The following is a 60948-nucleotide window of genomic DNA, read 5'->3' on the forward strand; positions in this document are numbered from 1 at the left end:
ATGTAGCTTTCTTTGGCTTGATAGGGGTACATGGCCGGCAATGACTTCGCGTTGGCTCTGGACATATTTTTATGCTGCTGTTCTTTTATATTTGAGAATCATGTTCTACCATTCTGGAAGAATTTATGTTAAAAATGTATGTATTTATGTGCTCACTTTGGCTGCCTGTTGGGGATACTTTCTGTGGGGAGACAAGAGAAGAAGTAGGGGAACCAGCTGGGAGGTTATTAGATTAATCTGGAGGTTGTTGGTGTCTTGGACCAGGATCATGATATTAGAATTGATGAGAAATGATCTGATTCTAGATATATTTTCGATGAAGAGCCAAGATCATTTATTGATGAATTGGATATTGAGTGTGGGTGAGAAGCTAAGAATTACCTCAAAGTTTGTATGAAGGACGTTCAAGAATAGAGTTGAACAGAGTTGTCATGTTCTAGATACGTAGAGAGAATGAGAAAAAGCTAGGCACAGAGGGAGTTCAAGGGCTTGGTTTGAGACAAGTTAAGTGGTGATATCTTCTGGGCAGCAGGTAATGTTTGTCCAGAGTTCAGGGGAAGGACGAAGCTGGAAGTGTTCATCTGAGGCTCATCAGCATATAGACTATGCCATAAGGCAGTACAAAATCACCAAGGGAGTGATTATGAATAGGGAAGGGAACTGAGGACTGAGCCTTAGGGCCAGTGAGATGAAGAACCATGACTGCAACTGACAAGAGCAGCTTGTGTGGTAGCAGAATCACAAGGGGGTAGTGACCCAGGAGCCAAGAAAAGAAATTGTTTCAAGAAGGAACTGAAAGGCCAAGTGAGAACTTAAGGCCTGAGAACTTACCACTGGGTGGAAGAACTTAGTTAAGAACTGTTTTGGTGGAATGTTGATGATGAAATTCTCATTACAGTGAATTTTAAAAGGTAAGACTAGAGGAATTAGAGACAGGGAGTATAAATGACTCAAAGGGTTCTTTTCTGATAAAGGGGTAGTTGGTAAATGAAAGATGATGTGGGCTTAAATAATTCTTTTAAGGTGAAAAATATTACTGCATATTTGAGACTGAAGATATTTGGAAGGGAACCACTGAAGATGCAGGGGAGAGAGAATTGGAAGGTATGTTTTGGGATAGGCATAAAGAGATGGGTATGGGGCACATCTGTATGTGCCTGCAATAGGAGGAAGTTGATGTGGTTTGTGTCCCCACTCAGATCTCAGCTTGAATTATAGTTCTCATAATCCCCACATATCGTGGGAGGGAACAGGTGGGAGGTAACTGAATCATGGGGGTGTTATCTCCATGCTGTTCTCATGATAGTGAGTGAGTTCTCACGAGATCTGATGGTTTTACAAGGGACTTTTACCCCGCCTCACTGCACTTCACCTTGCAGAGTGAAGAAGGATGTGTCTACTTCCCCTTCCACCATGAATGTAAGACTCCTGTGGCATTCCCAGCCCTGAAGAACTGTGAGTCAATTAAACTTCTTTCCTTTATAAATTACCCTGTCTCAGGAAGTTCTTTAGAGGAACGTGAGAATGAACTAATAAGGAGGTATAGCATGAAGACATGAACTTCAAAGCTTGCTAGGGCTTAGAGGTTAGGGAGGAAAGAGAGACAATGATCTTCAATGACAATGAGTGTAAGAGGACACTTACTCTTCCTCAAGATCATATGATATGAAGAGCTACAAGGGATGCAGGAAAGAAAATAGTCACCATTGACAAGACTGCAGGGGAGAAGGTATCCTGAGGGGAGAGAGTTTTCATTAGAGCAAAGAGGGGGAAACCTTTAAAAAAGAATTTTAGGAAATAGGATAAAGACCATGAGTCCCCAAGGGCACACTTAGAAGGGTTTTGTGAGTAATAGCACAATGGAAAATGGGTTTAGATAGGAAATGAGTAGAGTAGGATAGCGCAATTAGGGATGGGTGATTGATGGAATCAGGGACAAAGGTTATGATAGGATTAGGGTTCATGACCTTCTATTGGAAAGTTGGGGCAATCTCCCAGGGAGTTCCTGCCTTGCTAGACAGATCTATTTTAGACTGTAAGTTCTATCAACATATTTTTAAATTCATATGTCATTTTCAAACATTAGATGATTAGGTCATTTGCACAGAACTATTTGCTTAGCTAGGCAATCAAACAGCAATCTATTAACTTCCCATATTGCCATTGTATATTCAACCTGAATAATTTGTATATACAGATAATAATAATTTATAGCTCGCAAATTCTTAAAGCCAAAAGAAAAGAAACAAAAACACTATTCTGTTAGGTCCTTAGATAAGGATAATGTTGTCATAGAGCACTTATTTAAACCAATAAATCTTTTAAAAACAAATTATAACACTTTAAAAAGCACTCATTCAAACGATGTTTAATATTAAGTTGGGTAGACAGGTTATTTTACAGGTGTGGCATTCATACTATCAACAATTTCTAAGATGCTGTGCCTAAGGCTTGAGTTCTCTTAAACCAATATGTGCAAATATGAGTTTGAGGTAGGAGTCGTACTGGTTTTTATTTGGGAATTGACTGCTCATTTCGTAACCACAAAGAACAAGGCCTATGAAGTTGCCAGATGGTTTTTTCAACTTCTAAAAGTGAAATTTTTATTTTGCTTTATTTCCACCTTCCCTTACTTCTTTTTGAACCCTGGTTCCTGCTGAGAGACCCTACTCAATACAACATCAGGTAGAAATGTTTTTAAGAGTCAGTAGCAAATAGACGCGTCTAAACAGTAATTTTGAGTGTTGCATGGTTCCTTTAGTAAGTCAACAAATAAGTAAAAGAAAGAAGGAAAAGAGATGGAAATAGTGGGGGGAAAGTCTAACTAGAAAATGTAGAGGTTAACTGATTGAGTTAGTTAAATGCAAACTTAAATTTCATAGTAAGAAATCCATCAGTATTTTAGTGAAATTTTAATCATAATTCAAATATTGCTTAAATAACAGTTCTTGTTTGCTGTTTAGCTTCTATAATGGAATAAATCTGTGTGTCTTTTAAAATAAATCTTACTGATTTATTTGTTTTAAATATGTTTCCTTCTGGGAATAGAAGACCAAAGGAGATTAGGGGAGAAGTGTTTCAAATATATTAAAACATACATTTTCATACCTAAATATTGCATTTCTCTTATTTTAAACCATCAGCACAGAGGGAAGGGGGAGAAGATAAAAAGGAAGGCAGACTCCTGGAATTCTAGGAATTGCTGCTCTTTTCTAGCATTTTCATACTGAAGTGTTAGACTACAGGACTTCATTGCTAGAAATTTATACTCTTTCCCCAAGCTCTTCCTCCTCTCCTTCGTTTTTCTTTCTTTCCTTTTTTCTCTCCTTTCTTTCTTTTCTTTCTTTTTTTCTCGTTTCTTTCCTTCTTTTTCTTTCTTTTCTTTTTCTTTTTCTCCTTTATTTCTTTTTTCTTTCTCTTTCTTTTTCATTCTCTCTTCCTTACTTTCTCTTTTTTCTCTCTTCTTTCTTCCTTTCTTTTTCTTTCTTTTGTTCATCTTTCTCTTTCTCCCTCCCTCCCTCCCTCCCTATCCTTCCTTTCTTTTTCCTCCCCTTTTCTTTTCTTTTTCTTTCTTCCTTTCTCTCTCTCTCTGTCTCTCTGCTTTCCCTCTGAATATATACGCATGTACATGTCTGTGTATATGTTATATATGTGCATGTGTACATGTGTGTGCACATGCATGCATGTGTGTCTGTTAAGTCCAAGTTCTAGAATTTAGCTCAGAATTAAAAGATCATATAGAAAGAAAAGGGACAGTTTCCAACTGAGTCCCTTGGAACTTTAAGGTTCTTCAGTGAAGTACAAGAAGAGGAGGCCTAGTAGAAGTTGCCTTCTTGCCGTAATACTTTTTTTTTTGCCTGTTTTCTAAGTTGGGATTTATTGAGTTTCAGAACTTAAAAAAATAAAGAGATAGTACGCCTTGCCCACAGTCCATTTGGAAACAGCTTCCAGGGGCTCTCACCTCGGTGCTCTTTGCGCCATGCCACTTCACTTCTTACAATAGACTTCAGTCTGTATATCAAACATCTTTAGTAAGTGGGACCACAATATCATACTTCACTAGTAGGTGCCATTATTTAAGACAGCATACGTTCTTATATGAAAATTTAAAGCTTAATCTTTAAAAATTGATCTCACGTTGATTCTGCAATGCAGAGAAAGATTGGAATGAAACAAATGGTATGAAACAAAATGGACTAGTAATTGAGACCACAGCTCATATCCAAGCTTTAATAATTTTGTGAATTAAACTTCAATTTCTTTCCAGTAAAATGAAGTTAATAAAGCATGTCGTGTCTTCCATACAAAAAACGATGTTGGTATGAATTTCAAGTAAAATGGTAACTGAAATAATGCATGGAATATATGTAGAAGTATTTTGCAAGCTGGAAATAAAGATACGTAAGCTTATTTTACTATAATTAATTATAAAATAAGAAATGTATAACTTACGTATGACCAAATGCGAAAGTGGGCACTAGTGAGTATTAATTCTGCACAAGAGGCACATTTAAAACACTTCTTTTATTTTTCATAAAAAATTTTAATTCCAAATTTTCTGGCAATTTTTTTTCTACCCTTTAGAATGTAAGTCTCCCCCCTAGACTGGCTTCCTGTGGACACAGATTGTTTCCATAGATTAAGATGTGTGATCATAACAATTTGATCTTCTCTGATCTACAAATGTGGCAGTTTCATATAGTTCAACCTAATAATTTAGCTTTGTATTTGTAGAACAATGTCCAGCTCCAGGTAAAAGTTTTAAAAGAAAATTGCTGTGCTGAACTATTGAATGGAACTTGGAAATAAAGTTCCTTCCAAAATAACTATTCTTCAACAGGAAGTAATAGGTAAATGTGTTAGAAGTGAGAAGAATCGAATTGCTAATTATTTACTCTTTTTTTTTTCTCCTAGGATTCTGGGAAAGGTATGTGCAAATAAAAAATAAAAAAGACAAGGAACTGTAACCTGATTATGAATTTGGAAAAAAGATTACTCAATACACAAAGGGAAAAGTAAACTGGTTGACAGCCCTCTGGAATGATGCCCTTTTGCCACAATATAATTAATATTTCCTGTGTGAAAAACAACTGGTCAAATGATGTCCGTGCTTTCCTGTACAGTTTAATGGTGCTCATAATTCTGACCACACTGGTTGGCAATCTGATAGTTATTATTTCTATATCACACTTCAAGCAACTCCATACTCCGACTAATTGGCTCATTCATTCCATGGCCACTGTGGACTTTCTTCTGGGGTGCTTGGTCATGCCTTACAGCATGGTGAGATCTGTTGAGCACTGTTGGTATTTTGGAGAAGTCTTCTGTAAAATTCACACCAGCACTGACATTATGTTGAGCTCAGCATCCATTTTCCACTTGTCTTTCATCTCCATTGACCGCTACTATGCTGTGTGTGACCCATTGAGATACAAAGTCAGGATCAGTATCTTGGTTATCTGTGTGATGATCTTCATTAGTTGGAGTGTCCCCGCTATTTTTGCATTTGGAATGATCTTTCTGGAGCTAAACTTCAAAGGGGTTGAAGACATTTATTACAAACATGTTCACTGTAGAGGAGGTTGCTCTGTCTTCTTTAGCAAAATATCTGGAGTACTGGCCTTTATGACTTCTTTCTACATACCTGGATCTATTATGTTATGTGTCTATTATAGAATATATCTTATAGCTAAAGGGCAGGCAAGATCAATTAATGATGGCAATCAGAAGCTCCAAATTGGATTGGAAATGAAAAATGGAATTTCACCGAGCAAAGAAAGGAAAGCTGCGAAGACATTGGGGATTGTGATGGGAGTTTTCCTAGTGTGCTGGTGCCCTTTCTTTGTCTGTACAGTCATGGACCCTTTTCTGCACTACACTATTCCACTTGCTTTGAACGATGTATTGATTTGGTTTGGCTACTTGAACTCTACATTTAATCCAATGGTTTATGCATTTTTCTATCCCTGGTTTAGAAAAGCACTGAAGATGATTCTGTCTGGTACAATTTTCCAAAAAGATTCATCCAGATGTAATTTGTTTTTGGGAGAGAATTAGTGGAATTATTATATTTTACTGTTTTGCAAATCAGTTGATGATAGTATTTATGAACACAACCTAACCAACCCCATGCACCAACCACATGGATTTTTAAAATCAGTTACTTGAGTCAAAGTGTGTATGGTGAGTTAAATTACGATGCTTATAGGTAATTTCCTATTTGGGACATAGTAGGTATAATCTTTTCCATTCTTACCAACTTATTGGAGCTTTGCAAATCCAGGATTTAAGGGCCTGCCTTTTATATAACTTCTCCTGCCCTTAGAAGAACTGCCATGAGTTTATAGTGGTACCTTAGTCAGCTGTTCAGTGGTGGAAACCATAGGGTTGAATTTGAGAATGCAAATTAGAATGATTTTGTTATATATTTATACATGTCCTTGTCACATATATGTATATGTCTTTTGTAAAATCAACTAAAAGTACACACATTCAATGTTGCTGCTAAATAATTGTTGACATATAATTTATTTATATTGTTAATATATATACCAATCCTTAAATATCTTGATCTTCATATTTAAAGTTTCTCTGATTCTCATACTTCTAAGATATTTGAAAAATAAAGGAAAATATAAAAATAAAATATATACAAACCAAATGAATTTTTTAAAAAAGTTACTTATAGTATACTTCTTGGTGAGGATTATATAATCTAAAATTCTTTATTTTATATTAATATTTTTATTTTTCAACTTTTATTTTAGAGTCGGGGTATATGTGCACATTTGTTAACTGAATATAATGCATGATGCTGAGGTTTGAGCTATGAGTAATCCCTTTTTGTGGCTGTATAATGTGACTTTGCACAGATATACAAATATATTTTTAACTACTTCTCTATTGTGAAGTGTCAACAATTCCAGTTGTTTCTAACTTTTTACAAAATAATATAAATTCAATGAAATTTCTACTTTTTACTTGCTACTGAAGTCATGAAAACATCTAGGAGGATTTTACTTCTTTTCTTTATATTGATTAGAATGCAACATTTTTAAACCAGCAAGGAAAAACTTTATTTCTAAAGTTAGTTCTTGAGATTTTGGTGTTTTATTATTTCCTCAAACAAATGGTACCTTGATAGTCTAAGTCAAGGACTCCCAAATCCCCTCAGTCTGAATTTTAGTGTTGATTGTGACAGACTTTTTACAAGTAATTATAAAGTGAGAAAATCAAAATAATGTGTTGAGCTTTTCATATTGGAAAACTTATTCAATTTAATAGACTGTTTGTTGTCTCAGATTAGGTCCTTACTAAATTTCCAGGATTAATATGCTCTTTTCAGTTATGAAAATATAGTAATAATAGGAGGCATTGGATAAACCTACATTTGTCCCCCCAAATTTCTAAAAAATGTTTATTAATGAAATACCATAATGCACTATTCCAGGTTTTCAATAACCCTAGGGACAAGAAAGGGGTTTTGGGCTACAAGGTCTTACACTGGGCTTGAGGAGGACCAGAGAGACTATGGTCAGCGCCAATCATCAAGGAAAGTAAAAGCACAGGGAGTCCTAACAACCCACAGTCACAATCCACTGGAGACTGGTGACAAAGGCAACAGCCAAACACAGGCAACTTGTTGCTACTAAGAAAAACGTTGGCCTTATTCTCTGTCATTCCCTCTTTTGACAGAGGAGCTTAACTTATTCGATGTATGAAGCATACTTATAATTTTAATATTTGAAATTACTTATTAAGGGAAAACCAAATGAGTATTTAATTAAGGATTTCCTGTATCAGCCAACCAGGGCTGAGGCGTAATGTTAGTTAGCTGGTTTTCCTCAGGCTTCTGTTATCTTCCAGGTGAGAAACTCCTTGCTTTTTGCTCATGTGCCAAATCTATAAACATCTGCATCAAATAAGTGGATAGACTAAGGCATGGGTCACTGTCTTGCTTATCTTGCATCAGCTAAAGTTTTCTTTCTCAGGTTTACATTTGGCCTTTGCTTAATAGTCTGAGAATTCCCCAGGTATTTGGTTCCTCAAATAAAGTTTCATGATAAATGTTTTCCTATCTCCACTAAGTACACCTACTTCCCCAGTGACTTCTAGTGTGAAATTATGTTCCATCATGATCAAAACCAAAGAGCAGATGTGTTAATGATGCCCTCTGGTCTCTATTTACTTAGAAGTTTGGCAAATAAGAGTAAAATGAGAGAGATGCTGTTTATAGGAGTCTCTTTGGACTGGGGGCTCAAGTTTACCAAATTGCAGCTTCCAAGTGTCAAACTGTAAATGAACTGAAGTAGGCACTGGTAAATAGCCAATCAACACATTTAATTACTTCTATAAGCAATCCTCCCTAGACTACTTTTAACAACCAGAAAGTTTGTAAATAGTGATCTCAATCTCACATGCTTGAAATGTGTTGATAACTCTGAGCGTAAATGGCTTAAAGTTTTCATCTTGTCTGCATCTTTTCCTAAGTGCGAGACATTATAGAAAGTTTTGGGATCAAGGAAAAACATCATCAACTGGTCTTCCTTCCATGGTTTATATTACTAGGGACAATAAAATAAAACACACAACATAACACAATAAAACACCACAGCACAGTACATTTTACAACCATATTAGACTAGAGGTGGAGTTACCACAACACTACATTAGAACATATGCAGCCAGATCACAAGTTAGCTCTACGTTAAAAAAAAAAAAATGCAAAATAGCAATCATGACCGGGATAATTGAATCATTTGAACTGTCTTCTTCATCACTCCTATTACCACCATCAAATAGGACAACAAACAGAAGAAGCCAGATCATTACTTACAATATACCTGGAAATACATTGGCCTGAGTTTTTCTCAAACACTTGTTATGACTGGCTGCTTAGCAATGTTCTACAATAGAAAGTGATTTAGTAAACCTCCTTAAATTACAATTTTCTCATTTCTAGAGAAATATGAATAACATTTATATTAATGCATTTAATGCATAACTTTCAAGGTTCAAATAATACACAACTTTCAGGGTTCTTGTGAAGAGGTGTTCATTAATTAAATTATTTATTCCTATAACAAGTATTTTTTGTGCATGTATTAAATGCCCATAGATGTGTTAGCTAGATGCTAAGGATTCAGATGTGAACAAGATCAGTATCTTCTCCAACCCTCTGGAATTTCCATGGGAATTAAGTGAAGTTTTTATTTCCACAAAATGGAAACTATTTTTATCACTTTTCTTCAGCCATTTATGATAACTTTTGCTAAATGAAGTGAGATATTTGTCATATGTTTGAATAATGTACAGCATATAGTTCATAGCACATGATCAATAAATTTGATTTGTTATTATTATTTACAATTCACTTTGCCCTTGTAACTGGTTCATAGGTACAGAGATAGAATTAAAACCTATATCCCTAACTGTCAATTCGGAGCCCAGCTCATATCATTATATGTCATCTTATATCATTATATGATATATCACAGGAAACTCTGAAGCTTACTGTTGTGATCTTACTCTTACTGACATCTAGTTTCCTTCTCTGTCTATCCAACTCATATAAAATATACTGGTGTTTTCTCCAGTCAATTGGTCTTAGCCTTTGCAGTAGGTGTCCAACCTTTCACATGTGCTGAACTAAACCAAATCATCCCATTACTCAACCTTCTCTTCCCATGTTTTCTGTTGAATGACACCACTCTCCTTGCAATTGCTCAAGCTGAAAGCATAGGGGTAATCCTTGACTCCTTCTTCTCCTTACTCCCCACCCACTGGTCAAGGGTGGGCAATGAACCTTCATGCAAGTCTTAACTTTCCCTTCCGTGGACTCTGGATTAATTCCCAAACTGCTTTTAATTCCTCAAGTCTTGACCCCTCTAGTTCATTTTCCCCACAGTAGCCAGTGATTCATATAAAACCTAAATCTGACTATGTCTTTCTGCTGTCGAACATCCTTAAATGGTTGTGTATTACTTTCTGTGTTACACTATAATGTCCACATTTCTCGGCTGGCATCACAGATTCTCTGTCATCTGTCTCACCTAGTTTTTTCTCTGTATCTCCTGCCCCTTTCTTACCAGTGTATTATATTTCAGCCGTAGCAAGTTACCTAAATTTCCTGAAAACTCCATGCCTTTTCAGAACTCTTAGACTAGGCCATTCTATTCCTATTGTTCAGAATGCTCTTTACCAAATGATTTACTTACTTGTTCTTGAGGCTTTACCTTGAGTGAAACTGTTTTCTGAAGCTTTCTTGATATCATCCCACTCAGGCTGGGGAGGGTGTAGCCTTCACTGTTACCAGAGGCAATTTAAGTGCAGTTTTGTTATTGTACATAATATACTACATGATGATGCTTTCTCTTTACAAAAAAGTAGTTTCTAAAAAATAGTTTTTTAAGTAAATAGATTAAAATATGTTACAGAAAAAATGTAAAATATGAATATTAGATATGAAACCTACAATGAATGTCCTTGCAGCCTACGCTCAATTTAGGAAAAATCATGTTACCTTTTAAAATTTTTTCTTATTGATTTTTAGGTCTGCATATTCCTGATGTTATCTCGTTGTCAATTATATTTGGGACAAATATCTTTACCAACTAGTAGCTTATTTTTTCAGTCATTTATTATGACCTTTGCTAAACATTATTTCTCCATCCTACTGAGGTCAAATTTATCAATCTTTTTCTTAATTTTTTTTTCTTAAGCAATCCTGTCCTACCATGAGATATAAGGAAATTTTTCGATATTGTCTTCTAAGAGTTTTATGGTTATACCTTTCACATTTAGGTTTTTAACTTACCTTAATTCTGGAATTGATTATTGTATATGATTTGAAGTAGGGTCTAATTTCCTTTATTCTTTCTGTATAACTAATTGTCCTAACACTATTTGTTGAAAAGTTTAACCTTTCCCCTTTAACCAGTTGTTGGTTCTATAATAAATTAAATTTGTTAAATTAAAAAATCCAGAAGAAATGGATAAATTCCTGGACACATACACCCTCCCAAGACTAAACCAATAAGAAATCAAATTCCTGAAAAGACCAATAGCAAGTTCTGAAGTTGAGGCAGCAATTAATAGCCTACCAACCAATAAAAGCCCAGGACCAGATGAATTCACAGCCAAATTCTATCAAGGTACAAAGAGGAGCTGGTACCATTTTCTTCTGAAACTATTCCAAATAATAGAAAGTAAATCCTCCTTCACTCATTATATGAGGCCAGCATCCTCCTGATACAAAAATCTACTAAAGACAAAACAAAAAAGGAAAATTTTAGGCCAATCTCCATGATAAATATTGATGAGAAAATCCTCAATAAAATACTGGGCAAATCGAATCCAGCAGCTCATCAAAAAGCTTGTCCACCACAATCAAGTCGGCTTCATCCCTGGGATGCAAGGCTGGTTCAGCATATGCAAATCAATAAACATAATCCATCGAAAAAACAGAACCGATGACAAAAACACACGATTCTCTCAATAGATGCAGAAAAGGCCTTTGACAAAATTCAATAGCCCTTCATGCTAAAAACTCTCAATAAACTAGGTATTGATGGAATGCATCTCAAAATAGTAAGAGGTATTTATGACAAACCCACAGCCAATGTCATACTGAATGTGCAAAAACTGGAAGCATTCCCTTTGAAAACCAGCACAAGGATGCCCTCTCTCACTACTCTTATTCCTTATGGTATTGGAAGTTCTGGCTGGGGGTTACTCTTTGGAGGGTGTATGTGTCCAGGAATTTATCTATTTCTTCTGGATTTTTCAATTTAGCAAATTTAATTTATTATAGAACTAACAACTGGTTAAATGGGAAAGGTTATACTTTTCAATAAATACTGTTAGGACAATTAGTTACACAGAAATAATAAAGGAAATTAGACCCTATCTCACACCATAAACAATAATCAATTTCAGAATTAAAGTAAGTTAAAAAACTAAATGTGAAATGTATAACTATGGCCAAGTCTCTGTTTGCAGATGATATGATTGTATGTTTACAAAACCACATTGTCTGGGCCCAAAATCTCCTTAAGCTAATAAACAACTTCTGGAAAGTCTCAGGATACAAAATCAATGTGCAAAAATCACAAGAATTCCTATACACCAATTATAGACAAATAGTCAAATTATGAGTGAACTCCCATTCACAATTGCTACAAAGAGAATAAAATACCTAGGAATACAACTAACAAGGGATGAGAAGGACCTCTTCAAGAAGAACTACAAACCACTGCTCAAAGAAATAAGAGAGGACACAAACAAATGGAAAACCATTTCATGCTCATGGATAGAAAGAATCAATATCATGAAAATGGCCATACTGCCCAAAGTAATTTATAGGTTCAATGCTATTCCCATCAAACTACCATTGACTTTCTTCACAGAATTGGAAAAAACTACTTTAAATTTCATATGGAACCAAAAAAGAGTCCACAAAACAATTCGAAGCAAAAAGACCAAAGCTGAAGGCACCATGCTACCTGACTTCAAACTATACTACAAGGCTACAGCAACAAAAGCAGCATGGCACTGGTACCAAAACAGAGATACAGACCAATGGAACAGAACAGAGCCCTCAGAAATAACACCACACATCAACAACCATTTATTTTTGGCAAACATGACAAAAAAAAGCAAGGAGGAAAGGGTTCCCTATTTAATAAATGGTGGTGGGAACACTGGCAAGCCATATGCAGGAATCTGAAACTCAATCCTTTCCTTACACTTTATACAAAAATTAATTGGTGGATTAAAGATTTAAATGTAAGACCTAACACCATAAATACCCAAGAAGAAAACCTAGGCAAAACCATTCAGGACATAGGCATGGGCAAAGACTTTATGACTAAAACACCAAAAGCAATGGCAACAAAAGCCAAAATTGACAAAAGAGATCTAATTAAATTAAAGATCTTCTGCACAGCAAAAGAAACTATCAATAGAATGAACCAGCAACCAACAGAATGGGAAAAAAAAATTTGCCATCCACCCATCTGACAAAGAGCTAATATCCAGAATCTACAAAGAACTAAAACAAATTTACAATGAACAAACAAACAACCCCATCAAAAAGTATGCAAAGGATATGAACAGACGCTTTTCAAATGAAGACATTTATGTGGCCAACAGACATATGAAAAAAAATGCTCATCACCACTGGTCATTAGAGAAATACAAATCAAAACTACAATGAGATACCATCTCTTGCCAGTTAGAATGGCGTTCATTAAAAAGTCAGGAAACAACAGTTGCTGGGGAGGATGTGGAGAAATAAGAATGCTTTTACACTGTTGGTGGGAGTGTAAATTACTCAACTATTGTGGAGGACGGTCTGGCAATTCCTCAAGAATCTACAAGTAGAAATACCATTTGACCCAGGAATCCCATTACCAGATATATACCCAAAGGATTATAAATTACTCTACTATAAAGACACATACACATGTATGTTTATTGCAGCACTGTTCACAGTAGCAAAGACTTGGAACCAATACAAATGCCCATTGATGATAGACTGGATAAAGAAAATGTGGCACATACACACTATGGAATACTATGCAACCATAAAAAAGGATGAGTTCATGTCCTTTGCAGGGACATTGATGAAACTGGAAACTATCATTCTCAGCAAACTAGCACAACAACAGCAAACGAAACACCACATGTTCTCACTCAAAGGTGGGAGTTGAACAATGAGAACTCATGGGCACAGGGAGGGGAACATCACACACCGGGGCCTGTTGGGGGGTGGGGGACTAAGGGAAGGATAGCATGAGAAGAAGTACCTAATGTGGATAATGTGTTGATGGGTCCAGCAAATCAACATGGCACATGTATACCTGTGTAACAAACCTGCATGTTCTGTACATGTACTCAGAACTTAAAGTGTAATTTAAAAATTATTTAATTAATTAAATTTCCATACACAGACATGTGTGTAGACTTATATTACCAACTTCTTTGTTGGTAATATAATTTATTAACTTATCGTAATTTATAATTAATATAATTTATTGTACACATGTGTGGGAGGGGTGTTTAGGTTCTTTAAAGGATCCATTTATCAATTTATTTATTGTTTTACAAACACCTCTAATTTAAGTCTAGAAATGAGGTTAAGAAAAATTCCTTCACTCTATTTTCTCTTCTTTTTCACTTTTGTTTATTTCTTTATCTGAAGAATTTAGCTTTATGTAAACTTTTGTAATTCCTTATAAATTCTCGGGACAGCTTGTCAAGTAGTATACACACACACGTACATCCTTTGAGATTTTGATAGAGAGTCCATTAAATCTCTAGACTAGTTCGGGAAAATTAACATCTTTACCACAGTGATTCTTTTAATCTTTCTTTAGGTCTTTGTTTATGTCTTTTAATAAAATTTTAAAATTTTTCCACAAAGTACTGGCACATCTACTTTTAAAGGTACTTTTTCGGCCGGGCGCGGTGGCTCAAGCCTGTAATCCCAGCACTTTGGGAGGCCGAGGCGGGTGGATCACGAGGTCAAGAGATCGAGACCATCCTGGTCAACATGGTGAAACCCCGTCTCTACTAAAAATACAAAAAATTAGCTGGGCATGGTGGCGCGTGCCTCTAATCCCAGCTACTCAGGAGGCTGAGGCAGGAGAATTGCCTGAACCCAGGAGGCGGAGGTTGTGGTGAGCCGAGATCGTGCCATTGCACTCCAGCCTGGGTAACAAGAGCGAAACTCCGTCTCAAAAAAAAAAAAAAAAAAAAAAAAGGTACTTTTTCTATTACTGATTATGTTGTAAAAATAAATTTTTTTACAAATTACAATTTTGAGTTATTTCTTGTTGCTAGACAGAAAAACAATGTATTTCTGTATTTTAAGTTTTTTAAAAACTTTTGTTTTAGGTTTGGGGATACATGTGAAGGTTTGTTATATGTATTTTAATATTTTTAACTGGCAACCTTGCTATTCTCTCTTATTAACTCTAAAAATGTATGTGCATACTTGGATATTTTATATAGACATTTACATCATTTGTCAATCATAATAATTTGTTTTCATTTTTCTAATTTTTCCACATTTTCCTCCTGCCTCACTACACTGGTTAGGGTCTCCAGCAAAAGCAAGAAATTAAATGGCTTTAGAGCAAGCTTGTTCAACCTGCAGCCCAGGACATCTTTGAATGTGGCCCAACACAAATTTGTAAACTTTCTTAAAACATTAAGAGGTTTTTTTGAAAAAAAATTTTTTAGCTCATCAGCTATCATTAGTGTTAGTGTATTTTATGTGTGGCCCAAGACAATTTTTTTTTTTATTGCATTTTAGGTTTTGGGATACATGTGAAGAACATGCAAGATTGTTGCATAGGTACATACGTGGCAGTGTGATTTACTGCCTTCCTCCCCATCATCTATATCTAGCATTTCTCCCCATGCTATCTCTCCCCAACTCCCCACCCCTCAGTGTCCCTCCCCTATTTCCCCCAAACAAGCTCCAGTGTGTAGTGCTCCTCTCCCTGTGTCCTTGTGTTCTCATTGTTCAACACCCGCCTATGAGTGAGAACATGCGGTGTTTGATTTTCTGCTCTTGTGTAAGTTTGCTGAGAATGATGTTTCCAGGTTCATTCATGGCCCTACAAAGGACACAAACTCATTGTTTTTGATGGCTGCATAATATTCCATGGTGTATATGTGCCACATTTTCCCTATCCAGTCTATCATCGATGGGCATTTGGGTTGGTTCCAGGTCTTTGCTATTGTGAACAGTGCTGCAATGAACATTAATGTGCATGTGTCCTTATAATATAAGGATTTACAATCCTTTGGATATATACCCAGTAATAGGATTGCTGGGTCAAATGGAATTTCTGTTTCTAGGTCCTTGAGGAATCACCACACTGTCTTCCACAATGTTTGAAGGAATTTACACTCCCACCAACAGTGTAAAAGTGTTCCTATTTCTCCACATCCTCTCCAGCATCTGTTGTCTCCAGATTTTTTAATGATCCCCATTCTAACTGGCGTGAGATGGTATCTCAATGTAGTTTTGATTTACATTTCTCTAATGACCAGTGATGATGAGCATTTTTTCATGTTTGTTGGCCTCATGTATGTCTTCTTTTGTAAAGTATATGTTCATATCCTTTGCCCACTTTTGAATGGGCTTCTTTGTTGTTGTTGTTTTTTTTTTGTAAACATGTTTTAGTTCTTTGTAAATTCTGGATATCAGCCCTTTGTCAGATGGGTAAACTGCAAAAGTTTTTTTCCATTCTGTTGGTTGCTGATTCACTCTAATGACTGTTTCTTTTGCCATGCAGAAGCTGTTCATGGTTAGGAAGAATATCATGAAAATGGTCATACTGCCCAAAGTAATTTACAGATTCAACGTTATCCCCATCAAGCTACCAATGACCTTCTTCACAGAACTGGAAAAAAAACACCTTAAACTTCATGTGAAACCAAAAAAGAGCCCACCTAGCCAAGTCAATTCTAAGCAAAAAGAACAAAGTGGGAGGCATCACACTACCGAACTTAAAACTATACTACAAGTCTACAGTAATCAAAACAGCGTGGTACTGATACCAAAACAGAGATATAGACCAATGGAACAGAACAGAGGCCTCAGAGGCAACACAACATATCTACAACCATCCTATCTTTGACAAACCTGACAAAAACAAGCAATGGGAAAAGGATTCCCTGTTTAATAAATGGTGTTGAGAAAACTGGCTAGCCATGTGCAGAAAGCAGAAACTGGTCCCCTTCCTGACACCTTACACTAAAATTAACTCCAGATGGATTAAAGACTTAAACATAAGACCTAACACCATAAAAACCCTAGAAGAAAATCTAGGCAAAACCATTCAGGACATAGGCGTAGGCAAGGACTTCATGACCAAAACACCAAAAGCATTGGCAACAAAAGCCAAAATAGACAAATGGGACCTAATCAAACTCCACAGCTTCTGCAAGGCAAAAGAGACAATTCTCCTTCTTCCAGTATGGCCCAGGGAAGCCAAAAGATTTGGACACCCTTGCTTCAGAGGGTTCTCTAGCCTTGTTTCTCATCTTCAGTGAAATACTTCTAATGTTTCATCATTACATAAGATATTTGCTAAAAAGATTTTAATTTGTTTTTATAGATACCCTTAATCAGGTTAGGAAAATTATGTTTTCCTACTTTGCTAAGAGGGTTTTTTTAAAATCATAAACGGGTTTGAATTTTATAATGTGTCTGTTGAAATAAGTAAATGATTGTTCTCTCTTAATTTGATATTATGATGAAATACTTTAAGTAATGTCTTTATGTCAAATAATCAAACTATGCTTCTGTCCCTAAGGTCGACCAATGTAGGTATAATTTATCTTCTTTTTTCAAGTAACTCAGAACTCTATCACTGTTGCATCTAAGTTTATGAGTAAGATTAAGCAAATTTTTCTGTCTTGCAGATTCTTGTCAGAATTTGTTTCTAGTTTATGCTACCTTGAATATATAGTAGAGCTTATCATTGAAATTGTAGGAACACGACATGGAGTTTTCTTCATAGGAGTACTTAAAACTACTAATTCCTCTGTAATGGTCAAGGACTAATTACAGGAGTTTCTGCTTTAACATAATGTGCAGGCACCTGAAAAACTAATGTCCTTAATATTGTGCACAAAGAAAAATAGGGGTGATGGAAAATAGGATTGATGGCAGATCACCCAAACACCATGTCTCTCAGATCACAATGCAATCAAATTAAAACTCAAGATTAAGAAATTCACTTGAAACCTCACTGCTGCATAGAAACTGAACAACCTGCTCCTGAATGACTCCTGGGTAAATAACAAAATAAAGGCAAAAATAAATGAGTTCTTTGAAACCAATGAGAACCAAGACACAATGTACCAGAATCTCTGAGACACAGCTAAAGCAGTTTTTAGAGGGAAATTTATAGCACCAAATGCCCACAGGAGAAAGCAAGAAAGATCTAAAATTGACATCCTAACATCACAATTCAAAGAACAAGAGAAGCAAGAGCAAACAAATTTAAAGGCTAGCAGAAGACAGGAAATAACTAAGACTAGAGCAGGACTGACAGAGACAGAGACATGAAAACCCTTCAAAAAAAATCAATGAATCCAGGAGTTTGTTTTTCAAAAGAATTTAAAAAATAGACTGCTAGCCAAACTAATAAAGAAGAAAAAAGAGAAAAATCAAATAGACACAATAAAAAATGTTAAATAAGATGTCGCCACTGATCTCACAGGAATACAAACTACCATCAGAGAATACAGTAAACACCTCTATGCAAAAAAACTAGAAAATCTAGAAGAAATGGATAGATTCCTGGATACATACTCCCAAGACTAAACCAGGAACAGATCTATCCCCTGAGTAGACCAATAACAAGTTCTGAAATTAAGGCAGTAATTAATAGCCTACAAACCAAGAAAAGCCCAGGACCAGAAAGATTCACAGCCATATTCTACCAGAGGTACAAACAGGAGCTGGTACCATTCCTTCTGAAACTATTCCAAACAACACAAAAAGAGAGAATCCTCCCCAACTCATTTTATGAGACCAACATTATCCTAATACCAAAACTGGGCAGAAAAAAAGAAAACATAAAAAAAGAAAACTTCAGGCCAGTATCCGTGATGAACATCAACGCAAAAATCTTCAATAAAAACTGGAAAACAGAATGCAACAGCAAATCAAAACGCTTATTCATCATGATCAAATAGCCTTCATCCCGGGGATGCAAGGCTGGTTCAACATATGCAAGTCTATAAATGTAATCCATCACATAAACAGAACCAAAGACAAAAAACACATGATTATCTCAACAGATGCAGAAAAGGCCTTCAACAAAATTCAACAGCCCTTCATGCTAAAAACTCTGAGTAAACTAGGCAGAGATGGTATGTATCACAAAATAATAAAAGCTATTTATGACAGACCCACAGCCAATATCATACTGAATGGGCAAAACCAGGAAGAAATCCCTTTGAAATCTGGCACAAGACAAGGATGTCCTCTCTCCTGTTCAATATAGTATTGGAAGTTCTAGCCAGGGCAATCAGGCAAGAGAAAGAAATAAAGGGTATTCAAATAGGAAGAGAGGAAGTCCAATTGTCTCTTCGCAGATGACATGATTGTATATTTAGAAGACCCTATCGTCTCAGCCCAAAATCTCCTGAAACTGATAAGCAACTTCAGCAAAGTCTCAGGATACATAATCAATGTGCAGAAATCACTAGCATTTCTATACACCAATAACAGACAAACGGAGAGCTAAATCAAAAGTGAACTCCCATTCAAAATTGCTACAAAGAGAATAAAATACCTAGGAATACAACTAACAAAGGATGTAAAGAACCTCTTCAAGGAGAACTACAAACTACTGCTCAATGAAATAAGAGAAGACACAAACAGATGGAAAAACATCCCATCCTCATGGTTGGGAAGAATCAACATCATGAAAATGGCCACACTGCCTGAAGTAATTTACAGATTCAACGCTATCCCCATCAAGCTACCAATGACCTTCTTCATAGAACTGGAAAAAAACACTTCAAACTCCATATGGAACAAAAAAAGAGCCCACATAGCCAAAACAATACTAACCAAAAAGAACTGGAAGCATCACGCTGCCTGACTTCAAATTATACTACAAGGCCACAGTAATCAAAACAGCATGGTACTGGTACCAAAACAGAGACATAGACCAATGGAACAGAACAGAGGCCTCGGAGGCAATGCCACACATCTACAATCATCTGATCTTTGACAAACCTGACAAAAACAAGCAATGGGGAAAGGATTCCCTGTTTGATAAATGGTGTTGGGAAAACTGGCTAGCCATGCACAGAAAGCAGAAACTGGATCCCTTCCTGGCATCTTACAATAAAATTAACTCCAGATGGATTAAAGATTCAAACATAAGACCTAACACCATAAAAACCCTAGAAGAAAATCTAGGCAAAACCATTAAGGACATAGGCACAGGCAAGGACTTCATGGCTAAAACACCAAAAACAATGGCAACAAAAGCCAAAATAGACAAACGGGATCTAATTAAACTCCAGAGCTTCTGTACAGCAAAGGAAACAGTCATTAGAGTGAACCAGCAACCAATAGAATGGGAAAAAATTTTTGCAATCTACCAATCTGACAAAGGGCTAATATCCAGAATCTACAAAGAACTAAAACAGATTTACAAGAAAAAAACAAACACATTCAAAAGTGGGTTGAAGGATATGAACAGACACTTTACAAAAGGAGACATTGATGAGGCTAACAAACATATGAAGAAATGCTCATCATCACCGGTCATTAGAGAAACGCAAATCAAAACCACTTTGAGATACCAACTCACACCAGTTAGAATGGCGATCATTAAAAAATCTGGAGACAATAGATGCTGGGGAGGATGTGGAGAAATAGGAATGCTTTCACACTGTTGGTGGGAGTGTAAATTAATTCAACCATTGTGGAAGACAGTGTGGTGATTCCTCAAGGACCTAGAAATAGCAATACTATTTGATCCAGCAATTCCATTACTGGGTATATACCCAAAGAATTAGAAATTGTTCTAGTATAAAGGCATGCGCACATATGTTCACTGCGGCACTCTTTACAATAGCAAAGACCTGGAACCAACCCAAATGTTCATCATTGATAGACTGGATAAAGAAAATGTGGCACATATACACCATGGAATACTATGCAGCCATAAAAAATTATGAGTTCATGCCCTTCGTAGCAACATGGATGAATCTGGAAATCATCATTATCAGCAAACTGACACAAGAACAGAAAACAAAACACCGTATGTTATCACTCACAGGTGGGTGTTGAACAATTAGAACACATGGACAAAGGGAGGGGAGCATCACACACTGCAGTCAATTGGAGGGGGCTAAGGGAGGGATGGGGGGAGGGGAGGGTAGGGAGGGATAATGTGGAGAGAAATACCAGATATAGGTGGTGGGAGGATGAAGGCAGCAAACCACCTTGCCATGTATGTACCTATGCAACAGTTCTGCATGATCTGCACATGTACCCCAGAACCTAAATTACAATAGAGAAAAAAAAAAAAAACCTCTTTGTAATATTCAAATTAATTAACACTTTCCCCATTTCCCTTGGGGGCTTGTCTTTTGGTTATATTCTCTGGGGCATGAATCCGAAGACTCAGTTTTCCCAGGCTGCCAGCAGATGTCACTGTTGAAAATAGGTGGTCACCCTGTGTGATACCATTCCTACTGCCATGATGTGGAGACACCAGGTTATGGGGGAAGCTGTGGCTTCTAAGGGCCACAAAACCAAGAGTAATGAGCTGGTACTCGTTACATTTGCATCGCCACAGAGCTGTTATTCTTAAATCTTGTGCTCAGAACTGGAGACACTGGGTCTGAAGACTTTTCTTAGGCTCAGCTGTATGCTGTTTCCAGGCTTTGATTTTGACTTCTCATCCCTGGTTCTCCTGCCATCTATCACGGTCTATCTTGAGCTAAATTTTTAAATTTTTTGTAGAGATGAGGTCTCACTATGTTGCCCGGGCTGGTTTTGAGCTACTGGGCTTGACAAGTCTTATTCCCTTTGCTCCACGTAAGTTCCTTCGAGTGTTAAAAATGCATATTAAGTTCTAACCTTTCCCTGCTATTTGTCTCCCATCCACAGAATTAAAAGAGACTACTTAAGTAATACTTTACAGAACCCAGAAAGTTTGTCCAAAATGACTTTGGTCTCTCCCGGAAGAGTTAGAAGTTGCTGGAAACTTTTCAGTAGCAATATCTTTTGCTATTTTACCTTTTTGGCTAATATGTATAAAGATTTCTTTAGAAATATACATATACATGATCTTATCTTTTCTCATTCCTACCATATATTATTATTTTATCTCATCTCGTTCATAATATAACTATGAATACGCTTTGAGATGAAAAGAGGTATTTTTTTGTTGTTCCTCTTTCACTTCTTCAAGAAGAGCTGCTAGCCAGGCATGATGGGGCATGCACCTGTAGTCCCAACTACTCAGGAGGCTGAGACTGGAGTATTGCTTGAGCTCGGAAGTTCAGTGCTGTAGTGAGCTATGATCATGCCACTGCATTGCTGCTTTGGTGTCAGAGCAAGATTTTGTCTCTTAAAAAAAAAAAAAGAAGAAGTAGAACTACTAAGTGAGGTTCAGCCAGGACTTAGCTATGTGTTTTCATGAGGCCCAGTATAGAATGAAAATGTAGAGCCCCTTGTTAGAAAATTATTAAGAATTTCAAGAGGTCACATAAGAGCATTAAATTAAGCATGGCTTCTTCAAAGCTCAGCTCTCTGTATGACCGCAAAATCTACATGCCTATGCAGTGGTCCTAAGCAGAGCTGACCGAGATCACACAGAGCACTCTCATTTTTATTCACGAAGGACCTGGGTTTCTTCTAATGACTAGAGTTATATGTAATCTACATCTGGGGTATCTTGCCTCCCAAGGCTGTTCCATCACAGCAACATGAAATTTCACATTTCAAAAGAACAGACAAAAAGGTAGGCCTTTAAACATATGAGTAGCTTTAAAGCAGTGGCATCTGAGAAGATTTTGGCATAATCATGTGAATTATTTACAAAGATAATAATTATGCTCAATTTCTCCAGATCTAAGAGGATTCATAAGATATGTACTTTTACTCACATTTATGCAAAGAAAAAAGAGGAAGGCAAAGGGAAGGCCTCAGTGACTAGCATTTGAGACAAAATATACACTGACTGTCTCCGATCTTTCTGAAATGATGAAGGACACATATCATTTTTTCTGCTTGAATCAGAGATCCCATCCATGTGAGGTTGAGATCAGGCTCCTTAGGACCCTCCATAACACAGGGGCTCAGATTTGTTTTCACAGCCTTTATGTAATAGCAGACCTAGAGCCTTAAATGCTGTAGGTGATAAAAACAGGTAAGCCGAGACTCCTGGGAGGATGAAGGAGTGATTTAAGCTCATTGAGTTGTTAAGCTTTTGAACAACAAGGATTTTGTTTTTGTTTCTGTTTTTTTTTCACTTTCAGATTCAATGCCCTTAAGACTAATTGTTAAGTTATAAATCAGCACAATTCACATAGTTTGAGTCTTCCGGTTCTATGTAAACATTCAGAGTATTTAGAGAAGAAGCAAAGAAAAAAGTTCCTCCAGTAAAGAGTTAACAATGGAATCTTCTGCAATGCGAGAAGTATGTGGAAGACGTAGGATATGAAACAAAGATCTGTGTTTTCTCTTCCTTGAGGTTTTCTTAAGAAATAAATTGCCACCCCAATAATGCAGTAGATTGCTGGTGCATTGGGTCTTGCTTTTTGAATTTTGGTCATGTTTACAGAGAATGTGTAGGCATGTGGAAGACTGGAGATGGAGCAGGACTTAATATGAATTTGTAATAAAAGGCAGTCATTTTAATATGTGAATGAAATAACATGCTGCCTTCTGGCAGAGTAACATGTTTACTGGGAAGAATACTTAGAATCCTGGAAAAGGTTACCTTCTTGTAAGTGGCTGAACAAATTATTTATCACTGTCTTAAGTATTTCAACTGTCTTAAGTATTAAAATAGCTACCTGGCCTTTTCCTTACAATCCCATTTCCTCTCTTTCTTAGGAGAAATCTTTTCTAGTCAATGTATCCTTGAATGTGGTGATTATTAGCAACAAGGAAGGAAAACAGGAAGGAAGGAAAGAGGGAGGGAAAGTAGCTTTTGATAGTGTGCTACGAATCAGGCATTATGCTAAGGTTATTCCTAAGGCTATTCATATTACATGTTACACTATTCATTTAATATGTTAAGAGTCATTAACATTAAATATTTGATAGAAATTGAACAATGGAAAGAAATCAATAGTTTGGGTAAGGGCAAAATAATTCAAGGAAATGAGAAATAATGATTAGCTGGCGGAAAGACATAGTGAATGAAGTCCATTGAGTCTTAAAAGTGATTACTACAGCAGAGGAAATTTATTTACTAATGAAGCATTAATCAAATGTAAAGATGAGGCAAAATTAAAAGCGATCACATCAGAAATATCAGAAAATTCTTCCTCTTTCCTACCCCTAAAAAAAGAAAAAATAATAATAATAAATTAGAAAAAATAGAAAATTCTTTATCATTGTGGTCATGGTCCCGCAGTTTGATCATTTTCTCAGGCAATATAGAAAACACTTATATTTTAACAATTTAGTAGAATAAAGTTTATGCTTTATTCATAAGCGGAATGGGCAAATGATTCATTATGTTACAAATCTTCATTTTTTTTTTTATGTCTGAGCTTCTTTTAGAAACTTAATAGTAATGGCAAAAAGATCTGTCTTTCCATTTAACTCTATGACAATCCATCCATGTATCTAAGGATGCTTACATTAACAGGCTTAAAAATATAGAAAAAGTGACCCTTGAAAACTGTAGCCTTTAAAATACTACTTTTGCATTTAGCTTTCCATAGATATGAAAGATATGGTTATTGAAAGGTTTAAACTGATTATAGATGTCACATACAAGAACTATGTCAAATAAATTATGGGGGCTATAATATTTAAATGGAATTAAAATTATTATTTGATGAATTTATCAAATAATCGTCTGATATACCTCTCTATACTTTGTGGCATGCGTATGAGGAATTCATATGTGAATGTAGACATCATATTATGTGTTTCAAAGAACTTAAGTACTAAGTTAATTGTGTAATTAAAGTTTCTGACTGTTAAAAGGAAAATTAGTCAAGCCCTGCAGTCTATGATTTTAGACTTAGAAGGATTCAGCATGATTTTAACAACAGTGGGATGGCAGGATGATTAATAATATCCAAGTCATTAAGCCAGGAACACAAAGAAGTTTGCAAACAATTGAATCTTAAAATGTACTGTAGTTGGAACAGGAAACCAAACACCATAGGTTCTCATTCATAAGTAGGAGCTGAACAAAGAGAACACACGGACACAGGGAGGGGAACATCACACACCAGGGCCTGTCGGGGGTGGGGGAGGGGGTGGCGGGAGGCAAGGGGAGGAAGAACATTAGGACAAATACCTAACATATGTGGAGATTAAAGCCTAGGTGGGTTGATAGGTGCAGCAAACCACCGTGGCACATGCATACCTATGTAACAAACCTGCACGTTCTGCACATGTATCTTAGAACTTAAAGTAAAAGAAAATACTATTGTGAAAAGGCCTTTAGCACAAGAATGTTGTATGTGTATTAAAAGGACATTATTTGTTACTTGTTATTTCTTTTAGCTTTTGTAAAAAATAAAGTGATTTTAAAATAAACCAACAAAATTTGCTTTGGTTCTCCTATGCTTTTAAATGAGCATACTGAAGGTGATCAGAAATCCTTTTTTCTTTTTGATAATACTGCGTTTTCTCTCAGTATTTTCTTCTGTGGTGATGCCTAACTGGTCATTAGGCAGGTAACAAAAAAGGACAAGTAGCTAAAAAACGTAGTACCGAGAGAGAGGAAAATCTTTCACTTCTCTTTTTTTCTCTCTGTGTTTTATTTTCTTCTCTTTTCTTTTTTTCTGTGACAATGTTAGGAAGAGCAAAATGCTAGATGCATATATTAGAAACCCCTATTTTTTAAATGTGTCTTTTTAAAATCATTTTCATGATTTTTAACTTTTATTTTACATTGGAGGGGTATGTGCGAAGGTTTGTTACATAGGTAAACTTGTCATGAGGGTTTGTTGTACAGATGATTTCATTACCCCACTATCAAGTTCAGTACCCAACAATTATCTTATCTGCTCCTCTCCCTCCTGCTGCCCTCCTCCACCAAGTAGATCCCAGTGTCTGTCCTTTCCTTCTTTGTGTTCATAAGTTCTCATCATTTAGCTTCCGCATATAAGTGAGAGCATGCAGTATTTGGTTAGAAACCCCAATTTTAGCTGCTAAAAATGAATATAGTTAAAGAAATGGTTGTACACATTTTAGACAAATCTGGAAAAAACTGTTCTGATGACACTCTTTCATGAATAAGTCAGCTGTCTCTGTAAACAGCGTTTAGGATGTGGGCAGAGACCTCAAATGCATTTTGGTACTGTTTCTATTTTGTGGTATGCAATCACCTAGGTAAGAGGTGTGAAGATCTTTAGTTCTATTGCTCAAATATGTCCGGTCACACATCAGGCGATTCGTTCTCTGCAAGTGGGGACAAGGCCTGCAAGGAGAAAGAATGCGGAGGAGAAAACTGCCTTGGACTCACCACTTGGCATTGGTTGGAGAAAGCTTTTAATTTCAGATCTGTACTCACTTTCTTTTAGCTCATTTGATTAATTTAAAAAATCATTATCCAAATTTGGGAAGAAAGTGGGAAATCTCTTTAGGCTAATGTTGGCTAAGAACACTTTTCCTATCCAGGAACGATAATGAAACTAGAAAGGCTTTTTTCTCTCATTCTATTCTCCCCTCCCCATGTTTTCTCTGCTGTATTTTAGGGGTCCCTGAGAATTCCTTTTAGAAGGTCTCAGAACACGTACAGCTGTATGCCTTTTCTTTATTCTACATTCCATGTAGAACAGGACTTTTCTCTTCTGTTCAAATTCTACTCACCCATTGAGACCCAGATCAAAAGTTGTATCCTCGCTGCAACATTCCTGTGTAGCCCAACCTAAAACTATCCCGTCCACTTTTGACCTTTGATTGTACATTTTGCCTGGATCTCTTTTTGGTCAGGTAATAACCATTGCTGCTTTCATCTGCAGTGCAGAATCATTTAGGGTTTTTTTTTTTTTTTTTTTTTGTTTTTTTTTAGACAGAGTCTCACTCTGCTGCCCAGGCTGGAGTGCAGTGGCCTAATCTCAGCTCACTGCAACCTCTGCCTCTCGGGTTCAAGCGATTCTCCTGCCTCAGCTTCCCGAGTAGCTGGTACTACAGGCACCCACCAGTACATTTGGCTAGTTTTTGTGTTTTTAGTAGAGACAAGGTTTCACCATCTTGGCCAGGCTGATCTTGAACTCCTGTCCTTGTGATCCGCCCACCTCAGCCTCCCAAAGTGCTGGGATTACAGGCATAAGCCACCGTGCTTGACCAGAATCATTTAGGTTTTAAGTGTTGATGGGCTTTGTCTCTTCAGCTGCGTTGTAGAATCTCTGCTGTCAGGGTTTATCTTCATGCTTTCTTCTTCCTTTCCTTGTATCTTGCATATTGTGGGCATTCAAGAAAACTGTCTTGCTCTATTTGTGATGTGCTCTTATAAGGGTTGAGAATTTATTGGTTTATCTCTTGGTAACTGATAAGTCTGATATGCATGAGGTCGCTGAAGGCCAAAGGCATTTCTGCAATAATGAGTTATGCTTTGCATATAGACAGTTCTTTTTTTCTTAACTTACCTTTTAAAAAGAAAGTCATTGTAATTTATGAACATGTTACATTTCAAATATATATTAAAGAATTACATGCAGATTTTAATATGCAAAATGAGCATTCTGGGCCAACTCAAGGAGGGCATGTGCTTAATTTTCTTGTAGTGGAGATGGCTTGCTTTCTAAAAGCTCTCTAGCCCTCTGCTCATTTGTGTGGCCGCCACATGGAAAGTTGTCAGGCTGTCATTGCACGGGGCTCTGAGAAGGTGCACTTGCTTGTCACAAAGAACTGAGGGTTTGTCCAGCTTTGGCAGCTTTGGTCTCCGCCACCTCTGACTTAGCTGCTCTGGCTGATGTGATGCTTGCTAAGACTTACTTCATGATTTGCTGAAGAGATTGACTCTACCAGATAATTAGGGATCATTAAATGATTCTTCCCCCTTAAAACAACATTGGCATGAATAAAACAAACAAAGCACAGTGAAAATAATAGAACACATGAATGAAACTATTTTCAAATAGTAACCTCCTGATCTCATAGATAATAGACCACAATCAAATCAAATCTGATTATATATTTCCAACTCCTTGGAGGAAGAAGTGCATGTGTTGTCTGATAAATATCTATTCTTCCCCCACACAGGAAGATGAATAAGAGTTATCTCAATCATTTGTTTTTTTCTTCTTTTAAATTTCAAAGCCTGGCATAAAGTAAGAGTTTCCTAAATGTTGGTAGCATAGAGGAAAGTATGGAGTAAATAACGTTGGGTTTTTTTTTTTTTTTAATTGAGATGGAGTCTCACTCTGTCTCCCAAGCTGGAATGCAGTGGCAAGATCTTGGCTCACTGCAACCCCCACCTCCCGGGTTCCAGCAATTCTCCTACCTCAGCTTGCTGATCATCCTGGCTAATTTTTGTATTTTTAGTAGAGATGGGGTTTCACCATGTTGGCCAGGATGGTCTCAAACTCATGACCTTAGGTGATCCACCCACCTCGGCCTCCCAAAGTTCTGGGATTACAGGCGTGAGCCACCGTGCCCGGCTAATAATGATCTTTTAAGCCAATTAGGTCAGAATTCTAAAAAATTACAAATAAAGTTTAAAATAAATGAATGGTAAAGATCATGAGTAATATTGCAGCATAAATTATCTTCCTGGATTCTTCTCCGTCTTTCTTGAGTTTTTCTGTGAAAGCATGTATAAAACATAGACTGTTTGATTTATATTCTGACAAAATTCTACCTGTTCTTTTTTGTTTTTGAAGGAAATATTCAATTGCTCTGAATATGGAAATAGATCTTGCCCAGAAAATGAAAGGTCTCCGGGTGTCCGAGTGGCCATGTATTCATTAATGGTAGGAGCCATATTCATCACAATATTTGGCAATCTTGCCATGATAATTTCCATTTCCTACTTCAAGCAGCTTCACACATCAACCAACTTCCTCATGCTCTCCATGGCCATCACCGATTTCCTCCTGGGATTCACCATCATGCCATATAGTATGATCAGATCGGTGGAGAATTGCTGGTATTTTGGGCTTACATTTTGCAAGATTCATTATGGTTTTGACCTGATGCTTAGCATAACGTCCATTTTCCATCTTTGCTCAGTGGCCATTGATAGATTTTATGCTATCTGTTACCCATTACACTATTCCACCAGAATAACTATTCCAGTCATTAAAAGACTGCTACTTCTCTGCTGGTCGGTCCCTGGAGCATTTGCCTTCGGGGTGGTCTTCTCGGAGGCCTATGCAGATGGAATAGAGGACTATGAGATCTTGGTTGCTTGCTCCAATTCCTGCCCAGTGATGTTCAACAAGCTATGGGGGACCACCTTGTTTATGGCAGGTTTCTTCACTCCTGGGTCTGTGATGGTGGGGATTTATGGCAAAATTTTTGCAGTATCCAGGAAACATGCTCGTGCCATCAATAACTTGCCAGAAAATCAAAATAATCAAGTGAAGAAAGACAAAAAAGCTGCCAAAACTTTAGGAATAGTGATGGGTGTTTTCTTACTATGTTGGTTTCCTTGTTTCTTCACAATTTTATTGGATCCCTTTTTGAACTTCTCTACTCCTGTAGTTTTGTTTGATGCCTTGACATGGTTTGGCTATTTTAACTCCACATGTAATCCCTTAATATATGGCTTCTTCTATCCCTGGTTTCGCAGAGCACTGAAGTACATTTTGCTAGGTAAAATTTTCAGCTCACGTTTCCATAATACAAATTTGTGTATACAAAAAGAAAGTGAGTAGATTTATTCTGCATGAATAAATTGAAGCAAAAAGACTAGAACTTAGAAGAATGAAGTTGTTTAAAATGTGCGTTTGTGTGCATGTGTGTATTATTTTAGCTACCATAGAAAATTCTTGGTTTCTAAGATAAAAAAAAAAAAAAAAGGAAGCTTCTCTTTGAGCCAAAAATCACTCCAATAGTTTTCAGAATTCTTTACACACTCATTACTTCCTGGTAGAGAGAAAACAAAAGAAAATGAGAAAAGTAAAGAGGACATGGGGAAAAGCCAGAGATGGAAAGGGTAAGACAATAGCTTTTATAATGTTCAAAAGGGGTCAAAACATAGACTGAGCTTGGGAACTGCTTGCACTTCTCCCCACCACAGACGCTTTGTGTGATATTCCCATTCATTTTTGTTCCTCAGTGTCTTATCAGATGTACTTTGAAACATCAACAACTAAAAACGATAGGTAAGTAAATATAGAAATAGCAATTTCAAAAACCCATATTTTTCCAGGAATCAGTTATGTGTTAGCTGAGAGTTAAGGCTGTACTAGATTCTGCTGTTGTGAGAACAAACGTTTCTTAAGTAAAAGAAGAAATAGCAAGCTGAGTAACTGGGGCCACGGGCTCCAGGAGGGTTTTCGTTCAGGAGCCATTTTAATCACAACAGATAATTTCCGTGTTACTTGCAGCAGAACTCTGTTCAGTGTCTTCCTTTCCTCTGTAGGCTCATCCACATTCTGTATTGCTATTTGGTGTTCTGGTGTTTAATAAATGTGAAATACCTACTAAAAAAGTTTTGTTTTGAATCTATCATTCTTTTTTGCTTGATATTTATCTTTTTTTTTTTTTTTTTTTTTTTGGAGATGGAGTCTCTCTCTGTCACCCAGGCTGGAGTGCCGTGGCATGATCTCGGCTCACTGCAACCTCTGCCTTCCAGCGGGTTCAAGCAATTCTCTTAGCTTCCCAAGTAGCTGAAACTACAGGCATCTGCCACCAAGCCCGGCTAATTTTTGTGTTTTTATTAGAGACAGGGTTTCACCATATTGGTCAGTCTGGTCTCAAACTCCTGACCTCATGATCCACCTGCCTTGGCCACCCAAAGTGCTAGGATTACAGGCGTAAGCCACTGCACCTGGCCTATACAAATGTTTTTTAATAACAGAGGAGTGGGAGGGAGAAATAAAGAAGAAAATTATTAACTCTAGGTTGAGAATCATTAATAACTGATGGGCTGTGACCAGTGATGTGTTGCTGTAAGTTCAAGGCTGGACTCTAAAACAACAGTCCTAATTTGTAGAATTTGATGATTTCCATGGTATATAAATTTAATAAGTCTTCCCTTATAAGTGATTTCAACCTATAAATGTAATTCAATTGGCTTTCAAAAGTCGTGAAAAGTTAACAAAATATTTTTGAAAATAATCACAGGTAGTTCCAGTACACCACTGGCTGCAAACAACATTTTTAATGAAAAACAAATTAGAATGGAAGAAAATAGGTAATATCAAAATACATTGCTTGCACCGAGACTAAGTACAGCCTCATGAAGTTTTATTTTCAGGTATGTCTCTGTGTATGTGTGTGTGTGTATATGTTTATATATGGTAGTAAACTGTGTTTCACTGAAATATTCCTTGTTTAATTTCTTCATTTACATTATAGCAATGAAAATTGTGAGTTTTCAAGAAGGGAGTGGTTATATCAGGTGCAGTTGTGAAAGCAAATTTGTCAGTGCCTTTTCAATGAATTTTTACGTTGCAAAATGTAATCACCCTGCTGTGTTCTAGTGAGGATGACAGAGCAGTTGAGCATCCTCTATGCTTGCTGCCTTCCACCGTTCACTCTGCCTTCATTTCCCAGGATTAGTAAAGTCATGTCCTTCAATATCCAGAATTTTATAGTAAGCTACAGATGAGAAAACTGAGCCTGGGGGATTTAGTGTTTTACCCTGGGTTACACAACCAGTTATAAGCACAGGACTAGAGCCCAGCTCTCTTGACTTCTTATTCTGTGTTATTATTTACTGAACTTTTTTTTTTTTTTCCAGATTTGTGACATTTTAACTGGGTGGTTGTTGTTGTTGTTGTTGTTGTTGTTACGGAGTTTTCGCTCTTGTTGCCCAGGCTGGAGTGCAATGGCGCGATCTCGGCTCACCGCAACCTCCGCCTCCTGGGTTCAGGCAATTCTCCTGCCTCAGCCTCCTGAGTAGCTGGGATTACAGGCACGTGCCACCATACCCAGCTAATTTTTTATATTTTTAGTAGAGACAGGGTTTCACCATGTTGACCAGGATGGTCTCGATCTCTCGACCTCGTGATCCACCCGCCTCAGCCTCCCAAAGTGCTGGGATTACAGGCTTGAGCCACCGCGCCCGGCTAACTGGATTTTTTTTTAAACAAAGATTTTAAAATTCAAACTTGCACAAATCACTGAAGTAAAAATAAAAATAATCACTGAAGTAAGAATAAAAACTCTCTCCCACCCCAATATCTTCTCATTCAGGAATCAATGCCAGGAATCAATACGTTCAGGAATCAAAGTGTAAACAGAAACCTTTGCTGATTCAGGCAATTATTCCTGCCTTGGATATTAGCCAACATTTAATTGAGGCTGCATGTCTGTGTATTTTCAATATATAGAAACTTTTTGTACCTAATCTTTCTAGAATGATCATGAAATCACATATAAAATTGTCTTTTATTTGGAAAAAAAAAAACTGAGCCATTAAAAACAAATAGGTTATTTCAATATCCCTTAAGAAAATTAAAAGAGCAAAAGAGCAACCCCACTGGGGATCCGCAGTTAGTACCTGTCGGGAAGCTTATGGATCTGAGTTTTCTACTCCAATTCTCTTGACAGCAGAAGCAAACTTATATATGAATCAGATATCTTGATCCTCTGCATTAAACTTTCCGGAATTTCCTGATATCATACCTGCAAAGCCACCAGAAGAGGGTCAATGATTCACAACTAACTTTTCAGGAAAGGAAAGGTATTGGGTCCTTCAAAAGAATTGGAAATGTTCTATTATTTTTAAATTATTGCTGATTTATTCTCTTCTTCAAAATAATTGAATAGTGATAGTTGCATTTTATAAAGAATCCGAAATTGTTGAAATGGGTTGCACCTGAGAAGATAGGTTTGAACTAAAATATAATTATTATAATATTCTGGTGAAAGAAAGGTCTTAAATTTTCCATCAAAATTCATTTGACAAATTTGGTAAATTTCTATATAGTGGCATATAAAATACTTTTGCAAAGTATAAGAACTATGCAAGACATGATTCAGTAAATATAGTTAGGTATTTCAACGATACTAAAATGTACTTTCCTCTTCGGCATTATATGTCAATAATAAAAATACTTGTTACATACTACTTAAATCCGATACTAAGTATTTTATTTTTATATCCTCTTGCAAGCAGTATTTACTTCTTAAATAAAGATAAGATATTCACTTGTTTTCTGTTTCTCAAAACTATTCCCCCATTTCAGATACAAGGAGTGCACAAACTGAAAATGCAGTCTCTCTAGAACAGTTCTTCTCAAATTCAGTGGGCATAAAAATAATGTAGGTATCTTGCCAATGTGTACAGAGGGTTTATTAGCTATCTTATAACTAGCATTTGCCATTTTCCTAGTATTTTAATCTTTCCCATACCACATGTCTCTAATACCATGAGACAAGATGCCTGCCCATTAACTATGTTTTCGTGATATGTTAGCATGAACTTCTTTCCACTTAATTCAACAAGCAGTTACTGGTAACCTGCCATGTATATGGCTCTGTGTTAAATGTTGCAAGGGTTAGCAGATTAATTGGATGTTGTCTCACTTCTCAAGTAATTTACAGTTAGGAGAAGGTAGTGTACTAGAAGAAGAAAACACAGGTATTTGAAATCGTGGTCACCTGCAAGATAAGGGAGTGGAACTACCTATCCGGAGAACTTCGGCCAGCCTGATGGCCTATAGTTAGATTAAATTCAACTGAGAGAGTCTTCTGGATGGAAATGATATTGGTGCTGAGCCCTGAAGAGGTCAGAGATGAAGGAATGGCAACTGAATGGAGGAAAGGGAGTTGTCCCAAGCATTGGAGTGGGCACTTACATGACACCATAGGGACTACAATGGCTAAAGGTGGCTGAAGTATTGCAAACTGAAGGGAGAACAGGCTGCAGCCAGGGTTTTCCGGAAAACACAGGCTGAAAAGACACACTTATCACATACATGCAAGACCGTGCTCTGTTGTTCTAGCGGTCGATGTGTGTTTTCCCAGACTCTTTTCCGTTTAGCTACCAAAAAAAAGCAAACATAGTCTTGGTGAAAGATTTATTTAGAGTAATTCCTCTTGCCCACCTGTCTACCAGTGGATTCTCTGATATTTTGTTTTAGTTGAGATTCTTCTCTTCTGCTAGTTTTTGCATAATGCTATGGTTTATAGCTAATTATAACACAAATATTTCCGTTTTCATTTTCACTCTCCTTCCTTCCCTTTCTCTCTGAAATACAAGTTGCTCTTCCTGTTCTCTGTGTGTATTTTCTGTCAATTAAAATGCTTTTCCTATTCCCAGCTATTTTTTAGAAGAAAATATTTTCAAGGCATCATCTCTGCCCATTGCCAAGTGCCATGTGCTTTTGTAAGACTTACTGGTGAACTGTGAGTGATTTAGGATAAATACATCATTTATATGATAGATAATATGTTTACTTTTTGACATTAGGATGTATAAACTACTATATATCATTATAAAGCAGATTTATAAGAGAAATATTTGCCTTCTGGTTATCTTCAGTTTTAATGCTACCTTTGAGTATAGTCTACTTATTGTAAATCCTGAAATGGCTTCATTATATACATTCATAATATTCATTATGGTTTATATTAGAGAATTAACCAGAAAAAATCAATATTATGGATTTCTATAAATGTCAAATTCTTATTTACTTTTTCTATAATAGCACACACCCCATGTATACATTTGTAATAAGATGCTAGTCCAAATTATTAAAATTACTCATGAAATTGTGCTGTTACCCTGTTGTCTTCATTTTAACAAGTTTAATAAAAATTAGCAGAAATCTCCTCTTTAGTTGAAATTTGCTTTTAGACTAAGAATAATTCTGAAAGTTATAAAAATGGAATGTATGTTTGAGAGTTTGTGGCTTAAGATCAGTTTTTAATGAATTATATAAAAATTAGCATAATTTTCTGACCTATAGCAAGAGAAATAATTGCTAGTGTTAGCTCTAGGTCCTAAAGAATAAAGAGAGGCAATGAGGAGTGGAGGACTATAGTGGACAGAAACATATCCTCAATGTCATTTTTAACCAAAGAAAAGCACACACATTTATTTATTATAAATTTTGCATGACACAGGAGACTTCAAAAATGAATACTGCCTCAAAACAGGAAAAACTGTGTATTTATTTTTTTCTTTTTTGAGACAGAGTCTCCCTCTGCCGCCAGGCTGCAGTACAGTGGTACGATCTCGCCTCACTGCAATCTCCGCCTCCCAGGTTCTAGCAATTCTCCTGCCTCAGTCTCCTGAGTAGCCAGGATTACAGGTGCATACCACCATGCCCAGCTGATTTTCATATTTTTAGTAGAGACAGGGTTTCATCATGTTGGCCAGGATGGTCTCGATCGCCTGACCTCATGATCCACCCACCTTGGCCTCCCAAAGTGCTGGGATTACAGGCATGAGCCACCATGCCCCAGCTGAAACTGTGTATTTTTGTCAACAGTCATGCAAAAATATGACAAAAGGATATGATGTAATAGTAATAAACTGAGGGCTAACTTAACAAGGCCTATTTGTTAGATTCCTCTTGGTGTCGCTGTGTGACATTCTTTTCCTCCAAATATAGGACATGAGAGGGTCTTATGGCCTATTTTAGGAGAAGACTAGATCATTCTTTTAGGATCTGCCTCAGGGAATACGTTGGAGAAGGTCAGAGTAACTTGCTTCTACTATTTCTTCAAATACCAAGGTGCCATATTTTGGGGTACCCTATCCTGAACCCCATCAACTTTTCCTTTAAAAATTTTTTAATTACTGTGGATACATAATAGTTGTACATATTAATAGGGTACCTGTGAGGTTTTGATACAGGCAAACAATGTGTAATGATAAAATCAGAGTAAGTGGAGTATCCATTATCTCAAGCATTTATTATTTCTTTTATGTGAGGAATATTCCAATTCTATTCTTTTAGTTATATTAATGTAATTATCAACTATAATCACCCTAATGTGCTAGTTAGTACTAGATTGTATTCATTCTAACTGTATTTTTGTATCCATTAACCATTTCCTCTTTATGCCCCTCTCCCCATTATCCCTTTCAGCCTCGGATAACCATCATGCTACTCCCTATCCCCGTGAATTCAATGCTTTTTTTGTTTATAGCTCCCTAAATAAGTGAGAACATGAAATATTTGTCTTTCTATGCCTGGGCACTACAATTAACACAATGTCCTGGAGTTACACTCACGCTTTTGCAAATGACAAGATTTCATTCTTTTTTATGGCTATTTAACCAGGGTGGGAGCCATGGTTATCACTGTTTTTGGAAACTTGGTTATAATGGTTTCCATATCACATTTTAAACAGCTTCACTCTCCCACATGTTTTCTGATCCTCTCCATGGCAACCATGGAGGTGGGCCTGCTTTTCTGTGGCCCACCAAGCAGACTCTGCTTTGTTTTAGGCACAGTGTCAAGCTTCTCTTGAGGCCGCTAGGGAATGGCTTTTCAGGGTGATGTGTATTCCAAAGCCAATAGCAAAGCACACATGACAATGTATTGGAAGTTTTTGTTTATGCAATTTTTCCTCCCTCCTTTATTCAGCCCACAGTGACCAAAAGGAGTCATGTGAGATTTGAGTAACTGGGTCTGTGAGTATAGAATTTGTAATCCTTATGAGTCTCTCAGGGATGGAACATGTGACATGGCTTCAATGGTTAGAATCTCAGAGAAGCTGCAAGACTTAAGAAACACAGGGAAGGAGGGCCGGGCGCGGTGGCTCACGCCTGTAATCCCAGCACTTTGGGAGGCCGAGGCGGGTGGATCACGAGGTCGAGAGATCGAGACCATCCTGGTCAACATGGTGAAACCCCATCTCTACTAAAAATACAAAAATTAGCTGGGCATGGTGGTGCATGCCTGTAGTCCCAGCTACTAGGGAGGCTGAGGCAGGAGAATTGCCTGAACCCAGGAGGCAGAGGTTGCGGTGAGCCGAGATCACGCCATTGCAGTCCAGCCTGGGTAACAAGAGCGAAACTCCGTCTCAAAAAAAAAAAAAGAAAGAAACACAGGGAAGGAGAATGAAGAGTAGAAGAGAGGAGAGGAGGGCAGAGGGTAGGACAAGAAGAGCATGTAGCAAACAAAGAAGCTATGAAGCATTGACCCAGGTGCATGGTTTAACCTATAGCCACATGGTTGTTGAAAGCCATGTAGAAAAGCCATGTTTCATGGTACTGCATGCTTCAGCAGCAATAGGCCATTTATAAAAACATTTGCACACTGTTCACGAAGATTTCAAATTATCAAAAGAATGCCTAAAGAAAAACTTTGGTATTTCACTTGGCTTTGGTGTATTACATATTTTTTATGATGCAAGAGATGTTAGCAGCCATATTCAGAAGAGTTTCTAGGAATGTGGCTGCTCAAAGTGAATGTTGACCAAAAATTCTTGAAAATCTCCCAATTCTTTACCAGGAATAAATCAGACAATAGATATTTCTATTTCATCCATCTGTCCAACATAGATGGATAGATGGATGAAATAGAATTAAACAGAATAACACAGGAAAGAATAAACAGTTGAAAATTTTCATTCTTCTAATGCAGCAAGTAACTCAGAGAGCAAACACAGTTAATATAATTTAAAATATTTAAATAAATTACAATTGAAGTGAATTAATAATAACAGATAACTTTGAAAACTCTTGTACTATTAGGAGCTGAAATTCACTGGAATCATTTTAAGAAGAGAAGAAACAGTGACTCATCCTCCTGGAAGGGAATTTCAAGCGATAAAGCACCATGGATCTAACTTATATTCCCGAAGACCTATCCAGTTGTCCAAAATTTGGAAATAAATCCTGTCCTCCCATCAACCGCTCTTTTCATGTCCGGGTGATAATGTATTCGGTTATGACTGGAGCCACGGTTATCACTATTTTCGGCAACTTGGTTATAATGGTTTCCATATCGCATTTCAGACAGCTTCACTCTCCCACCAACTGTCTGATCCTCTCCATGGCAACCACGGACTTTCTGCTGGGTTTTGTCATTATGCCATACAGCATGGTGAGATCAGTGGAGAGCTGCTGGTACTTTGGGGATGGCTTTTGTAAATTCCACACAAGCTTTGACATGATGCTCAGCCTGACCTCCATTTTTCACCTCTGTTCCATTGCTATGGACCGATTTTGTGCTGTGTGTTACCCTTTACATTACACGACCACAATGACAAGCTCCACCATAAAGCGACTGCTGGCATTTTGCTGGTCAGTCCCTGCTCTTTTTTCTTTTGGTTTAGTTCTATCTGAGGCCAATGTTTCCGGCATGCAGAGCTATAAGATACTTGTTGCTTGCTTCAATTTCTGTGCCCTTGCTTTCAACAAATTTTGGGGGACAATATTGTTCACTATGTGTTTCTTTACCCCTGGCTCCATCATGGTTGGTATTTATGGCAAAATCTTTATTGTTTCCAAACAGCATGCTCGAGCCATCAGCCATATGCCTGAAAGCACAAAGGGGGAAGTGAAAAAACACCTATCCAAGAAAAAGGACAGGAAAGCAGCAAAGACCCTGGGTATAGTAATGGGGGTGTTTCTAGCTTGCTGGTTGCCTTGTTTTCTTGCTGTTCTGATTGACCCGTACCTAGACTACTCCACTCCCATAATAGTACTGGATCTTTTAGTGTGGCTCGGGTACTTCAACTCTACTTGCAACCCTCTTATTCATGGCTTCTTTTATCCATGGTTTCAGAAAGCCCTCAAGTACATAGTGTCAGGAAAAATATTTTGCTCCCATTCAACAACTGCAAATTTGTTTCCTGAAGCACATTAATAAAAAGCCGTTACAAAAGTGAATAGAATATTGCAAATGAGGTTGTTATTATTTTGACTTGCAGCACATACCTTAAATCCCCAGATCACTACAAACAATACTATTAAATTTCAGTAATCTAGGTAAGTGTACTAAAACCTACACAAGAGGTACATTCACTACCTTTGACCAGTAAATCAATTACTTGTTAATTTGTTAATTGTTAACTCACTTCCAATCCACACTCACCGCTGACTGGTGGGGAAAATGTTCAAAAGAAATATAAAATATAGTTCAGAATAGGCTGGCCTAAATTTACATACATGAGACAATTAAAAAACAATATAAGAAGTTTTTAAAAAGTGTTAGTGACTTTGGCTCCTATCTGATACCACTCTAGGAATTCAGGAAAAGGAAAATTGTGTGGCCTGTGGGTCCATGAAGAAAGTGTGCATTAAGGTTGGCCTTTATTGTCAACTGCCCGTCTTATCATTTGTCTTGGGAGAATCATTAACCATCATTTTATAAATTATTCAGTTATTTTCTGATATCTTTAGGCTCTCTACAAAGACTTTTCCATAGAAGAACCAGGTTGATTATGAATTACCATATGCAATTTGAGCTTTTTTGCCTTTGTGATTATTTACTTTGTGGTTTACATTTGAAATGACTTTCTGATTCCTGTTTCTCTAGCATCTTAATCCTCATGATATGTCTCCATGATTGGCCAGCAATCACAAGACCTCTCCCTGTACAAACTGGATTAAGGAGCTCTCCTGCTCAGGGTTTCAGATGACAGTTTACCATTGGAAAGTACCTGCAGGAGATCAGCTGGTGGAAGGAGCGTGAAATCGGATGCTTCTCCCAGGCAACCCTTCTGCCGCGTTGCTCTGGGGCTGGTTGTGTTCCTCTAGGAAAGGCCACCCGAGCCCCTCTGCATGCAGTCATCCTCTCCGAATTCCCTTGACTGCCTCCTTCCCCTGCACTTCTGGTCTAGCTGGAGTGGTGGTTCCTTGCTATTGCTGCCCCTGGATACGAGACTGCTTTTTGCTGGTTTCCTCAAACACTGCTGACACCACACCCTAGTAAATAGTCCTTCATTAACCTCTCCTCAATCACCCAGGTTGACTCTGCCATCTGTTTCCTGTTGGAACTGATGAAGGTAGCTTTTCATTGCTCTCAGATAAAGTTCTGAAATTCATCCCAAAGGCTTCAAGTTTTGCACGTACGCAACTTGGTCTTGTTTGTCCTTCCACATCAAATCCCTCCTCCCTGCCGCACACGCCTCTAAAGGAATCACTGTCCCTGAGTCATTCACCCCATTTACCCTATGTGGGAGGCTAGTAACCAGCCTCTTGCATTTGGCTAATTCCTCATTTTATTTTTAATATCAGTTTGTCAGTTTGAGTTTTCTGTGTTCTTTCTGTGTATAGAAAAGATATGTTGGCCAGGCACGGTGGCTTAACCCGTAATTCCAATACTTTGGGAGGCTGAGGCGGGCAGATCATGAGATTAGTAGATCAAGGCCATGCTGTTCAACATGGTGAAACCCCATCTCGACTAAAAATACAAAAATTAGCTGGGCGTGGTGGTGCACACCTGTAGTCCCAGCTACTTGGGAGACTGCAGCAGGAGAATCACCTGAACCAGGGAAGCAGAGGTTGCAGTAAGCAGAGATTTTGCCACTGCACTCCAGCCTGGGCGACAGAGCAAGACAAAAAAAAAAAAAAAAAAAAGAAAAGAAAAGAAAAGATACTTCAAGGTAATTTTGGCTTTTGTAACTAATAATATTTCATTTATAGAATAATATTGAAAAATCTAGCTCTTCTAAAATTTTACTTAACATGTAACTTTTATTTAACTTATAACTTATAAACAGAAGTTATTCTGTATGTAAATTTAGCAACTTTTAACACCTTTTAAGTGGCAGTTACAGACTAGTGAATTGAATTCCCTTAGTATTTTATTTGAATTTATTAAATTAAAACACTCAAGTTCTCTTATTGATGATTTAATTATTAGACACATAAAATCTTCTATAATACTTATATTATAAACTTAATGACTTACAAATACAGTGAATTTGAAGATTCCTAAAACTATAATATCTTTCATAAACATATTAAACTTCTCTTGTGCCTTTCAACTTAAAAATTATGTCTAGATCAATTATTTAATAACACATTCTAAGTGGTAATCACAGTTATTGTAAATATTTTAACAATTAAATTCTCTTAAACATTATCAATATTATATATGCTAATTTGAATTTTGGTTGTTTTACATACTATCACATATTAGAGGTTCATTTCATGTCAGTAAACATAGACCAGACAAATTTTTTGAAAAGTCTACAGAAGATTCTATTATTTGGAAGTATCCTAATTTATTTAACTAATTTATTTAACTACCCTACTGTTTCTGATCTTTTGCTACAACAAATAATGTTACAATAAATATCCACAAACATATTTCTTTATGGGAATGCATTAGTAAATTCTGTGGTTGTTGGTTTCTTTCGATATGTATTGCATTCAATCCCAGAAGCACGTCCTCACCATATCTAATTGAAAAAGACATTAATAAAAATACAAGCAGTTTTAAAAAGCAATACAAGATGCTTGCATTATATCACTGCTTCTTCTGTGATTGAATGCAATACATATTTCTTGCTGCCCACCAAGGGAGATATAGCACAGAACGCAATGGTAAACCAGGATTAAACTCCGTCCTCTAGCTATCTGCATTCTGATGAGAGAAAATAAAACATGTGGACAAATGAACCTATGCTTTGCAAGGCTTTTGGTCAATAAAGTAAAAGAAATGTTATTTAAATCATTTGAATTTTGCATTTTATTCAGATGTATTTGTTATTTAGTGTATGAGAAAAAATCCTATTAAAAATTCAAGCCTTCAGTTTATGAGTACCTGTTAGTCTGGTTGGTGTGCTTTTTCCTTTCTTTCCTTGTCTCTCTCCCTTCCTTCCTTCCTTCTTCCTTCCTTCCTTCTTCCTTCCTTCCTTCCTTCTTCCTTCTCTCTCTCTCTTTTTTTTTTTTTTTTTTTTTTTACTTTACCCTTTATTTACTTTGTTCTTTTACCTGTATTCTATATTACTTTCTTCTTCTTTGGGGATGAGCAGTTAAGAGTGGTTTACTTGTATGGTAATCACAAGAAAAGACCATGCCTTTTTCATGTCCAAAGCATGTAACTTTTTTTCCTTTTACAAATTAACCTGTGTTGTTCCTACTTTTAGAAATCATGAAATCCTGGAATTCCAGGAGTCATTTTATTCTCCATGGAGCTCCAGCATTGCTGTCAGAGCAGCTCCTCCTGGTGGCCGACTGGTGAGTTCAGAGCTTGTGCATTAAGCTGTCAGGCTGGGAGAGAATTGAGGAGTCATCTTCATGCAAAATCATTTTATTTAGCCAAATACCGTTGAAACATTTGAGTTCTTTCCTGGACCTGGACCTGGTCAAATATGTAAAGCCATTAATAGATCTTCTCCCTCAAGCAAGGCATGTAAATGTTCACATTATTCTCAAACTGTAAACTATAATGAACCAGCTCCTTATGGAAAATAATTTAAGCAACAACAATAATAATAATAATAATTTGCCTCTATAAGAGGACTCTTTCCAAGCTCCCGAGGAACCAGCTGTATCCGGGTAGCATCCTTACCTCAGAAGTCAGAACACATTCTGAGGGGCCCCTGTTCTGTGCTTCTAGGTTCTGATAATCCAACCACTACTTCTTTCCCCAGTCTAGAGGGGTAGATGCCTTCTACAGTTACTATTAGTAGTGACCTCAGCAGGGTTTGTTTTGGTTTATTTCTTGTTTGTTTACAAATGCTGTTTGCTCTTTAAGTTTTCAAATGTATTTTAAAATAATTTTCTAAATTAATTTATTTCTGTTGAAATAAAAATTATTTCTTTCTACTCTCTTGACTGGCCCCTGACTAAAGCAATACAAATTTATAAAAAATATACTATGAAGTAATTAGGACAGAAATTTGGAAAGAAAAGTTTGACAAACCAAAATGAGTACATAAAGGAAATCCAACATTTTCCAGCCATCCCCATTCACAAAGGCATTTAATTTCATGGAGAATATCCTAAGAGGATATAATAAAGTTAGTCCTTACTAGCTGATTTAAATATGAATAATTTGTTTCTATTTCTATAAGAACAAGCTTTGGGTTGGGTGCAGTGGTGGCTCATGCCTGTAATCCCAGCACTTCGGTAGGCTGAGGCAGGCGGATCACCTGAGGTCAGGAGTTCGAGACCAGCATAGCCAACATGGTGAAACTGAAATGCTGTCTCTACTAAAAATACAAAAACTAGCTGGGCATGGTGTTGGGCACCTGTAATCTCAGCTACTTGGAGGCTGAGGCAGGAGAATTGCTTGAGCCTGGGATGCGGAGGTTGCGGTGAGCCAAGATCATGCCACTGCACTCCAGCCTGGGCAACAGAGAGGGACTATGTCAAAAAATACATAAATAAAAATAAAAAAGCTTTTCTGTTCTCCAAAGTGTTGTGTATTATTTAAGCAAAACAACTTTGTAGTGTTGATGAATAATAAAATTATCAATGGAAACTCCTTGAAGCTTAGTGCCTGAAATTATGGCACACTAAAAGAAATGTCTTCCCCAGTAATCATGAAAATACCTTCATGGTGATGAAGAGTCCTTTTTTCATCCAAGTATGTTGAAACATTGTTTTGCATTTAGCTTTGGCTAGGACCTTTATCCGAAAAATTATCAACTTAAAAGAACTGCAGTGTAAAGGAATATCACTGACTTGTGCATGGCAGGAAAAAGAAAAGATATAAATGAATTAAACTTTCACTAGAGATTAAAGACTTCATGGAATGAATGCATCAGCTAGCATTTGGTAATAAGTGGATGGAGCATGGGTTGGATTTCAACTAAATTTTCTTTTTCCTGCCGGGCACGGTGGCTCAAGCCTGTAATCCCAGCACTTTGGGAGGCCGAGGCGGGTGGATCACGAGGTCAAGAGATCAAGACCATCCTGGCCAACATGGTGAAACCCCGTCTCTTCTAAAACTACAAAAAATTAGCTGGGCATGGTGGCACGTGCCTGTAATCCCAGCTACTCAGGAGGATGAGGCAGGAGAATTGCCTGTAAGGCTAGTCTGTGATGTCCCTCTGAGGTCACAGCAATGTTTGCACGAACTGATGCTCCCTCTGAGGGCCATTTCTCTGGTGACTCAGTATAATCTCTTGCTGGCAGCACACTGAAGGTTGTGAAAAGACACGCTTGTCAAAAGCAGGACAAAGGACACTGCCCCAAGAGGCATATTTTAGGCATAAATACTGATAACAGCACAGCCTGCTAGGAGCCTACCTATAAGAGTATGGCCCCAAGTTTCTAGGAAGTGAGCAGGGCAGACAACAAGAGCACACAGTGCAGATTTCCTTGGTAAGAAACTATAGCATAGTGGATAACTCACCTTTCAATGGTGTTAATTTCACCAACCTAATTAGCCAAATTTTGACAAGCCGAAGGAGAATATTAGGACAGAAAAAAATCAGATAGGTTTATTTTCTTTGTTTGCTATTTTTGCATGTTGAAAGATATCCCTCTTAAAATACTGAACCATAAAAATAAATCTGGGTCATCTTTTTTAAATTACCGAGATTTGAAAGAAACAATGAAAGGAAGACCCATGGCAAATCTTTCTTAAATCTCATTTACCAATAATTTCCCTTACCTGTGCCACAATCGTATGGGTGAGATCTATCAAAGTAAGATAAAATCGTTATTTTTGTGAAAATGGCTGCAGAAGTAGAGTATTTAGGCTACGTAACCAGAAGGGAAAAATCATGCCTGATAAAGCAGATATGATATGTCCTCTCCTAGTATTTTCCATTTATTTACAATGCATTGCTGAACTAGTTGAGCTATATTTCCTCTTTCTTATTTGAGGGAAATACATATACACTAATATACCTTCAGGGTTCTAGTACTGGAGAAAAAAATTAATCCATAAATACCCTTTTCCTTGAAATGCCTATAATTATTTACATTTTCAAAATTATTTCAGAGTTCTTGTTTATGCTTTATTAGTCTACAGTCTTCTTTCTTAAAGAACTACATTTGAACTAAAAAACTATGCAATTCTTGCTCTTCTCTCCAGAATTGTCAGTAAATGTTTCTTTCTACTTCCTAGAAGAAATAACTAATAATTTCCATAGGTGGTTGTTTGCAATGCTGTAATTAATTTAGCCCTTTGTTGCTTATGATTGGGAAAATGTTACTGTTAAAAAAGAGAAAAAGTTACAATAATATTCCATGATAAAAGTGAGATGCCATAAAGCGTTTAAGTTTATTTTATTTGTTTTTTTTAAAAAATACCGTATCTCTTTTCTGAAGGTGAATCTCCAAAGAAAAGGAATCTCTATTCTGTTAAGTTTTAAATAATAAACAAAACTACAACTTGATTTAATTTCATAATCATTTCCCTTTAGCGAATCAGCAAGCCAGCAGTCATATTTGCATTTAGTTGCTTGTTTTCCTAACTTTTTGCCAAGACTTAAGATAGGAGTTTGAAATTATTCTTATCTTTGACATTACCTTAACAATTAACCCATGTAATAATTTTTAAAATATATGTGTGTCTTACCCTATCTTCTTGTCTTAATCTCACACTTAAATATTTAACCATTTCCCTAGTATGTGCAACTGTAATATATGAGTGATACTGTTAATTTCTAGAAATTGTTTCCTGCCATGTTTTTCAAATAAATAAATAATTCACTTTACAAACCGAGGAGGTTAAACTATATTCTTTCAGTGATTAGGTTTTCAAACATGGAATTTAAAATTTTTAAAACTATATAATGAAATATACAGTTTTGTACGGGCAATGTTCTATTTGAATATATAATGGCAAATGCTGAAGTGACTTTGTACTTATTAGCTATCTTAAAGATTGATTTTTAAAAGAATTGAGGAAAAGTTTTTAAATCACAAATGCAAAGGAGATAAAGAGCAAGCTAAATTTAGCTTATTAAATAAAGTGTTCGATATTAAGATTCGATAATTTGCAGACTTTTAGAGCTTTGGAAGCAAAGTGGCAAGGAATCAAACAATGTATGCTGTGTATTCTGATTGCTAGTCTGCACTTATAAAGGAGCTGAACACATCTTTGTTCTTCTTACATTTTATTTTCCTATGGCTTGGTTTTTCAAATACAACTTAATTGTTTAACATGTGACTGGTATTTTTTTTTAATCTCTAAAGAAAAAAATTGAGAAATCAAGCTACCATATCCAGAGCAAATAAAATATGTCATAAAGTTAGCATTTCAAATAATACACAGATATTGGAAAAAATTGCTAAGCTATTATAGCAAATAGTGAAAATGGTATTTTTAAAGATGCTTGTATTTTTATTAATGTCTTTTTCAATTAAATCCAGTGAGGTTGTGTTTGTGGGTTCATTTTCCCAAAAGACCACTGAGTTTTTAGCCTATTCTCAGGCCAGAGTCCATTTTGACTGGCCTTAGATCGCTTCGGTTCCCAGAATTACACATCCAGTTCTGGCACTGGAAAAACAAATCCAACCATGTCATACTCTGGGTGGGTCAGTCCCATTATTTTCATATTATAAGGGCAACAGCACTAATTATACAAAATGATAGATTAAACAATGAGCATTGACACATATCACATTTGTTACAGATATAAGACAAAAACAGTGGGCGAGGACTTCAATTTGAATTTGAATTCATGAATACAGCTGCTAAATGAAAGAAGATAAGCCACAGATTTGTAGAATCTGTTATTTGTGGATTTTTTCTTTATATTTTTGATTATTCATATATAACTTTGTGATCCTTAGTATATTTTTAGTTTGCCATAATAGAGCTCAAACTCTAAAAACTATGTCGTTCTCCGCATTGGAGAGAGAAATGTTTCCTTAATTGAATAGCATGTCGTAAGTGGCAAGATGGAAAGCATTATTGGCAAATGCCCACATATAAAATTAAAAAAGAAGCATCAGCATAATCTTCAGATCATAATTATTGTCAGGCTAAACATTAAATAATAGTTCACAGTTTTTGGTCATCCTTGAGGGGCTTTTATTGTTTAAAAAATGTCCAATGTAAGTGGGACAAGAAAATCTCAATCTGCCTACGGATTTGGAATCCTGAGTGAGGTTAATATTAGGGCAACTGGAACATGCATTCACCTTATTACTGAGAGGATGATGACCTAATAGCAATGACCTAATAGCAATCCAGTTTTCTTTAGTCCCTTCCTATTCAAGGAGTGGTCCTTGGACTGACAACACTGGCATCTTCTGAGAGCTTGGATGCAGACTCTCAGCCCTACCCCAGAATAAGAATGAATGTTTTTAAAGAGATTCCTAGGTGACGTGTATGCATGCAACGTTTTGGGAAGCAGAGCTCCTGGTCAGTAGGGAATTTGTAGTTGGATTGTACATGCAGGCTTAGTTTGGCGTCTGAAAAAAGCTGTGCTGCTGGTGATTTGTATTGCTTTACTGTGTCTTTCTTACACAGAACTGAGAGGAACGCAGCACTTTTGAACAAGATTCATAGCACCCATGAGACAAAGACAATGAATTTTCCTGACCCTCGGCATCCCCCAGCAGTACAATTTTGCTTTAGTTCAGTTAACAAATCGTGCCCTAGAAATGTGAGGCCAGTGCCGAGTGTCTGGGCCATGTACCTGGTCATGATTGGGGCTATAGTGATGACCATGCTGGGCAACATGGTCGTGATCATTTCCATTGCTCACTTCAAGCAGCTCCACTCCCCAACCAACTTCCTGATCCTCTCCATGGCCACCACTGACTTTTTGCTGAGCTGTGTGGTCATGCCCTTCAGTATGATCAGATCCATCGAGTCTTGCTGGTATTTTGGAGACTTGTTTTGCAAAGTCCACAGCTGCTGCGACATCATGCTCTGCACCACCTCCATTTTTCACCTCTGCTTCATCTCCGTCGACCGCTACTATGCTGTTTGCGACCCGTTGCAATATGTCACCAGAATTACTATGCCTGTCATAGAACTCTTTCTACTCATCAGCTGGTCCCTCCCCATCCTTTTTGCCTTTGGCCTGGTATTCTCAAAACTAAACATAATTGGTGCAGAAGAGTTCATTGCAGCCATTGACTGCACAGGTTTGTGTGTGCTAATATTTAATAAGCTCTGGGGGGTACTGGCATCCTTTATAGCTTTCTTTCTCCCTGGGACAATCATGGTGGGAATTTACATACACATTTTTACAGTAGCCAGAAAGCATGCTAAGCAAATCAGCACAGATTCTAGGACTAAACAGGCTGGGTCAGAAAGCAAAAAAAAGGCATCCTCTAAAAAAGAAAGCAAGGCCACCAGGACCTTAGGCATAGTCATGGGAGTGTTCATGTTATGCTGGCTGCCCTTCTTTGTCTTGACGATCACAGATCCTTCATTAATTTTACAACCCCTGAAGATCTGTACAATGTCTTCCTGTGGCTAGGCTATTTCAACTCCACTTTCAATCCCATTATATATGGCATGTTTTATCCTTGGTTTCGCAAGGCATTGAGGATGATTGTCACAGGCAGGATCTTCTGCCCTGATTCTTCCACCCTAAGCCTGTTTCCTGCCCATGCTTAAGCTGTGTTCCTCATTCAGTAGGACTCTTTTCTGGTGGGGAATCTTGGATGCCCTTTCTCCACACAAGTAGGGGCATGGATTGACTGGATAAGGAGATACTTCTAGGTGGCGTAATGAACATCTAGGTAGGAGTCATAGAGCTAGCCTTCCAGGTGTACTAAAGTTACTAAAGTGGCCCTTTCTGGGGCTTTCGAGAAAGACAACTCCAATAAAAAGAATCTCTCCCAAGCCTTGCTGACTCCTGAGATTCCAAATTACGGATCTAGAATTTTACTCCTTTGGCTTAAATCATATGGAGATTTTCTCACTTTAACTTGAAAACATCAGATGCAAAAGCAAAGTTGGTTTCCACAATCATTGACAGCCATGTATATCTGAGTTTGTCTAAATCTTTTTTTTTTTTTTTTTTTTTTTTTGAGATGAAGTCTTAGTCTGTTGCCCAAGGTGGAGTGCAGTGGCACAATCTGGGCTCACTGCAACCTCCATCTCCCGGGTTCAAGTGATTCTCCTGCCTTGGCCTCCCTAGTAGCTGGGACTACAGGCACACACCACCATGCCTGGCTAAGGTTAATTTTTGTATATTTAGTAGAGAAGAGGTTTCACTATGTTGGCCAGGCTGGTCTTGAACTACTGACCTTGTCATCTTCCTGCCAAGGCCTCCCAAAGTGCTGGGATAACAGGCGTGAGCCACTGCGCCTGGCCTGAGTTTAATCTAAATCTTGAGATTGTTAATCCTTGTTAGGGGAGTGGGAGAGAGCCTAGGCATACAGGAAACCTGAGTTATGAAGCATGCTAGTGACATGGAAGGGGAGAGAAATGCAGACAGTTGTAGTTACTTCCAATTTTATTGATTTTGGCTTAAACTCCTTTTCAGAAAGAATTGATATGAGATTTGCAGTATTTGTTAAAATTGGACTGTCTTGCTAAATGAGATAAATGAATATAGAGTTTAGGAAAATATTCTTTCTCCCAGTATACACTTTGATCTATGTATGTAGGCAGCTTTTGTGTACATATGCTGGGATGTGTCTATGTCATTGCTTGTGTGTGTACACATATTTATTATCCTCACACATTGAACTTTACAAGGGTGTCCATAAACATCAGCTCAATTGTTTCTCAAAACAGCTCCATGTGCTCTTCCCAGGCTAGGCCAAGGAGAGTGAAGCAGCCATTTTCATTCCTAAACCAAATCTCTTCCCAGTACTCATCTAAGTTGAGCAGAGTAGCCATTATCTCAGGGGGAATGGTGACTTCCATGATACTTGCTCCCCATATTAAAAGCCACTCAGTTCATTGAACATTTATTGAGAACCTACTATGTGCCAAGTGTTGCTCTAAATGCCTGTGGTTTGGAGATAGATATAACTTAAACCCTGGCCTCAAGGGAATTTCGACCTCATAAGAGACACCATAGCCGCTCAGTTACACTACAGGGTAATGTGTATTATGATGGAGCCAGGCACAAGAAGCCAAGAGAGCGTGGCAGAGGAAAATGTAGCCTGGCATGGGGTTGTGGAAAGACTGCCTGCATTTTTGACCAAAGGACTGTCGCATCAGGTTTGATAAGGGAACCAGAACCTCTATTAGAGTCAAGGAAAAGCTGGGAAAGTGGAGTTAGAGCATCAGCGAAGGGGTCACTAAGCCAACTTCCTGAAGATCAGCATGAGGAAGCAAGTTTGAGCCAGTACTTTCACCCACTGAAGTGAAACTGCAAAGGCGGGGTGTGTGGCAAAGTTTGTGGTGAGCTGTTGCCCCCGGGTAGCTACAGCTCTGTGGTCCTTACCCAGGAGTTCAGTGGTAGACCTGGGACCACTGTTGCTTAGCAATGTCAGCAGACAGGAAGGAGAGTTGAGAGTGGAGTGGAGCTAGGCCAGGGAGAGAGGCTGAGAGGACACGCATCAGCTTTCTCTGTCCATCATAGCATCTTCCTGTGAACAACCTCAGGAGAATGGCCACAGCTTCACGTCTGCTTTCCAAATCTCACAAACATTCCTCTAACCTGGAATAAAATCCAGAAAGAGATTCTGGGAGATGCAGTTCTCAGCTTAAGTTGTCACAGCACGACTCATTACCATAAGTCAAATAAAGGAAACAGCAAGATATCTGTGTGGGAACAGAAAAAGTTCAGCCATGCTGAACTAGGAGAAGTCACAAGGATGCTGGGGAGCACCTAACATGCTCTGCTCAAAGGCTCAACTTGGTCCATTCAGTGTGTGGGAGGCGTTAAGATAGATGAACATTTTCAATACTATATCTTTTTGATTTAAAAAAACTTTTTGTGGGTACATAGCAGTTGTATATATTTATGGGGTACATGAGATGTTTTGATACATACCCAGCAGTGGAATTGCTGAATTCTGTGGTTGCTCTATTTTTAGTTTATTCAGGACCCTCCAAACTGTTCTCTGTAGTGGTTTTACTAATTTACATTCCCGCCAACAGTGTGCGAGGGTTCCCGTTTCTCCACATCCTCACCAGCATTTTTTACAAGCCATTTTAACTGGGGTGAGATGATATCTTATTGTAGCTTTGATTTGCATTTATCCTATAACCAATGACGTTGAGTCCAAGACTAGATTTTAACTGTCTTTCTCCCTACCAAATTATAATGTTCTGGTTCTAATAGACAGACCTATGAACGAATAGATGCAAATGAAAAAACTCAGTATGAATATAATGTATAATAAAATACAAGATGACACTACTTCTCTAGGACTATACCTAGCTAGGAAATAACTACATATACCATGTATTAGCTGCTTCAGTCTCTCATACTGCATTGTAAAAATGACCCATGTGGGCTCTTGAATGACCTTTGAGATAATCGATTGGCTTATATAAGGGAAGAAGACTGGAAGAAAATATATAGGAATAGGAACTGGTTTCCTGGACAGTCTGTCTAACGATCTCACTGCAGTAGACATTGTAAGGTCCACTTCATGGCAGCAGCCCAATCTCTGTTACCATAGAATGATGCTTTCAAAACCTAATCATGTCTCTTTTCAATACTCAACTAACAAGACCCGGGGTACTCAGCGGAAGCTATTTGTGGATAAGAGGGAATGAAATTGTTGCAAAGATGGAAAGGCGATTGTTCAAGACTCGCATCTTTTTGAGGTATAGTAAGTAGAGAAGGCGTGGGTTTTGGAGTAAAACAGACCCAAGTTCCAACCTGGCCAATTCCTCAGTGAATGAGCTTGGACAGCTTGTTTTGCCTTTGTGAGCCTTCACTTCCTAATCTACAAAACAAAAACAATAAACCACCTCTGTTGCTGAGGGGCTCAGTGGGCTTTGCAAATGAGAAACAGCCAACACATTCTTAACATTATTAATATTTTTCTCTCAAAGATTTTTAAAAGCCACTTCTTAAATGGAAAAGATTTTTCCATATAAAAGTGGAATAGACCTTATAAAGGCTAAGTAGTTCTAAAACATGAAACAAGGGATTGAGCTATACATGCATTCAAATGTGAGTTTTGTTGAAAATTTATCTTTATTTTCATTCAGAAAGTTTGCTAATAGCTTTTTATCATGTTTAAATGTTATTTATAGTTCTAACTGGAAATGTAAAATCTCTGTGAATGATTGAAAAGACAGTGTATTACTTTATTCTTGCACTGCTATAATGAAATACCTGAGGCTGGGTGACTTATACATAAGAAGTTTAATTGGCTCGTGGTTCTGTAGGCTGTACAGGAAGCACGACTGGGGAGGCCTCAGGGAACTTACAATTGTGGCAGAAGGCAAAGGGGAAGCAGGCACATCTTACATGACTGAAGCAGGAGGAAGAGGCGGGAGGAAGGTGCTACACACTTGCAAATAACCAGATCTCGTGATAACTCACTCACTCTCAAGAGAACAGCACCAAAGGGGAAATCTACCCCCATAATCCAATCCCCTCTCTCCAGGCCCTACCTCCAATACTAAGGGTTACAATTTGACATGAGATTTACGTAGAGACACAGAAGCAAACCGTATCAGACAGATTTTGAGGAATCAAGAACTATTCTGTCCTGTGTGCTGTCAAAGGCAGGCAAAGGCTGTCCATAGACAACATGCTACAGTAAGAGAGTCTCTGAACCTGAGTCAGGTATGCCAGTTTGAGCTTGTACTAAGAGCACTTCCATCTAGCTTCATAATCTCAGGTTATCATAATTAGCACAGTCTCATTATAATTTATTTTGTTAAAGTTGTCGGTAATTGGAAAATAAATTTGGTTTTTAGAATTTGATAGTAACACTCCAGACCATAAACAAGAATTAAGTAACAATTTCTAAATATGCCATGAAACATTTTCAAATGCTTATGAAAAATAAAAATTTCCCAAGTATGCATGGGTGTATTCAAAATCAGAAGGAGCTAGGCTATCAAGACTAATTTTTAGTCTGGGATATTTCTCTAGCAGATTCCATGCACAGCTAATGGTACAAAGACTATATTGCCACTGGTTAGGGGGCCTGGGACAAAGTTTAATATCTGAGCACGCCCAAGACCCATTCTTCTTTCTTGAACTACAAATATAGACTTTTTTCCGTTCAGTAAAAGTTATACAGGCTTATCACAAAGAACAAAATAAAACTTCAAGTACTCCAGAAAAATACAACGAAGGAGGTAATTCCAAAACCAACCAGAGATCGGCTGTCAACTCTCTCCTTGAATATATGGACTCACAGAGATCGATTTTGCTAATTTTGCTTTATGTCTTTTGATATCTGTCTGTTTTACTCAGCAAACTGTCATGAATATATTGGTCAACAGCAATAGAACTATATCATTAATTTTAATGATTGCAAAATACCTTATTGTGTGAATTGTACTATCGTTACCATAGTTTGTTTAATCCATCCCCTAGTGTAGAACATTCAGGTTATTTCCATTTTTTACTGCTATTAATAGTGCTCCACTGAATATCCTTTAGCATGCATAATTTGTCTTGTGTGATCATCTCCCTGGGATATATTCCTTGAATTTGTAATGCTGGTTCCAAGAATTCATTATAACTCTAAGATACATGTTACATCCACTTCTGCCTCTTGTTCCAAAGGATTTTAGAATGACTTACATGAATGTATACAAGAAAAAGAGAATTGACCAGATTGTTTTTTTAAGTATGTTTATAAAAAAATAAAAATAGAACAAAGTGGGAAATGAGACTAGGAAAGGCAATATAAGGACACTGGAACCAAGAATGGCTCAAGGCCGTCGGACTCAGTCAGATGCACCGGGAGATTAATTCAAGCCTCCTGACCCCTGGGCATATGCTCTTCTTGTGAGTCTCACAACCATCCTCTCTGTGCTTCCTCTCTGCTCTTCTGAAACTGCCTCCTGGATCCCCATTACTCTTGTGCTACCTCGGAGGGTCACAGGCCCTTCTATCCAATAAAACCTCTCCCAGAGCAGCAACATAACTTCTTTTAATTTTATTGAAAATTGAAACATAATAATTGTACATGTTAATGGGGTACATGCAAACATTGCGTAATGACCAAATTAAGATATTTAGCATATTCATCACCTCAAACATTTATCATTCCTTTGTGGTGAGAACATTCAAAGTCCTCTCTTCTAGTTGTTTTGAACATACAATATTGTTAATTATAGTCACCCTACTGAGAAACAGAACACCAGAACTTGTTTCTCCCAACTGTAACTTAGTACCCATTCACCAGTTTCTCCTTACCATCCACTCCTCCCTACACTCCCCAGCCTCTGGTAACCACTATTCTATTGTGTACTTCTATTGGATCAGCTTTTTTAGATTCCACCGATGGCTAAGACTGTGATATTTGTCTTTCTGTGCCTGGCTTGTTTCATTTAACATAATGTCCTCCAGGTTTATCCATGTTGCTACAAATATTAGGATTTCATTCTTTTTTAATGGCCATTTAGTATTCAATTCTGTATATATGCCATATTTTTTAATCCACTAATCCATTGATGGCCACTTAGGTTGATTCCAAATTTTGGCTATTGTGAATAGTGCTGCAATAAGCATGGAGTGCAGCTATCTCTTCAACATAGTGACTTAATTTCCTCTGGATAAATACCCAGTAGTGTCATTGCTAGATCATATAGGAGTTCAATTTTTTAATTTATGAGGTACCTCCTGTTGTTATCCACAATGGCTATATTAATTTATATTCACACCAACAGTATATAAGTGTTCTCATTTCTCTGCATCCATGCTAGCATTTGTTACTTTTTGCATTTTTAAATAATAGCTATGCTAATTGGGACAAAGTGATATCTCATTGTGATTTTGATATGCACGTCCCTGCTAATTAGTCAGCAGTCCCCAACCTTTTTGTCACCAGGAATCAGTTTTGTGGAAGACAATTTTTCCACGAATGGGGTTGTGGGATGATGGTTTCAAGATGAAACTGCTCCACCTCAAATCATCAGGCATTAGATTCCCATAAGGAGCACTCAACCTAGACCCCTTGCATGCACAGTTCACAACAGGATCTGTGCTCTTATGAGTATCTAATGCCACCACTGATCTGAGAGCAGGCAGAGCTCAGATGGTAATGCTTGCTTGCCACTGCTCACCTGCTGCTGGGCAGCCCAGTTCCTGGCAGGCCACAGACAAGTACCATTATCAGTGCCATTATAAGACATATGCTACTTCCACCTCCATTCCTTGTTCAAAATGATTTTGGAACTCTGGTCCATGGCCCAGGGATTAGGAACTGGTACCAATATAAAGCCCCAGAGTTGAGGACCTTTGAATTAGTGATGCTGAGCATTTTAAATATATCTATTGATTATTTGTATGTCTTTGATTTTTTTTTTTTTAGAAATGTCTGTTTCAGTGTTTTGCCCATTTCTTAATTGGATTATTTGCTTTTTCTGCTATTGAGCTGCTTAAGCTCCTTACCCCTTTTCAGATGCAGAGTTCGCAAGTATTTTCTCCCATTCTACAGTTGTTCTTCATTCTGTTGTTGCTTTCTTTGTTGCACAGGAGCTTTTTAGTTTGATGCAATCCCATTTGTCTAGGTTTGCTTTTGTTGCCTGTACTTTTGAGTTCTTACCTAAAAAGTTTTTGATCAGGTCAATGTCATCAAGTGTTTCCCCTATGCTGTAGTTTCAGGTATTACATATACTAATTCATTTTGAGTTGATTTTCTATACCATGAAATATAGGGGTCTAATTCCATTTTTCTGCATGTGAATGTCACATTTTCCCAGTATCATTTATTGAAGGGATTTTCCTTTCCCCAATGTGTGTTCTTGACTGTCAAAAATCAGTTGGCTGTAAGTACCTAGATTTATTTCTGTGTTCTATATACTTTTGCACTGGTACATGCATCTATTTTAATTCCAATAACATAATACTTGGGTTATAATAGCTTTGTAACATATTTTGAAGTCAAGTAATATGATGCCTCCAGCTTTGTTCTGTTTACTAAAGATTGCTTTGGCTATTCATGGTCTTTTGTGGTTCCATATTAATTTTGGGATTATTTTTCTATTTATCTGAGAAATGTTACTGGTATTTTAAGATTGTATTGAATTCGTAGATTACTTTGGATAGTATGAACATTTTAACTATTCAGAATTTTAACTATTCAGAATATTAATTATTCCGATCCATGACCATAGAATATCTTTCCATTTATTTGTGTCCTCTGCAATTTCTTGCAGCAGTGTTTAATATTTTTTATTGAAAATATCTTTCACCTCTTTGATTACATGTATTCCTAGGTATTTCAGTTTTTTGTAGCTATTGTAAGTAGGATTGCTTTCCTGATTTTCTTTTTCAGATAGTTTGCTATTAATATATAGAAACACTGATTTTTAGAGGTTGGTTGTGTATCCTGCAACTTTATTGAAAGTATTTATTAGTTCTAATAGTTTTTTGTGGAGCCGTTAGGGTTTTCTATTAATATATATATATATGATCATGTAATAACAGCACCACTTCCAAAATGGGTTGCTCCCCATGTCTCATAACAGATTTAGTACCTGAGTATTAGGAGAAAAGCTGCCGATAAAAGTCACACTATGTTAGTGATTTATTCATTGCATTCTTACAATGTTAATTTGTCCAGGGACTAATCAATTACTTTCCATTTGTCTCTCGTGTGACTAATAACTTGGGAGAGTTAACAGTTATCTGTACTAGATATCTATTCAAACTCTTGTCTACCCAACTCAGCTTTCTACATGCCAGAGACTGCACTTTATGAATCTTAACTCGCTAATACTCACAACAAAATGGTTACATAGATAATATGTTATATTCAATTAATAGATGGGAAAACTGGACACAGTGGTGTTAAGTAATCTGAGACATAGAGATCATACTGGAATATATGTTGGTCAATAGCGATAGAACTATATCATTAATTTTAACGATTGAAAAATACCTTATTGTGTGAATTGTACTCTACTTACCCTAGTTTGTTTAATCCATCCCCCTATTGGAGAACATTCAGGTTATTTCCATTTTTTACTGCTATTAATAGTGCCCCACAGAATACCCTTTAGCATGCATAGTTTGTCTTGTGCAAGAAAGAGCCTGCAAAATTCTGCATTTTCAAATACATTTGTGTTACATATTCCATTTAAGTAGGTTTGATGTAATCTATCCCAGAAACAAAAACCCTTCTCTGACTGAGAACGTTGGCTCACACCTGTAACCCCAGCACTTTGGGAGGCTGAGGCAGGTGGATCTTGAGATCAGGAGTTCAAGACCACCCTGAACAACGTGGTGAAAACCTGTCTCTACTAAAAATAAATACAAGAAGTAGCTAGGCATGGTGGTCGGTGACTGTAATCCCAGCTACTTGGGAGGCTGAGGCAGGCAATTGCTTGAACCTGGGAGGCAGAAGTTGCAGTGAGCCAAGATTGTGCCACTGCACTCCAGCCTGAGAAACAGAGCAAGACTCTGTCTCAAAAAATAAAAAATAACAACAATAAAAAAAAACCAGAAACTTTTCTCTCTTTTCTTCTTCAGTCCTATTCCAGCTGCAAGACATTTGTTTGTATTTTTCACAGGTTCTTGATCAAATAAAATATAAAGTCATAGGACTCCTTAGCCAATTATATGTGGATTATGACTTTTAAGGTAAAGGGGTTTCAAGGTACAGAGTAATGCAATATCCTTCCTTGGTCTGATTAAGTTCTGGAGCCAGAAATCTATTTCCACACACACGAAGTTGGCAAAAAGCAAGATTCCAGCAGTCACCAGGCTATAGGAAGCTTTGCTTTAGAAAACACTGGGTTTAGCCCTGCATTTGTAGAAAAAAGAGAGGTGCATAGCAACCTCCTTTCTTCTTTTTGACTTCTCCCACCTTCTCTTCCAGGCCCCTCTGGCAGATGTAATTTGATTTCCCCTCTAGAATTCTGTCATTTTTACAACTTTAGTTTGACTGATATTGTGAAATGGTTTCTCTGTAACTATAAAGAGGCATATCAGCTTCTAAGATATCAAGAGGCAGAACGAAGAATATGATTCAACATGTTATTTTCCTTGATAATATCCCATGAAATCAAGTTACACAGGTGGAATTATACATACTCTTACCAATGGGTATTCAGAAGGAGAGAATAGGTGATGGCACAGGAAAGGATGAAACAGGAATTTAACTCTTCTTTCAGGGGAACTGTTTCATCTACCATGCTTTCTTTCACCATCACAAAATACAGAGCTCAAAAAACACACAATGATGAATCCCATGTGGAAATCACAAAGCACCCCTTCATGAACCAAAAAACTCAGATCAATTATTCTCAACTATTTCTCAGGTTGAGAGAAATGTACACAAATAATCCTAAAGCAGGAGAGAAATAAGCAACTCACTAAAAATGAAACTAGAGAAGATGTAGCAACCATCAGCAGGCAAGAATACCTTCAAAACATCCCAGAACTGAAGAGTTAAAAAAGAATATGTACATCCAGTGTCTTTTATCTCGAATTAATTGTCAGGGTAAGTGATTCTGCATTGAGGAAGAAATTTAAACAACTGAGACTTGCAAATAGTGCAAACTAGGTCCCACGGTGCCTCTTCACAGCTTATTTGTATCATAGCACATGGAGGAGTAGTTTCTACTGAGAGTATAAAATCATTAACTGCACATCTGTCATTATGGCCAACAGAAGAGTACTCCAACACTCCCTATGTCCACCTGCTCCCAGAAACATTTCTTCCCAGGAAGGGATTCTGATTCCTACCTGTGTAAGTAGCTTGGAAACTTTGAATTCAATATATTAGGACTTGGTTAGTAGTTCACAGAATTATGTGAAGATATTAAATAGATAAAGTCCTTTTGCATATAGAATAGTTCTATCAAGACGCGTAAACACTTTGTGTTATCACCATAAAATGTGCAACATTTAAAACTAAAGTAGAGCAATTTCTGCTCTTTTAAATATTAATATTTGCATGCTGAATTATTCTCTTGGGAAGAGTTGACATGTAACTAAAAATTGTAATCCGCTGATTTTACTGTCAATGTAGGTAATTCTTGAAGAGAGAAGCTAGAAGTTACACTTTTTGTAAGGAATAATTTATTAACAAGAATTAATTGGTCACTTGGTTCAGATTATTGCTTTAAATTTCACTTTACATTTGACAGAAGTACCTTATAAAAAATGTAAGAGATATCCTCTATTATTTAATACTGTTTACTGATATAATCAGGGTTTCTTTGAGGAAACATTCAACTTACATCCTTCTTTCTGGGGTGCATGTGCAGATTATGCAGGATTATTGCACAGGTGCATACATGGCAAGGTAGTTTGCTGCCTTCATCCCCCCATCACCTACACTAGTTTTAAAGTTCCTAGTCATATAAACCAGGGCTAGCAGAAGAAACTTTCATGAAACCTTGAATACCGTGCTGCATTTGATTTTCAGGGCACATTTGATTCAGTACCCAGGGACACTGTACTAGCTTCCAAATTGTACTTTCATTTACTCCATTTCATATTGTGATTGTTTGGCAGACTTTTTTTTTCGCCCCCCAGTGAGCAAGGTGGGCAGTTCCCAGAGAGAGGAAGCACAGAAACCATAAATGAGAGCCGTCTTCATTCAAAGTACTCAAGAACACCCTGTGGCATTCTGCTACCAGGTGAATGGGTCTTGCCCCAGGACAGTACATCCTCTGGGCATCCAGTTGGTCATCTACCTGGCCTGTGCAGCAGGCATGCTGATTACTGTGCTAGGAAATTTATTTGTGGCATTTGCTGTGTCCTACTTCAAAGCGCTTCACACGCCCACCAACTTCTTGCTGCTCTCCCTGGCCCTGGCTGACATGTTACTGGGTCTGCTGGTGCTGCCCCTCAGCACCATTCGCTCAGTGGAGAGCTGCTGGTTCTTCGGGGACTTCCTCTGCCGCCTGCACACATACCTGGACACCCTCTTCTGCCTCACCTCCATCTTCCATCTCTGTTTCATTTCCATTGACCGCCACTGGGCCATCTGTGACCCCCTGCTCTATCCCTCCAAGTTCACAGTGAGGGTGGCCCTCAGGTACATCCTGGCAGGGTGGGGGGTGCCCGCAGCATACACTTCCTTCTTCCTCTACACAGATGTGGTAGAGACAAGGCTCAGCCAGTGGCTGGAAGAAATGCCTTGTGTGGGCAGTTGCCAGCTACTTCTCAATAAATTTTGGGGCTGGTTAAACTTCCCTTTGTTCTTTGTCCCCTGCCTTATTATGATCAGCTTGTATGTGAAGATCTTTGTGGTTGCTACAAGGCAGGCTCAGCAGATTACCACATTGAGCAAAAGCCTGGCTGGGGCTGCCAAGCATGAGAGAAAAGCTGCCAAGACCCTGGGCATTGCTATGGGCATATATCTCTTGTGCTGGCTGCCCTTCACCATAGACACAATGGTCGACAGCCTCCTTCACTTTATCACACCACCGCTGGTCTTTGACATCTTTATCTGGTTTGCTTACTTCAACTCAGCCTGCAACCCCATCATCTACGTGTTTTCCTACCAGTGGTTTAGAAAGGCACTGAAACTCATGCTGAGTCGGAAGGTCTTCTCATCGCATACACGCATTGTTGATTTGTACCAAGAATGAGTCCTTCTACTAAATGAAGGCAAGGAGTAGGACTGCACAGGAAGGAGGAGTGGCCCTGTGACCACGGGCTGTGTGGTGTTGAGTTTGTGAGCATGCTTCCAGGGCAGCATGGGTTAAGCAGAGGAAAAAGAAAAGCTCCTTAATTTGGGAAGAGATGAAGCTTTCCCCCTCATTCAGTGTTTTCATAGTGCATTGGAGGAAAAGGAGAACATGAAATCATCTTAATATGCACTGGATAAGCCGGAACACTGTGCACATACTTGGTTCCTAGTTCATTGCTTCCTTGAAACAACTAAGATGCAAAGATGGAAGGAACGGAGCACTGAGGTCTGGCTCTCTGAGTTCTCACACTGGTTCTGCCACATAGAGCAGCCAGGAGAGATTTCAACAATCTTTGAATTCTCCCTCCTGCTGCTACAGAGTTTGCCCATTTAAAATTAGGGGTCTGTACTATTTCTTTTCTACTGTGTTCTCAAGTGAAAATACGGTGTGATCTAACTTTAGGAAACCTAGTTTGAATCATAGTTTCACTTCATATTTCATAATCATAATGAAGTGTTTAGAATGTCTCTTTCTCAAAATGTTCATTTTAGAATCTGTCTCCTAAAAACCCAAGCACTAAGCAGATTTGTCAGTCAGGTTTGTCCA

General features: G+C 37.5%; 5 protein-coding genes across 5 annotated transcripts; all 5 read left to right on the forward strand.

Moving 5' to 3' along the window:
• Positions 1–5040: 5040 nt before the first annotated feature.
• On the forward strand, positions 5041–6057 carry TAAR1 (trace amine associated receptor 1). The gene has a single exon (XM_003932446.3). It carries the CDS (start codon positions 5041–5043, stop codon positions 6055–6057), a length of 1017 nt encoding a protein of 338 aa, XP_003932495.1.
• Positions 6058–22472: 16415 nt separating this feature from the next.
• TAAR2 (trace amine-associated receptor 2) lies at positions 22473–29574 on the forward strand. The gene is made up of 2 exons (XM_003932445.3): positions 22473–22520; positions 28579–29574. Exon 2 carries the CDS (start codon positions 28654–28656, stop codon positions 29572–29574), a length of 921 nt encoding a protein of 306 aa, XP_003932494.1. The 5' UTR covers positions 22473–22520; positions 28579–28653.
• Positions 29575–29976: 402 nt separating this feature from the next.
• TAAR5 (trace amine associated receptor 5) lies at positions 29977–60381 on the forward strand. The gene is made up of 4 exons (XM_039467706.2): positions 29977–30024; positions 37524–37701; positions 38287–38383; positions 59240–60381. Exon 4 carries the CDS (start codon positions 59287–59289, stop codon positions 60298–60300), a length of 1014 nt encoding a protein of 337 aa, XP_039323640.2. The 5' UTR covers positions 29977–30024; positions 37524–37701; positions 38287–38383; positions 59240–59286; the 3' UTR covers positions 60301–60381.
• On the forward strand, positions 37583–38662 carry TAAR3 (trace amine-associated receptor 3). Its single transcript, XM_010343015.3, has one exon. It carries the CDS (start codon positions 37609–37611, stop codon positions 38638–38640), a length of 1032 nt encoding a protein of 343 aa, XP_010341317.1. The 5' UTR covers positions 37583–37608; the 3' UTR covers positions 38641–38662.
• TAAR4 (trace amine-associated receptor 4) lies at positions 47222–48264 on the forward strand. The gene is given in 2 exon segments (XM_003932443.2): positions 47222–48071; positions 48074–48264. Coding segments are annotated over 2 exon segments (1041 nt in total).
• Positions 60382–60948: the final 567 nt, after the last annotated feature.

Source organism: Saimiri boliviensis, chromosome 4 (genome assembly GCF_048565385.1).
Source record: "Saimiri boliviensis isolate mSaiBol1 chromosome 4, mSaiBol1.pri, whole genome shotgun sequence".
In the NCBI taxonomy this organism is placed as follows: domain Eukaryota; kingdom Metazoa; phylum Chordata; class Mammalia; order Primates; family Cebidae; genus Saimiri; species Saimiri boliviensis.

Coding starts and splice junctions, on each gene's coding strand:
- TAAR1 (XM_003932446.3), top strand. CDS start 5,041: ATGATGCCCTTTTGCCACAATATAATTAATATTTCCTGTGTGAAAAAC.
- TAAR2 (XM_003932445.3), top strand. CDS start 28,654: ATGTATTCATTAATGGTAGGAGCCATATTCATCACAATATTTGGCAAT.
- TAAR3 (XM_010343015.3), top strand. CDS start 37,609: ATGGATCTAACTTATATTCCCGAAGACCTATCCAGTTGTCCAAAATTT.
- TAAR5 (XM_039467706.2), top strand. CDS start 59,287: ATGAGAGCCGTCTTCATTCAAAGTACTCAAGAACACCCTGTGGCATTC.